Source organism: Cupressus sempervirens, chromosome 9, assembly GCF_028749045.1.
Source record: "Cupressus sempervirens isolate cs-2001-9-10 chromosome 9, ASM2874904v1, whole genome shotgun sequence".
Classification (NCBI taxonomy): domain Eukaryota; kingdom Viridiplantae; phylum Streptophyta; class Pinopsida; order Cupressales; family Cupressaceae; genus Cupressus; species Cupressus sempervirens.
The window spans coordinates 224,127,420-224,199,508 of NC_143126.1; the positions used below are offsets into that span (position 1 = coordinate 224,127,420).

Sequence of the window (72,089 nt, forward strand, 5' to 3'; positions counted from 1 at the left end):
ATGACAATTAGGATGGTTTATCTTTTCAAGTAGAAAAAAAAACTCATATTGATTCAAAAACAAAGAAATTATACTTCGAAAATATTTTTCTATGTCATAATAGATTCATTTATTTTAATTATTGTATTAGTTAATTAGTTGTTTGATGGTTCAAAGTAAACATGGCTTATTTTATTTAAATTTAAATAATATTATTGTTTTGAATTGAATTTAGCTTAATTGTTAATGATCATATTTATATTTCTAATATTAACTCCAATTTGATCAAAGACCAAATATATTTTTGGTATTTTTGTAAACGAACTTGCTTAACACTTCCCTATTTCAAAGTTAAAATATCATTTCTATTGTCTTAGATTTGAGAGTAAGTATATTAAATAAGTAATAATAAATGAACATTATGATTAACATATTTCTAAAATAAAAATATATTACTTAAAAACTTGTTTACTTTGAATGAATAAAGTACTCATTTACTTGTAAGTTTTAAAAATAGAAATTAATCTACATATAGATAAAATATTTATTCTTTTTCCTATTTGCATACAAATTAACTAAAATCTAAACTTTAAACTACATAAATATTTTTAAAATATATATCCATCAATAAATAGTTTAGAATAAAGTAAAATCTAAAAATTAGACACATATAGAATCTTTTTAATTTTTAGATACATGTTTTTCTAATTTATTTCTACAAACATGCAACTGATATTTCTATTATCCATTTTTTTCCATTCTAAAAAAAATTAGATGTAAATAGAATTTTTTTAGATGCATGCAATCTTTCTAATTTTTTCTACATACATATATTAACATTTCTATTTTATATTTTGTTTTTACATTATGGTTATTTAAATCAAAATATCTAGATGTAAATAGAATTCTTTTCAAAAAAATTTATTTAAATTTAAATAATATTATTGTTTTGAACTGAATTTAGCTTAATTGTTAATGATCATATTTATATTTCTAATATTAACTCCAATTTGATCAAAGACCAAATATATTTTTGGTATTTTTGTAAACGAACTTGCTTAACACTTCCCTATAGCAAAGTTAATAAAATATCATTTCTATTGTCTTAGATTTGAGAGTAAGTATATTAAATAAGTAATAATAAATGAACATTATGATTAATATATTTCTAAAATAAAAATATATTACTTAAAAACTTGTTTACTTTAAATGAATAAAGTACTCATTTACTTGTAAATTTTAAAAATAGAAATTAATCTACATATATATATAAAATATTTATTCTTTTTCCTATTTGCATACAAATTAATTAAAATCTAAACTTTAAACTACATAAATATTTTAAAAATATATATCCATCAATAATTAGTTTAGAATAAAGTAAAATCTAAAAATTAGACACATATAGAATCTTTTTAATTTCTAGATACATGTTTTTCTAATTTATTTCTACAAACATGCAACTGATATTTCTATTATCCATTTTTTTTCCATTCTAAAAAAATCTAGATGTAAATATAATTTTTTTAGATGCATGCAATCTTTCTAATTTTTTCTACATACATATATTAACATTTCTATTTTATATTTTGTTTTTACATTATGGTTATTTCAATCAAAATATCTAGATGTAAATAGAATTCTTTTCAAAAAGTCTAGATGTATATAGAATTCTTTTAATTTTTTACATACATAAAATCTTTCTAATTTTTTTCTACATACATAAAAGAATAATTTCTATTTTCTATTTTAAAAAAAAAGCTATCATAAAGATTGATAAAAAAATTGATTGCATATGCATTCTTTATTTTGTGCACTAAATGCATTAATTTTTTTCATTTATCTAATGGTTTTGAATGAACTTTGTCTCATCTTGGCATTGCATCTTCCAAAGATGAGTAAGCAATATCAAGATATAAAATATCAAAGTTGAAAATATTAAAATGAATGACTAAAATATCAAATGCTCAGTATGCAAGGCAGAAATAAGTTGTGTTGAAGTGTATTTTATTGATTAAATGATGACTTTTATATTGAATTACTAAATTACCAAATCTACCCACCCCACTGTAAAACTTAATTGCTCTGTTTCAAACGTGATTAAATTAAAAATGGAAAATCTACACAACATAGATTTGTTCTGCATAATGCAGATTTTAAAACTATGTAAAAGATTTGTTGTTCTGCATAATATAGATTTTAAAACTATGTAACAACAATTTATTCCTAACTTCCAACTATTTGTATATTCTCTAATATAAATTATTTTGTTCATATCATACATTATATAATGAAAGTAAATCCATACCAATTAATATTAATTAAAATAATAGAAAACATCCATCTTGAACCCTCACCACTTTTTATAGTTACCCTAATTTCTTCATCAAATGAGTTGTCAAGAAGGCCTCTAGCACACCTCACATTTGATGGCCATGGGGCAGTATTAGTGGGGGTATAAGGCGTGAAAAGGACATTTAAGGGCCGAAGAAAAGTAAGGCTTTCTCAATGATTACACTCTAGATAACCCTAAGAAAGTCATTTGACAGGAAGTTCGACCGTTGAATTTAATATATTCATATCAATGATTTTGCAGCATAAGACACAAAATTATCTCAAATTATTGGTAATCGGTCTCGCCAAACAAGTGGCCATCGAAATTCCAAAAACAAGTAAAAGAAATCAAAAAGCTCCTTGTAAAAATCTCCGTGAAATAATCAACCAAAACATCAAGAGATGGCGAAAAAAGTGGGTCCATGTTCCATTCTCTTTATACAGCTCAAAGTGCCCCGCGGATTACTGCAAAGAGAAGCCATAGTAGCCCAAAAACAGGGATTGGGAAATCTTAAACTCTGCAAAATTTCTTGCAAGCAATCTTTGTTCTGTCTTCGGCTGAAAAGGAAAAAACAAATTTCAGATCTGAGATTGTTTAGATTGCCCTATTCGATTCAAAAAGCCATGGAAGTCACCGCAATTACATCTCCAAGAGGCCTAATGTGCCCTGATTCAGTACCCACATGCTTATCTCCACGAAAAACTCTGCACAGGTCCTCCAGTGGCCTCAATTTCGTTCATATGAACAAAATTCTAAATCTAAATGAAATTAATTAAAATTGAAATATAAATCAAAGTAGAATATTATAACTAATTTTGAATTTCAATTTACTTCTACATCTAAATCTAAATGAAAATGTAAATAAAAAATAGAAATCTCACCTGCAAAAATGTTACTCCAAAACTTCAATTTACTCCTATTCAAAAACTCCAATCTAATCCTCCAATAACCTCCACCTCTTCCTTCCTGCAAAAACATAAAATGAAAATGAAATCAGGAGCCTTGGTTTTATAACTTCTGAGAGGCTCCTCATATCCCCCAACATACGTCTCTTCACATTCCACGAATTTGTTTCAAATTCCCCCACTCCCCGCAAAAAAAAGCATGAATGTGCATGCAAAATTATATTTAACAAAAAAAAAAATCATATTGAAATTATTTCGCCCCTATTTTTTCGGGCCCTATTTTTTCGGGTCCTACTTTTTCGGGCCCTACTTTTTCGGGCCTATTATTTTAGCCTCCATTTGGCTTTCTATTATTTCGGAAATTCTTTTTTAATATTTAATTTGGAAGTTTGTAACTGCTCCTAATTCTTTTTTATTGACAAGAAATCTTGGCATATTCTCGTGCTGGGCATTTGTGCTGCTATTGTATAGAACGCCTCTCGGCGTAAATATCATACATTATATAATGAAAGTAAACCCATACCAATTAATATTAATTAAAATAATAGAAAACATCCATCTTGAACCCTCACCACTTTTTATAGTTACCCTAATTTCTTCATCAAATGAGTTGTCAAGCAGGCCTCTGGCACACCTCACATTTGATGGACGTGGGGCAGTATTAGTGGGGGTATAAGGCATGAAAATGACATTTAAGGGCTGAAGAAAAGTAAGGCTTTCTCAATGATTACACTCTAGATAACCCTAAGAAAGTCATTTGACAGGAAGCTCGACCGTTGAATTTAATATATTCATATCAATGATTTTGCAGCGTAAGACACAAAATTATCTCAAATTATTGGTAATCAGTCTCGCCAAACAAGTGGCCATCGAAATTCTGAAAACAAGTAAAAGAAATCAGAAAGCTCCTCGTAACAATCTCCGTGAAATAATCAACCAAAACATCAAGAGATGGCGACAAAAGTGGGTCCATGTTCCATTCTCTTTATACAGCTCGAAGTGCCCTACGGATTACTGCAAAGAGAAGCCACAGTAGCCCAAAAACAGGGATTGGGAAATCTTAAACTCTTCAAAATTTCTTGCAAGCAATCTTTGTTCTATCTTTGGCTGAAAAGGAAAAAATGAATTTCAGATCTGAGATTGTTTAGATTGCCCTATTCGATTCAAAAAGCCATGGAAGTCACCACAATTACATCTCCAAGAGGCCTAATGTGCCTTGATTCAGTACCCACATGCTTATCTCCACGAAAAACTCTGCACAGGTCCTCCAGTGGCCTCAATTTCGTTCATATGAACAGAATTCTAAATCTAAATGAAATTAATTAAAATTGAAATATAAATCAAAGTAGAATATTATAACTAATTTTGAATTTCAATTTACTTCTACATCTAAATCTAAATGAAAATGTAAATAAAAAATAGAAATCTCACCTGCAAAAATGTTACTCCAAAACTTCAATTTACTCCTATTCAAAAACTCCAATCTAATCCTCCAATAACCTCCACCTCTTCCTTCCTGCAAAAACATAAAATGAAAATGAAATCAGGAGCCTTGGTTTTATAACTTCTGAGAGGCTCCTCATATCCCCCAACATACGTCTCTTCACATTCCACGAATTTGTTTCAAATTCCCCCACTCCCCGCAAAAAAAAGCATGAATGTGCATGCAAAATTATATTTAACAAAAAAAAAAAATCATATTGAAATTATTTCGCCCCTATTTTTTCGGGCCCTATTTTTTCGGGTCCTACTTTTTCGGGCCCTACTTTTTCGAGCCTATTATTTTAGCCTCCATTTGGCTTCCTATTATTTCGGCCAACTATTATTTCGGAAATTCTTTTTTAATATTTAATTTGGAAGTTTGAAACTGCTCCTAATTCTTTTTTATTGACAAGGAATCTTGGCATATTCCCGTGCTGGGCATTTGTGTTGCCATTGTATAGAACGCCTCTCGGCGTAATTAATAAGGATGACAACTTACTTATGTCATTAGCCACTTCTATTACTTATAATTGAGTTGCCAAACAAATATATTTATTGTATGTTACTTAAAATATAAGCAATTGTGTTTTTCTTATTAGATAAAAGCATAAGTAGTGTACAAACATAAAGGTAAAATATATAAAGCAAAGAGCTAAAATCGCCACTCGCCACTTGTCTAGACTCTACAAGAAATTACTTATTAGAAATTGTGATTTATGAACATGACAAGTCAAACATGTTAAATAATAATTTAGATTAGATTTTATAAGATGATTAAGTGTATACTAACATTTTTTATTAAGTTTTTAAAATTTAGAGACTTAATATGAATATTGACAACCATATATTTTATGTTTTAGATAAAAAGAATTATACAATATGGACAACTGTGATATATCAAGATACACATTTTTTATTCTAATCGCATCATATTTCATAAGCAATAAATAAAAAATTAATTATTTTCTATATCTAATTGCATCATATTTCATATACAATAAATAAAATTGATTATTTTCTATATATCTTATTTGTATTCACAAAATCAATGTTTATCTATTGATATTATTATTTATAAGCTATTGTTTTCTAATAACATCATAATTCTATAAATAATAGTCAACCATATAAAACATAAAACTAATTTTTATTCTACGTCATACTATAAACAAATAAACAAACAAATAAATATATATAATGCGCATTGATAAGATTAAATTGAATCAAACAAATGAACACTCTAATTTTTTCCATTATATTTATGTTTTGAAATAACTATAACAACAATACAGTCTCTATTTACGCTCGCAAATCTAGTGCTCTCCCGTTGAGTAAACATATTATTTCGTCGCTTTCTGTGTATCTACAGAGACTGCAGAGAGGGAATATTGGCAAAACCTATTTTAATGGATTCTGTACATCATCGATTGTCCGTTTCTGACAAGTTCGCCAGACGGAATCACGCAATATGCAATCGGAGCCAAATTATTTAACTACTTTTGCTTTAGCAGGTAGTAATCCAGTAGATGAAGGTCCCATTGAACAAACAGGAAAACTTAATCAAAAGACTTATAAGCTTTGCAAACAAGAAGTATTTGGAGCCATGGCTACAAAAATGTCCATAAAATGTCTTGTGATTATGGTTGTGGGCTTACTATTTCCACTGATTGTAGCCCACGGAGGCTCTGGATCAGCCGATGAGCAGAATTGGGATGCAAAGCCAAATTTAAGAGCAAAATCTCTGTTCTGGCAAAAATCTGGTGTCTCATTATTGTTTTCATTGTGACTTTTGCTGGAGGAATATCTCCCGCTTTTTTCAAGTGGAATCAGATGTTTATTTCGCTGGGAACCCGATTCGCAGGAGGGGTTTTCTTGGGGACGGCGTTGATGCATTTCTTGAACGATTCTGCGGAAACATTCAAAGATTTGACGAAAAAAGAGTATCCCTTTGCGTTTATGCTCTGTACCGCGGGGTATTTGCTTACAATGCTGGGTGACCTAGTTGTCGCTTGGGTTAATGGCAGAATAGAAGTTATTCCTGTGCAGGCACCTCTTCCCCTGCAAACAATAGGTAGGACTGTAGTTTTTGTTCTCGTTGCTTACAGATCTGTTGCCCTTTATTATTTGCGGATGTCTTAACAATTTACTAAAATTTGTACTTCCAGATGTAGGTCAAGGAGAATCCCCTGTGCGTAACAGGGACAGGACGCTCAATTCTCAGGTCAGTTGAGCACGAATTAGGTTTTTCTGTGCAATTTCATGAAATTTTCGGTTAGGGCAACTTGTTTGGCTTGACAGAACTTTTGGCAGACTGAGCATGAAGTGTACCTTTAAATTCAAATTGACCTTTCACACGATACTGTAATTTCTCTTCTGCTTTGAATATTTACACCTACAATGAACTGGTCAAAATGGTCAAATGGCTCAGTTGGAAGAGAATTTTAGAGCAATTGGAAGGTCTTAAGTTCAAGTCCTATCTAAATTAAAAGAGAGAGTTCAAAGTGTGAATGTCCTATCAGATGATAGTAGATTTTCACATTTCAGAAGAAATAATATTAATATCAGAAGTCCAGTAATTGAACATATGATATCCCAGCTAAATCAGAAGCCCCAGTAACTCAAAATATGATCTAACGGTCAAAACAGAAGCTCCTGTGACTCAGCCCATGACATCAGAAACTTACAGGTATAGGTTGTAGAGTAAACTTATAATATCAGAATCAGATCAGAAGCTCAGTAGTGAATTTGATATCGGAGTCAAATTAGGAATAATGTAACACAAGATATGATGCACAATATCAGTTTTTGGTTTCAATGCTAAAAATTAGTATACAATCAAAACTTAAAAGTTTTTCGTTTTGATACTTAAAAAATATTACACAATCAAAACGAAAAGTTGATTGATGTTGCTCAACATATGAAATCGGAATTAAAACAGGAGCCCAATATCAAACTATGATATTAGAGTAAAAGTAAGAACCCCAAATAAATTCAGGTACTCAACATATAATATCCAAATCGGACCAGAAGCCCCAAATATGCAGTGTTCAAGGTCATTGCAATTCCATATGAACAGTAACTCATCAATCGGTTGGTTCGTGCTGTGTGATTATTTGAATCAGGAAGGGAAGGGGAAGGCACCAACAGATTGTTCAGCTTCATTGGGAGACAGTCTATTGCTGATTTTGGCACTCTGTTTTCATTCTCTCTTCGAAGGAATCTCAATAGGGGTTGCAGGCAAATTCTCTTCTCCTTTGTCATAGTTTGAAATAGAATTTAGGGCAAAAATTTTCCATATGCTGAACATAAATTCTATAACGAAAGTTGCACTGTCTTGAAAGATTTTTATCTCTATGTTCTGTTTTTCTTGTGTATAATTGAAGGAGCCGATTTGTGACACTGAAACGGAGGCACAAACATGGAAAGCGTTATGGACAGTGTCTCTGCATAAGGTATTTGCAGCAATTGCAATGGGTGTAGCACTGTTGCAATTAATTCCCGAGAGGCCATTGTTGTCCACAGCCGCATATTCCTTCGCATTTGCCATATCCTCCCCAATCGGTGTTACCATCGGGATTCTAATCGATGCCACCACAACGGGACGCCTGGCAGATTGGGTTTTTGCAATTGCAATGGGTTTGGCCTGCGGAGTATTTATTTACGTTGCTGTAAACCATCTTCTCAGCCAAAAACACCATGCCCCTCAAAATCATGAGAGCTCAACGGACAGACCATTTTATAGCTATATGGCTGTTGTTTTTGGTTCTGGATTGATTGCAGTGGTAATGATTTGGGATTAGAGAACAAATCAAACTTCAAACACAATGATTTAGTGACTACTCTTTTTATGTTTACCAATTCTGCTGCTGTTTGCGCTGTATGAATGCTTCTCTGTTGAATGAACGTATGAAGGCCATAGGGCTGACAGATTGTACATTAGGGAATCGTTTAGAACATTAAGACTATTCAAAAGTTGCAAGAGACCTTTGCCCACAATTGCTTTGGTTGTGCGGAGGATTGTTTCAGATCTGATGCTCCTCAGTAATTTCATCTCCATCTACCCTGTGATGTGGAAATTTACTTCAGCTTCGCACTCTTGTAGTAGCTGGTAAGTTTAGTTAATGCAAACTTGTAAAATGTCTATTGTCTTTCCTATTTTAAAGAATTTAAGCAGACTCTGGAAATTGTAATTGCTGTTATTCGTTTCAATTTTTTCTTGTTAACAACCAATCCAATTTCTTTTAAATATAAATGTGTATTTAAGTAATTTAAATTATTAATCATTTAATAAGTTTTTAAATTATTAATTAAAAAAAGCTTTGTTAGATGGAAGATCTTTATAATTTTCAATTTTAAACTTTTATTTTAGAAGTTTTAATCTGAATAAGTGGAATATTCTATTTAAGGATGCACTTTTTGTATTCACACTGAATATCAATTTTAACATAAAGTTCATATTAAAACTCTAAATTAAATATAACATATCTATAATGATTAAAAATTAGAAATCATTATATTTTAACTTTTTAATTTATCTTTTGTAAATATGTGTTTTACTTAGTCCACAATAGTATTTTTTCACATTTATGCTTTAAAAACACTCTAAGAAAATCTATCATGATTGAAAATCCTGAAATCAGCACTGTTTTACTTTACAGCTTTCACTTTCTCGAATATATGGTTAACTTACTCCAATAAAGTATTTGTCCTATTTTCTAACCTGGATCCGGCGGCTCTATATTGTATTGGTCTTATACAAGTTAGATGATTGGTTAATGACTTAATTTTACTTCGGATAATGAATGATTGGGATGCAAAATTATCTTATACTATTTTAGTAACATATGTATTTTATTATTTTATTTGAAATAATTAAAAGTTGTATGCTATTGGGCATGTAATGATTACAGTAAGATTTATGCTTTTCTAAAGCGGTGGCTAATAATAATATTATTAAGTATTAATGTTTCTAAATTTTAGATTAGGTCACTAATATTTTATAATTTGGATAATACATAGATTAGTATTGTATAATATAGGTAATATATCGATTAGAATGAAAGAGAAATCAAAAGTATCTTATGAACAAAATTATGTTATAATTGAAATTATTTTTAAATATATATTGATTAGTAGATATGTAAATGCATATGTGTAGCACATGTATAACATTGAAAGAACAAAGACAAATAATAGCTCCATCATATAGATGATCACGTGTGAGTAGACTATCTAAACTATGAAATAAAATAAACTACTTTTGAAAAAGCTTTTTACTCATATATATATATATATATATATATATATATATATATATATATATATATATATATATCACAACAAGAATTTCAAAAGATATAGAAATATACACAATAAAGACAATATTTAACTATAAATGAGTAAAAAAGAACACTTCCATTGTTAAACTACAACTATTTATTGGATGTTTCTCACAAATTAAAATGTTATAAGGTTTATGGTCCATGTTTTTAAATAATTGAATCCAAGTATCTTAAAGCTAATTGCATTTTCTTGTGTATGCTCTATACATGACACATCATTTACATTGTTGGCATCGTGTCATAACTCATACTAATGTACTACATATGCTTTGGACTTAGGTATCTATTAAGTCAAAATTATAACTCTAGGATAGCCTTGGGGATCACTCAACATTTCTATATGTGCTAAACTATATCTCAGGCATACTTGCAAGTCTAAGATCTGGACAATGCTCTCGATAGTTTGCCTAATGTTGTTAGAACAATTTGTTTGCCTAGTATCTCAAGTGAAGACTACTGCTCCAAAAAAGAAGATGAAAGTAGAAATATCTCATTACTTTTCAGGCAATATGTACTTCACTATAGAGTGCATGTAACCCAAAATGAGAGCCTTTATGTATTCACATCAACTTCAAAATCCCCATTTTAAGGCTTCTCATCTAAATTATTCCAACTGTCTAATTCTTTGTTATTCTCCTCACTCTAACTCAATTGTGCTAAAAAATGTAGTCATTTCAATCAATATTGCTCATGTGTTGCACAATGTCAATTGTCATTATGAAAAAATCAATGGTCCTTCATCCTTCACCATATTTTTGTAGGATAATTCTTAGGAAAAATCATTCTTTCATCATCCTAATTGTTAGGACATAATGTCACCTCTTACATTCCTTTAATTTCTACCCATGAGTGATTGTATAGGTTATGAAAGGAATGAGTGTAGTGCCTACCCCTAGTTTTCTTTATTTCATATTGTTGAACTCTCTTAGGCCAATTTTCATGCTTATGTGATTTGATTAGTGATACTTGGTTACTCGATTAGTTGATATTGTTTACTATGTAACTATGTACTACATATGCCATGGACTTAAGTATCTATTGAGTCATAATTACAACTCTAGGATAGCTTAGGAATCACTTAATTTTTCTACACATGCTAAACTATATCTCAAGCGTACTTGCATCTCTAAGATTTGGACATTGCTCTTGGTATTTTGCCTAATGTTGTTAGAGCAATTTTGTAGTGCACCAATATTACAGTCAAAGGAACCAGCAAATATAAATATATTTTTTCTTTTTCAATGAAAGCATTTTTATTTTATTTTATTTGTCATATTTATTTACCTTGATCTACAATATTGATGTACATTCTTACAATACATTTTAACTAACTTCACTGACCACTTTAGTTCCTTCCAACCAGAACATTATTTGAAGTTCTAACAAAATGTCTTTATAACCAAATGTATCAATTTCAAATGGAGACACACATTTTCTCTTAGAATCATTTTAGAAACAAAAGCATAACAACTTTACTCATTTCTATATACTATAGGATAGTGCATGATATATAAATTTCTATAATCACTGAAAGTAGCAACATATCAACAAGTACAGTCCACTTATACAATTTTTCAGCTTACAAGCTGTCATAAAACACAAGATTGGGAGTTACCCAAGGGTGACTCTCCCTAATACAATAAGAATACACTTGGAAGTATGTTTTTGTTGCACATGAAAATAAGACAACATCCTTCTTCTCTTCAAGTCTTCAATCCATAGATCACAACCTGTAGTACAACACACACAAACAAGCCCATGGTACTCTCCTCCCAACCTTAGGCCTTTTAAAGGCCACCCCCGAGCAGGGAGAACCTTGACTAGGTGGACATACATTACTAACAACCATTTACCACACAATACTCACATTACAAAACTGTTCACACATTTTACAGTTGACAAATAAACCACAAAAATTCCCAACCAAGGTAGACCACTTAGGATCACATGTAGATCCATCTCAAAGGGTAAGGGTGGAAAATGAATGTTGGGGAGACTCCACCTGCAACTATGCCTTCATTAGGCTATACATTTTATACACATGCCTTCACAAGGCAACCCAATACCACATACATGCCCTCACATGGCATCTTTACAATACTTATAACTCCAGCAAGGTGGCATATGGGGCCCATAACACCCATATGGCATCCCTCTCCTACTCTAGGAGAGACTCTCACCCAACACATTCCCTATGCACCCCTTACCCTCACAAGGCTCTCTTTCCCTCCCAAGAGATGAGACTCACCTTGTCACACCCAAAACAGAAAACTGCAACAAGAACATATGAATTCACAACACAAAGTAAATCACAATACACACATACACCAAAACTGAAACATGATCCCTCAACCTTACACAACACAACATTACAACACACCATATTAAAACTACATTACAGAAAACTCACATGCATAACACAATAAAAATAAACTACTTGACAACAAGCTTTCATAGCAAGGGTACATAAGGTTACCAACCTGGTTTCCAAGCAAATTTGAGCTCCCTCTCTTTTTACCAGCAATCCTCCTCCTAAGCTATCTTCTTCCCCTTGTTTTTCCCTCTTTTTTTTCCAAAATTTTACCCCACTTAGATTCTTTTTCCAAAAATTCTCCCCCCAAGAACTCTCCAACCCACTCTCCCTCAAGAATGTTTTCTTTTGATGCTTAAGTTTCCAAATTCGGCCAACTTGGGAATCCACAATTTTTGGGTGCTCTTTTCAATGCCTAGGGAAGCTTATAATACTTAAAAATGCCCCTACCCCCTAGGTATATCATATGGGCTTTAAAATAAGACCTCAAACTACCCCTAGGGATGGTGTAAACCTCCTAAAAATTCACAAAAGGTGTGCATTCGACCTAGCATGGAAAGAATCCCTCTTGGACCCATAAATACACCTAGGGAAAACAAATCCTACCAAACCACTCCTTGGTTCACTCAACCACCTACCATCCCACTAAGCATGCTACAAAGGAGAACATGTGTCAAGTGACACGACAATACACACAACACACTTGGCAAGCCATCAAAAAAAATAAATTTACTTTTATAGAATCAGAATAATACACACAAATTGGTTTTACAAATAAAATACAAGGGTAAAAAGGTTATACCCTCCTTAGGGTTAACCTTGGTTTTTCCAAACACCTAGAAAGGTTCTCCATAAATCCATGGGCTTCTTTCCTGCACACTTATTGCAAATATCAGTAGTCCAAGAATAAGGTGATAAAATGATAATGTAAATATAAATCACATAGATTCTATCATCAATGAATAACATAACTAATATGAAATATGTATTTCCATTCATATCACATTACACACTTCACATTTGTAGCAATTCTCTAATCTAGATAGTAAAACATTATGATCATTTATTCTTACAGAAAATTACGGAATTAATCTACCTTAAGCAATGCATCAAATATAATATAAGTGTACAATTCTAGTTTATTCAAATGATACATGAATTCTTAATGTTACTCTAAATATGCTAAGACATGATAATCTAGCACCATATGGAGACCACAATTCAAAAATCAAACATTCACTTGAGTATAACATAAGCTTTAATCATGACATATGGATCATCAAGAAGGTAAGTAAGCATATCTGAATAACATCATAAAAACTACTTAGAATATTAGTGTCCTAGTAACATCATAAGGAATCATCATATAGCCTAATGATATAGGTATCAATGTCCCAATAACATAACATGAAATCAAATAGTCTAAGGATCAAAATGTCAATGTCCATAGTGGGTAATAATGTGTCATCTAGAGTCTAACTATCAATGTCCAAAAGAAACAAAATGTCAATAGTGCTATGATGGTCGGGGCGGGACATGACATCCTCCCCCTCTAGGCATGAACTTCCTCCTGGAGTTCATCAAATAGATAGGGGTAGTCACGTCTCATCTGCATCGTGTCCTCCCATGTGGCTGTGACCTCATCATAGCAATCCCATTGGACCTTAACCTGGTCCACTTCTCTGCCTCGAAGTTGAAGGGTCCTGCGGGCCAATATGCGAATGGGCTCTAGGGACAGCTGGCCATCTGGTGCTACCTGCATAAAATCCCAATCTATAACATGAGATGCATCATAAATATACTTCCTCAAGGAAGAGACATGAAAAACATCGTGGATGCGTGATAGGCTAGGTGGCAAGGCTAAGCGATAGGCAACTGGTCCTATCCTCTCCAAAATCTCAAATGGCCCAACAAATCGAGGAGCAAGCTTAGAGCCCTTTCCAAAATGGATTGGACTCTTGTGCGGACGCACTCTCAGAAATACTCTATCTCCCACCATAAAGGCTCGATCTGTCCTATGGGCATTAGCATACTTCTTTTGTCGGTCTTGAGCTTCCTTGAGATGTTGCCTAATCAACAAGACTTGCTGCTCCATCTCCTTGACAATCTGTGGTCCAACTGTTACCCTGTCCTCAATCCTATCCCAACTTAATGGTGTCCTGCAAGGTCTGCCATATAGGGCCTGATAAGGTGGCATGCCCAAAGAAGAATGGTGCCCATTATTATAGGCAAACTCTACTAGATGCAAATAATCCTCCCATTTAACTTGATTATCCATCACATACATGCGCAACATGTCCTCTAATACCTGGTTAACTCTCTCAGTCTGCCCATCTGTCTGAGGGTGGTATGCTGTGCTCAAGTTAAGCTTAGTCCCTAGGGCTCCCTGTAACTCTCTCCAAAAGGAGGAGGTAAATATAGAGTCTCTATCAGAAATAATCTTGCGAGGAATGCCATGGAGTCTCACAATGTCTCGCATGAATACTTGTGCTACTGTAGGAGCAGTGAAAGTGGTACGTATAGGTGAGAAGTGGGCCACCTTGGTCAATGTGTCAACTGTCACCATGATGGCATCGTGACGATGAGAAGACATAGGAAGACCCACAACAAAATCTATAGAAATAACATCCCACTTCCACTCTGGAATCTCATGAGGATAAAGTAACCCACCAGGATGTCCATGTTCTGCCTTAACTCTCTGGCACTCTAGGCATCTAGCAACTATCCCTGCAATATGCATCCTCATGCCGGGCCAATGAAAGAGTCGTCTCAAGTCTGCATGCAACTTCCTAACCCCTGGATGTGCTGCATAAGGTGCCCTATGAGCCTCAAGAACAATAAAATCACGCAATCCTCCAGTAGAAGGTACATAAATGCACCCTCGGTGACGTAGAAGTCCATCAGACTCTAACACATAGTTGGAGAACCTCCCCTGAAGAGGCCTCTGAGATCTAATCATCTAACACACATCCCTATAAAAATCATCCTCTGGTAAGTGTTGCATTATTCTCCCCCTCAAATCTATGCTAGTGACCATGGATGACAACTTATGGCGTCTCCGACTTAAGGCATCTGCAACCACATTCTCCTTCCCCTTGATGTAGTGTACATCAAAGTCATACTCACATAAAAACTCCATCCATCTCCTTTGCCGAGCATTAAGGTTCGGTTGAGAGAAAATATACTGAAGGCTGTGATGATCTGAGTGGAGTTCAAAATGGTGTCCCAAAAGGAAATGGCGCCATCTAACCAAGGCATGTACTACTGCTGCAAGCTCAAGATCATGGGTAGGATAATTGAGTTCATGAGTCTTAAGTTTCCTAGACTCATAGGCTATAACTCGCCCATTCTGCATGAGTACTGCCCCTAACCCATCCAATGACGCATCAGTACACACTACAAAGTCTGTAGAGGGATCAGGTACTACAAGAATAGGAGCACTAGTGAGGGCCTTCTTCAACTCTTGAAAAGCTCTCTCACATTTATCTGTCCACTCAAATTTCTTCCCTTTTCTCTGGAGAGAAGTAATAGGATGTGCTATCCTTGAGAAACCCTCCACAAAATGCCTGTAGTAACCAGCCAACCCCATAAAGCTCCTGACTTCTGTAACTGTCGTCGGTGCTGGCCAGTCTATAATGGCTCTAATCTTTGATGGGTCAACTGAGATCCCATCACCTGATATCACATGACCTAGGTAGCTGATCTCTGTGCAGAAGAAAGAACACTTCGACAAATTGGCGTATAATTGATTATCTCTCAAGCATTGAAGGACTTGTCTCAAATTTTCTTCATGCTCCTGTTCATTCCGTGAATAGACCAATATATCATCCAAGAATATCACCACAAATCTATCCAAGAATGTACGAAATACTCCATTCATAAGGCTCATGAATACAGATGGGGCATTAGTGAGACCAAAAGGAACCACTGTAAACTCATAATGCCCATATCTTGTGCGAAAGGCAGTCTTATGGATGTCACTCTCCACAATCCTCAACTGGTGATATCCTGACTTCAGATCAATCTTGGAAAACACTCGAGCACCTTGAAGCTGGTCAAATAAGTCATCAATTCTAGGAAGTGGATAACGGTTCTTAATGGTTAGCTTATTAAGTTGGCGGTAGTCTATGCACAACCTCAAGGATCCATCCTTCTTCTTGACAAAGACAACTGGTGCTCCCCATGGTGAGATACTAGGACGAATGTGCCCCTTCTCCAAGAGTTCTTCTAGCTGAATCTTGAGCTCATTGAGCTCATTAGTAGTCATCCTATATGGAGCTCTAGATACTGGTTGGGCCCCTGGAACCAAATCAATATGGAAATCCACTGTCCTGGGTGGAGGCATACCCGGTAATTTAGAAGGAAATACATCTCTAAACTCTTGTAACACTGGGTAATCCTCAAGACATGGCCCATTCTCCTCTCCCTCAAGATCATTAATGGTAATAGCATATAACTGACACCCTTTTCTCATACATCGCTTAAGTTGCATAGCGGAGATCATGCGGAGGGACACAGGTCTCTGAACACCTGAAATCACTATAGGTGTACCATGATCATCATTACAATCCACCTCCTTCTTCCTACAATCCACCTTGGCATGGTGAGCACATAGCCAATCCATACCAAGGACTACATCATATGATCCTAAGGGGGTGATACGTAGATCTGCACAAGTAGTGATATCCCCAATTTGAATAGGGCAATTCTTGACCATGGATCTAACCAATACCTTAGCACCTGAGGCTAACTCTACATCCCAGCTAACATCTTGCTTAACTGCCACCAGCCTACAATGCTCCACAACTAAGGGTGATACAAAAGAATCAGTAGCTCCTGGATCAAACAATATAGATATACTACTACCACCAATAATACCTGTAGCCTCTATCACGGTAGCCTGATGCTCAGCCTGTCTGTCATCTATTGCTGCAAATACCCTATGAGAACGTCCCATGTCACCCACTGTTGGTTCAGATGTAGCTACCCTCTGTCTATGTGGACAATCCCTAGCAATGTGACCCATGCCACCACAAGAATAACAAGGTCCGTGGGTCTGAGTTTGTAATCCTGTAGATCGAGGCTGCTGGTGTCCCCCTGACTGAGTAGATCCACTAAAACCACCTCTAGTGGGCTGCTGAGTCCATGCTAGAGGTGCATGAGAAGCTTGTGATCTATGATCCTGACGAGAACCCTGTGCCTGCCCTCTGCTTGGGCTTAGTGCCTTGGTATCCCTGTGGAGGCTTCTGCCTCTGATCCTGCTGTGACTGGGGGCCTCTAAAAGATCCTGAAGAGTGTCGCTGATTTCCCTTCCACTGTGACCTAGGTGGAAAGGGGGTAGTACCCCGACGCTGAGATCTATCACGAGTATCCTGAGCCTTATTGCGTATATCCTCTGCAATAAGAGCCCTCTCCACTGTAGCTCTGAAGCCTACTGGTGCTGCCATGCGAACCTATCCTGCAATCGAGGGATTAAGACCTCTAATGAAACGGTTAATCCGAAGCTTCTCATCTCTCATATAGTCAACATAAGGGAGGAGCTCTAAAAACTTATTCTCATACTGTGTTACTGTCAATCCCCTCTGCTGTAAGTCATGGAACTCATCAATCTTTCGCTGCCTGTAATGCTCTGATAAATATCTCTCTCTGAACCTTTGTAGGAAGGTATCCCAAGTGAGAGTGTCCATATCAATATCCCCCATAGCCTTCTCCTCATCCCACCATTTGGAGGCTGGTCCTCGCAAAAGGTGTATAGCAAAACGGGCCCTTACATTACTCCCAAAAGGACGCAACCCATAACATCTCTCCAAACATAACAAGAAGGATTCTGCCTCTGAACCATCTGTAGACCCATGAAAAGGGGGTGGCTGAAGACGAAGCAATTCTTTAATATCATCTCCTATATCCCGAGGTGCTCTCGGTATAGGTCGAAGTTCTACCCCTGCTGGAGATTCAGGTCTGTGGACAGACTCCCCCTCGAGCTCAGCATGACTCCCAATATGGTTAGGTGGAGGACTCCTTGTCCTCTCTCTGATAACAGTCTTATGCTCCTCTGACATTTGCTGACTAGGGTGAGCTGCTGCTGCAGGCAACCTCTGTTGTACCACACCAATAAGATTTTGGATAGCATCTAGAATGTCCTGGTTGGGGTTCCGAGGCTGTTCCCCTTGTCCAATCTCTATCTCTGGCCCAACCCTAGCTTCTTGTGCCATACTAGCACCATGCTCTACATTGGCATCCTGCTCTACCTGTGCATCTCGTGCACGTCTACCACCTCGTCCACGCCTGCGAGCGTTACGAGTGACCACTGGCATCCTACAAAAAAAAAGAGAGTTTAAGGGTCAGGGTCAAGAAGCTTTAAAGTTCATTATTGGAGTCTCAAACAACTAAGACAAGGTAATTCCTCTCTTTTTTTTTTTTTTTTTTTTTTTTTTGTGAGGAATCATGGCCAAAGTCAACTTAGGGTGGGTGTCCTGCCACCATAGTTGCTTAGCCAACGTCCCACATTGGTTAGATATATTAAAGTGTTATCTTCCATTGCATATGCATATATGTATATTTATTTATTTATTCATTATTTTTAATTATTATTTTTTTAAAAAATATTTTGTTATTATTATTATTATTTTTTAAATTATTTTATTATTATTATTATTATTTTAAAATAATTTTTTTTTTTTTTAAATTTTTTTTTATTATTATTATAATAAATTATCATTAATAGGTAACTTCATGGACATGAATTATAATAGCACTTATTCATGATTACTAACCCATTACCACTTAGTTGCTTCATTATCACAAACTTATTTAAATAATTATCTCTTAAGTAGTTTCAAAAAAAAATAAAACTCATGTGGGCAAATAAAATAAGTGCATTTTAAATTTGTGTAAAAGAGGAAGATGGCATGGTGGGAGTGGGATTTGAACACATGACCTCTTGAATTCCACCCTTTCCACCCACCCCACTAACCAACTTTCCCTCTTTTACTTTATGTTTTGAAATAGAAAACATTTTAATAAGGGGGATCCCATTTGAATTTGGGTCAAAGAGTCAACTTATGATAAATTTGAAATTCATTTCTTTATCTTTCTCTTCCAACCCTAACCCTAATTCGAAATTAGGGCTATGAAAAAGTATAAAAGTAATTTTTCCCTCTTTCTTATGTTATTTTTCATGTTCCTTCCATAGGGTTTCAAACCCTTATGCATTTCTTTGTTTTTTCCTCTTGTTATTGTGTGTATGTTTCTGTTTTTGTTTTGTTTTTGTTTTGTACAGGTACTTGAATGCTATTGGAGATGGAAGCAAGCTTCCATGGAGGATAAATGATGTGTATATGTTTATCTTTGATATACACACACATATCCTTGTGTGGATATATGTTTGAGATGGATAGAGTTCAATATTTGTAGAGGGATCCATGTTCAGCCATGCATGAGTTCTCTGATATATCCTATGGCATTATTATGCCCAAAATTTGTTGCAGGTTTTTTTTATTTTTTTGTTTCATGGATATAAAGATGAGCGTTTTATTATTAATTTCTTGTGTGAGAGGGGGTTGTCCCTGGCCTTGCCTGTACTTAGTGATGAGCACACAAGAGAAAAACAAATTCTGTCATTTAAGAGTCAGTCATATTGCGTTTGCGTTTTTAGAGAAATGAAATCGAATATTTCCAAACGCTTTCTGGGTTTTTTCCAGAAGGGGTCTATTCAAGTCTCACGCGGGCAAAATCTACAAAAGTTGAACGCACACAGAGTTACAAGTCTTTAATAAAAGCATCATTTTTATTTTTATTTTTTTTAGTTTATAGCATATTTTCTTTATTCATTTCAAAACTGGGTTTTGAAGGCAAGATCAAGGGCTATGCACAGCCATGCATTGATCCCTTGATACCATGGTCTGTATCAACATGCATATATACACAACTTCCTTATTGTATTTTAACTTGTAGTTTTTCGTATTCATGGTTATATATATATATAAATATATATTTGTTTTCTTTTTGTGTTATCACAGATTCATATTTCTAATGTCTAGTATTTGAATATAGTTGAAAGGAGTTTCAGATCTACTACTTAAATTTCCTTTTCAAATCAACAAAATACTCAAAAATAAAAAATAAAAACATTTCAAGTTTTCTTTTTCAACAAACAAAATACTCAAACTGGAAACATAATGAGCCTAGGTCCTAGTTTTTGGAAACCTGGGCTCTGATACCAAGTGTAGTGCACCAATATTACAGTCAAAGGAACCAGCAAATATAAATATATTTTTTCTTTTTCAATGAAAGCATTTTTATTTTATTTTATTTGTCATATTTATTTACCTTGATCTACAATATTGATGTACATTCTTACAATACATTTTAACTAACTTCACTGACCACTTTAGTTCCTTCCAACCAGAACATTATTTGAAGTTCTAACAAAATGTCTTTATAACCAAATGTATCAATTTCAAATGGAGACACACATTTTCTCTTAGAATCATTTTAGAAACAAAAGCATAACAACTTTACTCATTTCTATATACTATAGGATAGTGCATGATATATAAATTTCTATAATCACTGAAAGTAGCAACATATCAACAAGTACAGTCCACTTATACAGTCCACTTATACAATTTTTCAGCTTACAAGCTGTCATAAAACACAAGATTGGGAGTTACCCAAGGGTGACTCTCCCTAATACAATAAGAATTCACTTGGAAGTATGTTTTTGTTGCACATGAAAATAAGACAACATCCTTCTTCTCTTCAAGTCTTCAATCCATAGATCACAACCTGCAGTACAACACACACAAACAAGCCCATGGTACTCTCCTCCCAACCTTAGGCCTTTTAAAGGCCACCCCCGAGCAGGGAGAACCTTGACTAGGTGGACATACATTACTAACAACCATTTACCACACAATACTCACATTACAAAACTGTTCACACATTTTACAGTTGACAAATAAACCACAAAAATTCCCAACCAAGGTAGACCACTTAGGATCACATGTAGATCCATCTCAAAGGGTAAGGGTGGAAAATGAATGTTGGGGAGACTCCACCTGCAACTATGCCTTCATTAGGCTATACATTTTATACACATGCCTTCACAAGGCAACCCAATACCACATACATGCCCTCACATGGCATCTTTACAATACTTATAACTCCAGCAAGGTGGCATATGGGGCCCATAACACCCATATGGCATCCCTCTCCTACTCTAGGAGAGACTCTCACCCAACACATTCCCTATGCACCCCTTACCCTCACAAGGCTCTCTTTCCCTCCCAAGAGATGAGACTCACCTTGTCACACCCAAAACAGAAAACTGCAACAAGAACATATGAATTCACAACACAAAGTAAATCACAATACACACATACACCAAAACTGAAACATGATCCCTCAACCTTACACAACACAACATTACAACACACCATATTAAAACTACATTACAGAAAACTCACATGCATAACACAATAAAAATAAACTACTTGACAACAAGCTTTCATAGCAAGGGTACATAAGGTTACCAACCTGGTTTCCAAGCAAGTTTGAGCTCCCTCTCTTTTTACCAGCAATCCTCCTCCTAAGCTATCTTCTTCCCCTTGTTTTTCCCTCTTTTTTTCCAAAATTTTACCCCACTTAGATTCTTTTTCCAAAAATTCTCCCCCCAAGAACTCTCCAACCCACTCTCCCTCAAGAATGTTTTCTTTTGATGCTTAAGTTTCCAAATTCGGCCAACTTGGGAATCCACAATTTTTGGGTGCTCTTTTCAATGCCTAGGGAAGCTTATAATACTTAAAAATGCCCCTACCCCCTAGGTATATCATATGGGCTTTAAAATAAGACCTCAAACTACCCCTAGGGATGGTGTAAACCTCCTAAAAATTCACAAAAGGTGTGCATTCGACCTAGCATGGAAAGAATCCCTCTTGGACCCATAAATACACCTAGGGAAAAGAAATCCTACCAAACCACTCCTTGGTTCACTCAACCACCTACCATCCCACTAAGCATGCTACAAAGGAGAACATGTGTCAAGTGACACCACAATACACACGACACACTTGGCAAGCCATCAAAAAAAATAAATTTACTTTTATAGAATCACAATAATACACACAAATTGGTTTTACAAATAAAATACAAGGGTAAAAAGGTTATACCCTCCTTAGGGTTAACCTTGGTTTTTCCAAACACCTAGAAAGGTTCTCCATAAATCCATGGGCTTCTTTCCTGCACACTTATTGCAAATATCAGTAGTCCAAGAATAAGGTGATAAAATGATAATGTAAATATAAATCACATAGATTCTATCATCAATGAATAACATAACTAATATGAAATATGTATTTCCATTCATATCACATTACACACTTCACATTTGTAGCAATTCTCTAATCTAGATAGTAAAACATTATGATCATTTATTCTTACAGAAAATTATGGAATTAATCTACCTTAAGCAATGCATCAAATATAATATAAGTGTACAATTCTAGTTTATTCAAATGATACATGAATTCTTAATGTTACTCTAAATATGCTAAGACATGATAATCTAGCACCATATGGAGACCACAATTCAAAAATCAAACATTCACTTGAGTATAACATAAGCTTTAATCATGACATATGGATCATCAAGAAGGTAAGTAAGCATATCTGAATAACATCATAAAAACTACTTAGAATATTAGTGTCCTAGTAACATCATAAGGAATCATCATATAGCCTAATGATATAGGTATCAATGTCCCAATAACATAACATGAAATCAAATAGTCTAAGGATCAAAATGTCAATGTCCATAGTGGGTAATAATGTGTCATCTAGAGTCTAACTATCAATGTCCAAAAGAAACAAAATGTCAATAGTGCTATGATGGTCGGGGCGGGACATGACAAATTTGTTTGCCTAGTATCTCAAGAAAAGACTAATGCTCCAAAAAAGAAGATGAAAGTGGAAATATCTCATTACTTTTTAGGCAATATGTACTTCACTATAGAGTGCATGAAACCCAAAATGGAAGCCTTTATGAATTCATATCAACTTCAAAATCCCCATTTTAAGGCTTCCCACCTAAATTATTCCAAATGTCTAATTCTTTTGTATTCTCTTCATTATAACTCAAGTGTGATAAAAAAATCTAGTCATTGCAATCAATATTGCTCATGTCTTGGACAATGTCATTTCTATTATGATAAAATTAATGACTTCTTCCCTCACCATATCATTGTAGGATAATTCTTAGGAAATCTCATTCTTTCATCACTATGATTGTTAGGACATAATATCACCTCATCTGTTCCTTTAATTTATACCCATGAGTGATTGTATAGACTAAGGATGTGAATGAGTGTAGTGCTAAAGATGAAAAGCATGTTACATATGAATATAACTCTTTTAGCTTTACTAACTTCTTCAAGTTTGTTTTCTTCCACAATTGACTTCTCATTTTTTTTCAATAGCCAATATCCTAGACCCATGCATAGTAGATGTGTATTCATCTTCTCTTTTTATCTATCATAGTTAACTCCATTGAACTCATAACTTTATTTCTTGAGATGACTCGTCATTGATCTCCTTGAGTTGTTATGTTTTTCCTTCAAGGACCTAATACTATGATACCAATTGTTAGAAAGTAAAGTCCACCAAGATAAGTTGGAGGGGGTGATTAGTTATCAGATCAATATAGCTTTTATCAAACTTATTAAACCTTAAACATGCAGTCAATATAATCAACAACCATAAGAAGATACAAATACACAATAACACTAGATATGTTAACTAGGGAAACCCTTGATCAGAGGCTAAACCTTGGTGGCGATGGTACCCACAAAATGATGTACTATTATATAAGTTCCGTGTAAGAGGATGACTCTATTAGGAGCCAATGAAATACATTCAATACATATCAGCCCTTGTTAGGAGACTTTCAATCCCTGATAGGAGATTCCAAACCTATTAGGAGTTGTAGAAGGTAGATGGACTTGCTATCCAAATATATTTCGGGGAAAGAGCACTAAATTCATTGTCTAACTAGCCTATGTATCATTCATTTCAAAATAATAGAAATGTAATTGATCTCAAAAGTTGAACTCTTTCTCTATCCTTTTACTATGCCAATATCACACCAAATACTTCCTAGATCTCAATACCAGATCTCCAACTTCACATCACCATGATCCCTTCGATCTCTTATTTAGATTTACCAACTTTGTATATTAATTGTTGTAAACTACAATTGAACTTATTATTTTGTTGGAATTGATGTCAAATCTACTGATGAGACATATTGTTATCTGATCTAAATGTCTCATCTATTTGATTGATGAAGACAATTTGAAAAATTGCTCATAACAAAAACACCTAGAACAAAGGTTGAGTTATGGAAAGGAAGCTACAATGGACATTTGATTATTTAGACTTTGACAAGATAATTTGATTGTTTATACCATGAAGAAATATGACGAGGTTGACAAGTGCATGAGGTTGACCAAGAAACAGAGTAAAAGATTAAGGAATTTTGAAGTAGATGCCAAGTAATGCTAGTGTCAACAAAGCTATTGTAAGTACCAAGAAAATTTAGTTTTGATCAAGCACCAATATTGACTGAGCGACAATGTTGATGCTAAGCTAGAAACTCTATAGCAATCAAGAAATTTAGTGATGACTGAGTGTCAGAACTTAATATTGGCCAAGGAACAACATTTTGATTGATTGCAAGGAATAATGATTTCTAGATGACCTAGTTGATTTCCTGGGATATGGAAAGTGTATTGAAGATAAGGATTGATGGATTCGATCATTTAATTCAAGGAAAAGATTAGGTAAGATACCTAATGAACGAATTTTATGAAGTTTCTAGAAAAAAATAGAGATGAACAAATACAATGAATCTATTAGATTGGATCATAAACCTTAAGATCTAGGATGATTGTGAAAATGATAAAAGACCATAATTATCTATCTAAGGAGGCAAATAGGAAAACTAAATAAGTGTGTGCAATGTGAAACACATAGAAGAGAAAAGAATAGAGAAGTTGTGTGTGTTCAAAGGTTTCTAGTAAGATGGAAGAAAGTTGTTGTGGTTGAAGGGTTGCCAAGAAAATCAAGGAGCAAATGACAAGGAAGGCTTATTAGGGATTCAACACATGAACGAAACATAGATCTAAAATTTCAAAGTGAGTTGTAATTATACAGATCAAACCCTATTTTTTTTTCTTTCTAATCATTGGAAATATTTTGTATTGAAATCCTTTTAATCAAAGGTTGACCTAATAGTCATTAAGGACTTAACAAGTTTGTGTAAATCCTTTAATTGGGTGACATTCTAATGGAATGTTCTAAATTCCTTTGACAAGGCCACTCCTAACAGGATGATTAAATTCTTCTACCAAGTCACATTTAACAATGTGTACTGTAACCTTTAATAGGATTAGTTCCTAATAGGGCTCACTTTAGAAGAGTGAAAAAGTGGTGACATGTTGTTGGTGGTTTTCCCCAAATTGGGTTTCCTCATTAAACCTAGTGTCAAATTTGTGTTGAATGTTTTTATCTTCTTTTATATTTCAAATGTTTACATTCAACAAGTTTGCTATTCAATTTATAGTAGAGACTAAGCAATTAGACAAACAAAACCTACCCCCCCCCCCCCCCATTTATTCTAAACATTCTAACAATTGGTATCAGAGCAATTGGTTCTTATAAAGAGAATTTTGAAGGTATTGGAAGCTAAAGATCATGACTCACAAAAGAGAGGTACCAAAGCTGAACAAGGAGAAATTTAATCTTGCATGGAAAATGATGATGATGCTACACATATCCAATATTAGTGATGTTGCAATAAACTTTGTGGATAATGAATATGTGAAGATAACAACCATTCCTTTGACTTCTCAACAACTTAAAGAAAAAACCAAAACACAATCAAGTAATGTTGGAGCTTATTTAACCCCTAATTGGGAAAAACCAAATGTGGAAAAAACTAAAGACCATATATGGAGGAGATGACAATGTCTTAAGAGCCAAATTAGAGATCCTAAGAGATAAATTTGAAGAGATAAAAATGAAAAAATGTGAGAATATAGTACAATATTATACATGAATCAAGGAGGTTTTCAATGGTATTTGAGGTGAAAATGGAAAGATTGAAGATGAAAAGGTAATAAGCAAGGTATGAGGACTCTACTTCATGTGTATGTCATTTGGTTTTCTGCAATAGAAGAGCTAAAATGCACTCCAAGTAACAAATTGACTTTTGAAGGAGTAATTAGTAGACTTACTACTTTTGAGATTTCTAATTTTGATAATTACACACATGGTACCATTGATTATTCTTTTGAGTTACAATTGGTTCTTAGCAAAAGAAAAGACAAACATGTGAAGAGTGATAAAGACACTTCTAATGATGAACTTGATGAACTTGAAGCACATATTGCAAAAAGATTTGGAAGAGATAGAGGTAAATACAAAGGTAAACTACCTATAATTTGTTTTTAATGGAACATAGTTGGTCATATTGATACAAGATGTCCTGACAGGGAAGAAAAGGATGAGAGAAAGGAAAGAAAGTACAAAGGAAGGAGAGATGACTAAAACTACAAGAAGAACAAGGATGAAAAAGGTGAGAAATCTTGTTACATTGTTGAAGAAGAAACTAACACTGAATTTGAAAGTAATGATGATGAAGTTGTTTATGTTGCTATGAAAGAAGATTCTAATGAAGATGAGAAAAAATCATTAATTTCATATGTGAACAAAAGTGATAGATAGATAATTGATAGTGGTTGCTCTAATCACATGATTGGTGATAGAAACAAATTTTAGGACATTGGACCATATAAGGATGGCTATGTTAAATTTGGTAATGATATTCCATGTATTGTGAAAATAAAATGGACTATTCAATTGACTGTCAAAATCAAGTTTGACAATGTTTACTAGGTGGAAGGACTTAACTATAATCTATTGAGTGTTTCATAGTTAAACAAATCAAGATACAAAATTGAATTCCATCACAAAAAGACCAAGATATATGATACTAATGATAAGCTAATTGGAAGAGGTGATCAAACAAAAAGGTAACTGGTTCTATCTAGATTTATCTAATGAGACAAGCTTGTTTGCACAATGAGAAGATGTTTGGTTATGGTAGAAAAGGTTATGTCATGTTAATTTTTACAATTTTTTGAGATTCAATAAAAAGAAAAAAGTAAGAGGGTTGCCAAAACTAAAGAAGCTTGACAATGCTATGTGTAGACAATGCCAACTGGGAAAAATGAGAAAGTCTAGTTTCAAGAGCAAAACATATATATTTAGTGAAATTTTGGAATTGGTTTATATTGACCTTTGTAAACCTATTGATGTTCAAATCTTTTGTGGAGATAAGTATTTTATTCTGTTTTTTGATGATTACTCTAGGATGATGACTATGATGTTCTCAAAGAAAAATCTGATGCTTTTTAATTATTCAAGTGGTATTTAGCCAAAGTTGAAAAAGAAACAGGGAAAAGTCTAACATATCTAAGATTTGATAGAGATGGTGAATTCATTTCCAATGAGTTCAATACAAACTACAATGATAGAGGAATTAAGAGGTAGATGTCAACACCAAAGACTCCTCCTAAGAATGGAATTATTGAAAGGAGAAATAGATCAATCATGGATTGTGCTAGAACTTTAATGATGGAGATGAATGTATCACAAAAATATTAGAAAGAAGTCCTTCATATATTATTTTGATCTAATTGCATGCATGAAAGAATAAAAGAAATAAAACATTCATATCACTTTGACCAAGATATGGTGATGCAGAAACCTTCAAAATAGAAAGTAAAGCTAGGGTGGGAATGATACCCACAAGCTTTAGTACTATAGTATAAAGTTGGCCGGTTAAGGCTTACAATTGACTAGTTCTAGTGATCTACTCTATTAGGAGTAATAAGGACTATTAGGTCTAGCTTGTTAAACAATTTACAAACATACATTGAAGTATGCACTCTGTTAGGATATTTGGAATAAGACCGTTAAGTCCACCTTGTTAGATGATTTGATTGATGCATCTATTAGGGTGAACCAATGATTGATCTTTGATCTACAACTTTGATTTGTTGAATGAGATTCCTTGAATTATAATGATCTCCTAACTAAGATAGATAAGTCTCTGCTACACCTTATATTGCTTGTAGCCTTCTTCTATTCACTCATTTTCTTCTTACTTCTTCACATACTTATTACTTTATTACATTTAGATTTGGTACAATAGATTACGTATATACCAATCAACTTAATTACTTGTTGGAGTTAGCTGTGATACCAAATTCATCATAATTCACAAAGTTGGCCCATTGTTGTAACTTAGGTTTTGAAGACAACTCAGTGATGTTCTGAAACTCAAAAAATACTATCAACACTCAGCAAAATTTGTCACTCAGTTTAAGTTGAAGCTCAGTCCATATCAATCACTTCGAGTAGTAGGAACTCAATCAACACTATATGACTTGGTGAAAATTGAGAAACTCGGTATGTATTGAAATGATTGGTTGACATTGCGATGTTGGCTCAACATTGAATTCACTTGGTTAACAGTATAGAGCTTAGTTAACACTAAGATCTTCATCACTTGTATTGGAAATCTTGGTAGAATCTACTATGGTTAGGCAATAGTGTAAACTATCTTAGATGCTCGGTTGATAATATGAAGCTCAACATGAATTGCAATCTAACTATTTATCTTGGTAGCAACTAAAACACTTGATTAACACTACTAGAAGAATGATAAGCTTGGTAGCAACTATAGATCTTGGTAGAAATGAAACCAACTGACTAAGTGTTAAGTCACTAATAGAAAAATTGACCTTCATGTCAACAATCTCTCCCTTTGGCATTAGTGATAAAAACACTTATCATACCAAAAATCTAAATTCTAAAAATTACAAGTCAAAACTCCCTTAGCTAATGATCTAGATCTTCAACTTGGTTTTGATTGCTGACTACTATTGTAGCTTGATAACCTCTTACTCCATTTTTAAAAATTTCTTTTGTAAACATATTTTCGCTAATGTATATGTGTTTCCATATTACTATTTCCCCATACATATATCTCTCCCCCATACATATATTTGGTGTATGATAATATTTTCCTTTTATACAAACAATCTTCTCCCCATTTTTGACATAAATGCCAAAGGTGCAAAATATTTACAAGTTAATACCAAAATGTGACAAGAAATCACTATGTACCTTCAAAATGATTGTCATGGTCTTGCCCCAATTCTCTTGCAATACCTTGGATGCCTACAAGGGTGTTTGCACTTCTTCTGAAAGTTCCATCATATGGTCAACTATGGAAAAGTTATTGTTATGGATCAATGTCTTTGCATGTGCGATGTTCTATTCTAGTGCATCCATCTTTGGGAGAATCATGCCTTGAATTTCTACAAGTGTTTTCCTTATACTAACTTCCCCCCTTTTAGTAATTCTTCCTAAAGATTTGTGAAGTGGGTTCGATCTTTGTAAAATAAGAAGAACTACAACTAGGATTAAGTGACAATTGATTTGCACTTGCCTTCATATCTTCATCTATCTTGGATAGTTTATCCTTAATATCCTTAGTAAAGATAGATGTGTCACTCAACTTGACAAACAAGGAAACAACATTATTTACATATGTTTCAAGTGTAGCAAGAATATTAGATAATTCTACTTGATCAATGGCTATCTTTTGTGTTGCTTGCTCCAAAACTTTGTTTTCAATTTTTCTTGATGCCTTATATAGAAGTTTTTCTTGTCCATTTAGTTCTTCATTATATTTGCAGATAATTTCAACCAATTGATATAAAATAGGTTGTTTCTCATCAACCTTAATTCTTAGAGCATTAACAAGTATGTTGTTGATATCTTCAAGTACTTGGGTTTTCTTTTTCTTTTCCTCTTTGAGCTTTTGCTACCTTACTCTTTTCCTCCAGATCTCACCAAGGGTATCCATCTAATCAAGAGTTAGATCAAAAAGATCCAAATTTGGTATTAATATGTCCTCCTATAGATCAATCTCTTCCTTAGAGGTTTCAACCTCTTGACCCTTTTCCTTCCAAATAATAAAGGAAACAATTTCTTTTCCTTTATTCAAAACTTCAGTGCTTGGTTGAGACTGAGTCTCAACTTTCATTGCACTAGCCATGGTGGAAACAATAGTGGAAAGAGTAGAAATAACACTAACAACAATAATACCCTACTATTTCTCAATAGAGGCTGATGTTGGAATGATCTGAACTCGTTGCTTGATAGATGAAGTGTTAGACACTTCGCTCATTGAAGTACTTAGTAATGTTGATCCAAAGATTGGTTGGGTTCTTGTTGGTCTAGTTTTAACCTCAACCAAACTGGTAGAAACCTTCTTTGAGATAGATTGCACTAAGTCTTTTCTTAAAGAATGAGGGAGGGAGGTCATAACCTCTACTACTATCTTTTTTGCATCAGTATCCTCAATACTTTGAATTTGTGGAAGACTTCCTCCTATAGCTTCTTGTTCTTCTTCTTCCTCATCAACATCATCAATGTCTACATTTTCTATTTCATCATCTCTTATTTCTACATCCTCTTCCATGTCATCTTATTCACCATCCTTATCATCAATTTGCACAACATGGTCAGTAGACTTGTGCAACCCATAGATGTTTTTCCATACAATAGTATTGAATTTCATGACAGACTCTACATCCTTTAATAGGACCAACAATGCATGGAATTTTGGAGTAAGCTTCTGCTCATTTTTATTCAATGATTTCCTCACTTCTTTTTCTGATAGATTAGGCATAAGTTTCCTCAAGGTATGTTCTCTAATGTCCTTAGCAACATTGGTTGCATTCTCCCAAACTAGTGTAACTTCATTTAGGATTTTTTAGGAGCTTGTTTGATCAGTTCACTAGGGGAATACTTCCATTTTGACATTTTTTCCACTATGGCATCTTCAATCTATTTCTTCTCTACTGCACTCTTGGTGTCATACTCAAGTTATTTGAAGGATGCTATGCCTCCTCCTCCTTCTTCTTGTCTTTTCAGCCTCTCTTCAAAAGTAGGGGTAGTCCTCTAAAGTATTATCTAATTTGATTCATCATCATCACCCAACTTTAGTTTTCTCTTAGATTTGGTAGATCTCCTTGTGAACACAATAGGGGAAGACTTTGTAGACTTTGTTATTATAACCTTCCCTTTCTTCATGGGAGGCTTCTCTTCTTCAAGTTTTGCTTCCTTTGCATTCTCCTCTTCATCTTCATCTTCCATTATGTCATGTCCCTTATCTTTAGTAAAAATGAGAGGAGAGCTTGATGACTTGGTGTTCTTCATGATTTTCTCTATCCACTTTCTTCCTTTGTTCACTACCTAGGGAAGCTTGATTTCAAGTTCAATCCTAGCATCTTCCTCCTCATATGTTCCAAATTATTAAGCCTTGGGATCCATAGAATCATTCAGGAGAGCCTCAATAATATCTTTGGTGTCATCAATATTAACCTCATAATTCAAAGGTTTTACCCATGCCACTCTTGGTCTGACTGCTTGGATTTGAACATTGTCATAGTCTACTAGAAAACAAATATCCTAATCATATTCTTTTACTAATTTCTTAGGAATCCTATATCTTCTCTGCATTTTCTATTTGAATGTTTCATAGTAGGAATCCATCATAGTTTCAAAACTTTCTCCCATCTCTATTATGAACTCATTAATTTGATACAATGTTGGTGTTTCTTTCTTCCATACCATTGTTCCTTAAAACTTTTACACATAGAAAAATAAACAAGTTAAAAGAGAACCAAACTTAAATGGATTATTCTTGGAGACTCAGATACTCTCCATGGTTTTTCCCAATTGACTCAATTGTAGCTTGGAAAGGTCAAAAGATACATTGTTTTTCACCACCTTGAATGATAGGTCAACTACTTCACAGGGAATGTTGTTTAGTCTGCTTGAGCTACATTTCTTATGTGCAATAATATTTATTCCAAACTTGATTTCCATACCTATCACATCATTAAGCTTCATTCCTCTGCCATACCACTCATCAAAATTTCTCTTCTCTAGTTCAACCCAACTTAGGGTTTTCATGGTTTTTTCCTTGCTTAACATTGGCAACCTAGTAATCATGTGTATCATCTTCTTTGTGATCTGGATAGGGTGATCCAACCACATATGAATATAATGAACTTTGCTTAGGATATATTTGATCCATTTCCCTTGGAAATCTCGAGACATATGCATAATGTGTGTCAAATCATTTGTCTCCAAATGTATATGCTCTAGTTTTAAATAACCATCCACATATAATTCATTAAATTCCTAGTTCATTTCTATGGTTCCAAACTCTTTAATTGAAAAATGATAAAATGACCTAATTTCATGAATTAGAAGTACCTTCAGAGTGATTTTTGACTACACTCTGACTAGGTCAAGTGCTTCTACTATAGATGGGTTCAATTTGAATGTGGGAGCCTTGCAATCCACTCCACAAATCAACATCTCCAAACCCTTTTTCTCTTTCCTTATTGAAGATGCCATTCACTTGATTGATTCTTGAACACAAAAATAATCTTCACCAATTACTGCTTCAAATATCTTGGGGGCTTGAAATTGCTCTTCACTCTTAGCTCGGTGAAATGATTTGATGAATTTTCTCCTTTTAACAACATTTTGTATTTATGATCATCATTAATGCTTTGTAAAAATGTTTTTGTCAGTGATAGGACATCCTCTACTCAGTTTGGTCTTTATTGCTAGACACCTTCAACTTGGTAAGGATTACAACCACTTGGTCTGAAGCTGGTACTCGATAGAGTCACCAACTCAGCATCTTTTATTTAGAATTAGGTAGGTCTAGTGCATCTTGACCTTCCTTGGTAAGGTCTTGTGACTCCACCTTGCTCAGTAAGGTCTTAAATTATCATTATAGCTTGGTGATCCTTGTGCAAATCAAATGTTGATATGGATCTTCTTCTTGTTTACTGGAAATGGTATGGGATGTCTTCTTCTAAATCTCCATGGATGTTAAGTTAAAATGGTTGAGTCACACAACTCATTTACTTGGGTCTCAATAGTTTCATGACTTTGGCTTGTGTACTCTCAATATTTTTGCACCCATTGTTGCCTCATTTGTTTTATGTTATTATTAGCCTTTTCTTTCTTTTCATCTTCAATTCTTCCTCTATTCATATAGTTCTTGGCAAGATGTCCAAGTTTTTTACATGCAAAACATCTCTTTGTAGTGTCTCTCTTTCTCATGTGATGTTTTACACAATTCACTCCAATGTGACCAAACTCAGCATAGTAGTGACATCTACATCATGTATTGTAATCCCAACCAAATATTACTTTCACAATTTTCTCTACTAGGTTCCACTTCTTGATCTTTCACTCTAAAGATTTGTGTCCTTGTTTTTTGCAATTGTGTCACTTTCCTTCAAACTTAGGTTAAGTCCAAATTGTTAGAGGATTTGATTGATGCACCTATTAGGATAAAATAGTGATTGATCTCTGATGTACAAATTTGATTTTCTAAATGAGATTCCTTGAATTACAATGATCACCTGACCGTGATAGAGAAGTCTTTGCCATACCTTATACTGCTTGTAGCCTTGTTCAATTCACACTCATTTTCTTCTTACTTCTTCACATACTTATTACTTTATTACATTTGGATGTGATAAAATACATTACATATATACTAATCCATTTAATTACCTACTAGAGTCAACTATAATACCTAATTCATCATAATTCACCCCATTGTTGTAACTTGGGTTCTGAAGACAACTTGGTGATGTTTTGACACTCGGCAAACATTGTCAAGACTCAACAGACTCTGGCACTAAGTTGGCATTGAAGCTCAGTCTATACTAATCAATTTGAGTAGCAGGAACTTGTTGAACACTATATGACTTGGTGAACACCGAGAAACTTAGTAGATACTAAAATGCTTGATTGACACTGTGATGCTTAGTCAAACCTGAATTCATTTGGTTAACAATACAAAGCTTAGTTAACACTAAGATCTTCATCACTTGTACTAGAAAGCTTAGTAGACTCTACTATGCTCAAGCAATACTATGAATTATCTTAGATTCTTTATAGATACAATGAAGCATGGCATGAACTACAATCTGACTATTTAGCTCAATAGCAACTAAAACACTTGGTTAACACTCCTAGAAGAATGATAACCTTGGTAGCAATGAAACCATCTAACTAAGTGTTAAGTCACCAATAGACAAATTGAGGTTCATGTCAACATTGTGCTAACTAAGTATGTAAGACAACATCATAAACTTGAACAAATGATTGCAGATGTAGACTCTAGTGTTATGACAAGAAAGAGAATTAGAAGTGATGCATGCTTACTTTGTGAATTTGAGCCCAAATTAGTGAAAGGTTCTCTAGATAATGAAGATTGGATCCAAGCAATGAATGAAGAAATTGAACAAATTGAGAAGAACAACACTTAGACTCTAGTACCTAGACCAAAGGGCAAAAAGTTTATTGGAAAAAGGTGGGTTTTTAGGAATAAAATAAATGAAGAAGGTAAAGTCACAAGGAACAAGGCAAGATTGGTATGCATAGGACATGCTCAAGAAGGAGTTAACTATGGTGAAACTTTTTCTCCTATAGCAAGATTGGAAGGAGTCAAAACTTTACTTACATACTCAGCCTATAAAAACTTTAAGGTATATAATATGGATGCCAAATCTAAATTTTTGAATGATATACTTGAAAAAGAAGTATAAATAGAACAACCTGAAGGATTTGTGGACTCATACAAGAAGAATATGGTGTGTAAATGGCATGAAGTTATATATGGATTGAAATGAGCTCCAAGAGCATGGTATGAAAGACTTCATAATTACCTAGTGAGGATTTGTTTTGAAAGGACAAATGATAACAATAATCTATACTTAAAGATTGGTAAGATCAATGAGGTATTGTTATTTGAAATCTTTGTTGATGACATTATATTTGGAGTAAAAGAAGCATTATGCAAATCATCTACTGATGAAATGAAAAAAGAATTTGAAATGTCAATGTTTGGTGAAATCAAATTCTTTTTTAGTTTACAAGTATATCAAATGAAATTTGATATTTTTATTACTCAATCCAAATATATCAAGGAGATACTATATATTTTTGGAATGGAAGAATCAAGACTAGTGAGAACAACTATGTTTATAGGATATAGTATCTAAAACTGATGAATATTCTGGTGTGAACCAAACACTATATAGGTCAATGATTGGAAAAATGCAATATGTTGTTCATAATAGACTAGATATTGCATTAGTTGTTGGGATAGTTGATAGATTTTTAGCAAATCCCAAGGAGAATGATACAGTGATAGTGAAAATTATATTGAGATATCTAAAAGGTACCTAAGATTATGGATTGTATTATAAAGAGAAGTGATAGATTTGAACTAGAGGTATTCACTAACTCTATTTGGGCAAGAAATATTGATGGTATAAAATGTAGCAGTGGAGGTGCATTCTTTCTAGGAAAGAGGCTAGTGCCATGGACAAGCAAGAAATAAAATTATATTTCCCAATCAACTGCCGAAGTTGAGTATGTGGCAACTACAATAAACTATTCAAACATTATGTGGATCAACCAATTATTGAAAGGAATGAAGGAATAAATTACAAATGCAGTGGTTATCTATTGTAATAACACAAGTGCTATCAACATATCAAAGAATCCCATTATGCACACAAAAATAAAGCACAATGCTATCAAGTATCACTACTTGAGAGAACTAGTTCAAGAAAAAGAAGTGAAGTTACAATATGTACACACCAAAGAAAAAATTCCTGACATATTCACTAAATCCTTACCTAGATATTCTTGTGAATATCTCAAAGTTAAATTTAGGGTGATTCCCCTAAGAAAAGATACTTAAGCTACAACGTAGCACTTCATCAAAAGTGTTAATCTGAACATCTTACATATTGATGTAGACAATTCTACTTTAGGAGGTGCCTAAGGTAGTGAAGTAAAGAAGTAGAAGACCAGCTATATATAGATGACAAAATTTGGCCCTGACATGTACTTATCTGCATAACCAAGATTTATGAAGAATATGAAGCCAAAAGAAATAGTGCCTTTGACATTGTTGTTAAAGAGGGAGATTATGTATACAAGATGTTCTAAATGGAGAGAGAGAGAGAGAGAGAGAGAGAGAGAGAGAGAGAGAGAGAGAGAGAGAGAGAGAGGGAGAGGGAGAGAGGGAGAGAGGGAGAATATGTAAGGGAGAATTTATAGAAATAAACTGGTAGAAATCTATGACAGAGGGAGTGTGAACTTAGAACTTAGAGGGAGTTTCTAAAACTACATGGATGAGAATCAAAATGAAACTAAGAATAGTGGTCACTCATGGAACTGAAGTCTTCTGGATTACATGGTAACAAAGAGGGAGATTGTTGATAACATAATATATTTGGGATGTTTTGAGGTGTCACCATCTATGCCAAAGGGGGAGATTGTTGGAAACTACAATTGAAATAATTGTTGCATTGTCATTGATGTCAAATCTACAAATGAGAGATATTTCTATCTAAACTAAATGTCATATGTATTTGATTGATGAAGAGGATTTGAGAAATTGCTTATTAAATTTAAGCACGTAAAGGAAAGGTTGAGTTATGAAAATGAAGCTAAAATGTACATTTGATTAGTTAGACTTTAACAAGATATTTGATCAAGTTTGTACCATGAAGACATGTGATGAAATTGACAAATGCTTAAGCTCGATTGAGCACTAGAGTTGAAGATTAAGGAATTTTGAAGTCAATATTGAGTGATGCTAGTGTCAACCAAGCAAATTTAGTGTTTGACCAAGCACCAATATCAATTGAGTGGTAGTGTTGATGTTGAGCTAGAAACTCTATAGCAACCAAGAAATTTAGTGATGACCGAGTGTCAAAACTTAGTGCTAGCCAAGGAACAACATTTTAATTGATTGCAAGGAATAGTGATTTTTAGCTAACTTAGTTGATTTCTTGGGATATGGAAATTGTGTTGAAGATAAGGATTGATGTGTTGGATCATTTAATTCAAGGAGAAGATTAGGTAAGATACCTAATGAATGGATTTTTAAAGAAGTTTCTAGAAAAAAATGTAGATGAACAAATACAATGAATCTATTAGATAAGATCTTAAACCCTAAGATCTATGGTGATTGTGAAAATGAAAAAAGACCATATTTATCTATTTAAGGAGGCACAAAGGAAAACTGAATGGGTATGTGTAGGATCATGGTGTGCCAAAAAGTGGGAATGTGAAAAAAATAGAGTTTGAAAATGTCTAAAAGCATTTCAAAATCTGCTTTGACTTTTTTTCACCCATCTTGGTACCAAACTTGGAAAGTAGGCCCCCAACCCTTATTAGGTATCCAATTTGATAGCAGATATCTAATAATATTGGGTATCCAATATCAAATCAGATAATTGATAACTTTGTTGTTATTTTAAAAAACACACAACTCGAGGGTTGCTATTTTGATAGTGATATAGCATTTTTTGATCTCAAATATCCATTTTGTGATCGAATACATGATAATAATTATGTTTTTTATGTTTTTAATTAATTTTAGTGTAAATTTATCAAATTTTATTATAAATTCATTAGTTTTAGTTGAATTTGTTAAAATTTAGGCTTTTTTTGATAGAAATTGTTAAAACTTAGGTTTTTTTTAATATAAATTATGTTTTCCAAATTAATAGGTATGATAGACTAAAATGATGATATTGAGGCAAGGAATACTATTCCTTATAACACCCCACTAAATGATCTAGTGCCCTCACAAAATCATCCACCAAATGATCCTTTACCCCCTCAAAACCCTTCTTAAATTGAGGATTTAATACTTGAAAATCTCACCAAATTGAGGGCTTTGTGAACAACATATAATAATGTACTTGCATTGGCTCCTATGTTATCCATGTTAAACACCATAGTGGATAACATTACACACTTATTGAGGAACAAAAGGCCACTCTTCATTAGCGTGATGAAATGCATGAGATGTTTGATGATGGGTTGGACTATGATGAGGTTGCAGCCCTCAATATAAGTAAATATGATTTGGTTGCCCTTTTTGTGAACCCAAAAATTGGTTTACCAGTTGACTACAAAAAACCCAAACTATTAATCAAATGGTGCACAAATGATGCCATACATGTGAAATTTTGGGATCGTTGGTGGATGGTTTTTGACATCCCCCCACATAGCAATTTATAGGTGCCATTTTATTTCCTTAGAAAATTGTATGTAGAATTTGCGTTGAAACTCAAGGTGAACTATTGGAGCATGAAGCCCAACATGGGTGTAGGACTAAGAGCTCCTCAGGATAGACCCTCTTCCGAATGGAAGAAAGCTGACACTTTTATCCCCCTTACTGATGTCTCCCCCTCTCCTCGAGGGAAACATCTTAATATCATTGCAAAGGCTAGCTCTCAGACCATTAGAGCCATCCATAGACTGAGTAACCTATTGATATCTTAGGCTAGGTCAGTCTTCCCTCTCCATGTTGATGATGTTGGCGCAATTTCATCATCAACTAGTTCATCACATGTTTGTGTGCCTCATACTTGCATTACTTACAAGAATATTTGTCTAGGTCCCATAGGTGATCTTCCTGAGTATCAATTTGTATTAGACAAGTATACACCAGATGCACGTGTAGAGGCTACAAACTTTGATGTGAGAGAGGAGGCGCATGCAGAGGCATGGAATCCTTATGTGCCAGTACGTTTATACATTTTTTTAATATGACATATGTGATTTAAAGTTAATTTTATAATAGAGTAATTTTAATTTTTAAGCCATTCTAACTTATACATGTATGCAATCTTCATTCATGTTTAGTTGATGAGTAAGGAGGAGCTAAGACAAGTTGATAATGCCATGTTCTCGACCATTTCATTTGGCCTTGAGACATCTATAGTACATTATGTTGTGTTCTCATTATTTTTTCTATTTTATATTGTAGCAAATATGGTTTCTAATCTTTCTTTTATCTTGCAGGTACCACTTGTCCCTGGGGGATAAAGTGTGGGGGATGAACTAGGACCGACTGACAAAGGAAAGGTAATTAGGTGCTTTCTATTTGATTAAATATCAATGTATTCTTGTAAAATTTTTGTGGTAATGAAATTAAATTACATTATTTATTGTATAGGGCATGGCTACTAGCAATGAGCCCATGCAAATTTTGCATCGTAGATGCTTAGGCATTTCTATTTGCACTGAGAGCCCCATTGTATGTATAAGTATCATTTATTTTTTATTTTCGTTATCTTCATAAATAAATTCAAAACTAATTTTCACGATATTAACAACTACTATTTTTTATCTCATAAGAAACTTCTAGTGCACATGAGGTTGGATGGGAGAGTTTTGTATCTTTGATGATGCAACCACCATATCCTGAGAAGGAGCCTACACTAGTAAGTTGTATTTTTAAGTCTTGATTAAATATGTTATAAATTTAACATGTTATGAATTATAATGTTATATTTTAAGTTGTAGATTCATCTAACAAACATATTTGAACATACACAAGCCATAATCAACAAGGTACAAGCATTGCTGAGGGCATATGAGAGGACTCCTGACTGGTAGATGAGGTCGACGAGAGAGGTATTTATTATGAAAGTTTAATAGTATAAAATATCAAAAAAAAATATCATTATGCATTTGATTAAGTCAATATTAGATAAAAATAATCATATAAATTTAGTACTCTAATTGTGGGTTTTCCTTTTTAGTTTATGTAGGAGGCATCAGATCCACCTAGTGCAGTGAAGAGGCTGCATTTTGACCATCCACCAAAAGCCTAGGATAGTGTAGTTGTCATAGGATGTGTCATGAGACATTTTGAGATGGCCTATGCCACATTGTTTATAGAAACATTGATATTATACACATTTTGATGGCATGATTAGCCACATTTTGTATATGGATCTATGTATTTTGATATATATTTGTGTAATTTATCTATGAATTCATGAACTTTGATATATATATTTGTGTAATTTGTCTATGGATACATGTATTTTGATATATTTTTTATTTATTTATGTGCACAATGATATACATATTAATTTGGTATCTAGTATTGTTCAATTTATCGTGGATCATGTGTATTGTTTGTGTTTATGAAATATCATTAATTTTGATCATGTTTGTTATATTCTATTAAAATACAATATTTTGTCAATAACATTTTAATAACCTTTATTATCAAACTTGGATGCAATGTTTAATTTGGAGTGCTATCATGACATAAATACACTTGTTAACCTTCCACACAAGGTTCACATAACCCCAAATCTGATTTTAAACTCCACCTTCAACCTTGAAACTAAAACTTGGCTTCAAATCTAATCTCAACACACTTAAGGACTCCACTCCTCAACCATGTATTCTATTCCCGACCAAAACTCATTCCTAGACTCATAATCTTTGATAACAAGCCCTTCACTTTGTTACTATCCTCATACTAAAACTTTTTTAATTTCAACATAACCTCAAAATATCCAAACTTAAGAGACTTGATTGGGTCAAACCTTTTTAACTTGGTTCCCCAATACCATATCCATATGAATAACATCTATACATTTCTCACATTAATCAGATTACCCATACTGATCCACTTAACAAAAAATGGCTTCATTAATGCATGCTATCATTTCAAACCTTATATAGGTATTTCCAACCTTGTATGGTCATTCTCAAACCCCTAACTAACTCTTTGCACTCATTTTCACTTTTCAAGAAAAAGTTTCAAAGGTTGCAAAATTGTAATTTTGTAACTTTTGCAACTTTTGCAACTTTTGCAATTTTGAGCAATTTTTTGCTATAACTTTAAATTCTTAATGAGACAAGTTCACCAATCTTGGTAAGTGATTATTGATAGGCCACACAAACTTTTGAGTTATGACCCTTGGATGATCGACCTCAAAAAGCACTTAGAGCACCTTGGAGTCTCCTCGGTATGGGGTGGCCATGGATGATGGATGGTCTTCACGACCAGAACGAGGGTGTCACTAGGGTTCACCCACCCATTTGGAGCTAATGGTGCTGATGATTCGATGCCAAGATCAAAGTTACATTGTGGTGCACCTATGAATTGAGGCACACTATGAGTTTTGGCATCGAGTTAGATCACTATGCCAAATCCAAATGGAACATGATCTCTCAAAAATGAGATAGGTTATTTTAGGCCTCAACATCGCTATCCTATAGAATTTTATGGTTATTTTAGGCCAAATCCAAATGGAACATGATCTCTCAAAAATTAGATAGGTTATTTTAGGCCTCATCAATAGCCCTCACGAGGTCCGAGTTACAGCCTTTGGAAGATCGAGTTAGATCACTATTCCAAATCCAAATGGAACATGATCTCTCAAAAATGAGATAGGTTATTTTAGGCCTCATCAATAGCCCTCACAAGCTCCAAGTTACAACCTTTGGAAGATCGACCTCGAAACACACTTAGAGCACCCTAGAGACTCCTTTGTACGGGGTGGCTGTGGATGATGGATGGTCTCCACGGCTAGAACAAGGGTGTCATTAGGGTTCACCCACCCATCTAGAGCTAATGGCACTAACAATTTGATGCCAAGATTAGCAGTTTCAAAGGTATGTTATGGTGCACCTATGAACTAAGGTACACTACGAGTTTTGGCATTGAGCGAGATCATTGTGCCAAATCCAAAAAGAATGTGATCTCTCAAAAATGAGATAGGTTATTTTAGGCCTTAGCATCAATGTTCTATAGCATTCAACAGTTCATCGATAGCCCTCATGAGCTCTGAGTTACGACCCTCGAAAGATCAAACTCGAAATGCACTTAGAGCACCTTAGAGACTCCTCAGTCTGGGGTGGCTGCATATGATGGATGGTCTCTATGACTAGAATAAGGGTGTTACTAGGGTTCACCCACCTATCTAGAGCTAATAGTGCTGATGATTCGATGCCAAGATCAGTGGTTTCAAAGTTACATTGTGTAACATCTATGAACTGAGGCACACTGCAAGTTTTGGCATTGAGTGAGATCACTATGCCAAACCAAAATAGAACATGATCTCTCAAAAATAGGTTATTTTAGGCCTTGAAATCATCATTCTATGGAATTCAACATCTCATCAATAGCCTACATGAGCTTCGAGTTATGACCCTCGGAAGATCAACCTCGAAATATACTTAGAGCACCTTGGAGACTCCTTGGTATGGGGTAGCACAGATGGTGGATGGTGTTTGTGGCTAAAACAAGGGTGTCACTAGGGTTCAACCACCCATTTGAAGCTAATGGAACTAATGATTTGATGCCAAAATCAATGGTTTCAAAATTACACTGTGGTGCACCTATGAACTAAGGCATACTACGAGTTTTGACATCGAGTGAGATCACTATGCCGAATCCAAACAGAATGTGATCTCTCAAAAATGAGATAGATTATTTTAGTCATAAGCATAATTGTCCTATATAATTTTATGGTTCATCAATAGCCCTCATGAGCTCCGAATTATAACCCTTGGAAGATCGACCTTGAAATGCACTTAGAGCACCTTAGAGACTCCTCGGTATGGGGTGGCCGTGGACGATGGATGGTCTTTGTAGCTAGAACAAGGGTGTTTCTAGGGTTCACCCACTCATCTAGAGCTAATGACACTGATGATTTGATTCCAAGATCAAAAATTTCAAAATTATGTTGTGGTGCACCTATGAACTGAGGCACATTGCGAGTTTTGGCATTGAGCGAGATCTATGTGCCGAATTCAAACGGAATGTGATCTCTCAAAAATGAGATAGGTTATTTTATGCCTTGGCATCATTGTCTTGTAAAATTCAACATTTCATCGATAGCCCTCATGAGCTCTGAGTTATGACCCTTGAAAGATCAACCTCAAAAATCACTTAGAGTACCTTGGAGACTCCTTGGTACGGGGTGGCCACAGATGAAGGAGGGTCTTTGCGGCTAGAAAAAGGGTGTTAGTAGGGTTAGTATTAAAAGAAAAAATATTATTTTTTACCTCTCTCAAGTTTTTGGCATTTTTCATAACGCAAGTTTGGTGTTAATATGTATTAAAATCATCATCTTTAAGGTCCCAACGCATAAACTACTTTAAGTAAAATCATCTTTGTTTCTTACATTAAATCAACAAGTTTACATTTATAATATATCAAGTGTTTCATCATTTTTACATCAATACACAACTACCAAAAATTATTGTGTCAAAAATAGTAGTGTCAAAAATCATAGTATCAATAAAAGTATTGTAAAAAATTGTAGTGTCAAAAATTGAAGATTTTTCTTCATTCTACTCCTTATCTAGCTTTTTATCTTCATGCATGACTACTCTTCATGATGTACCTACATTCCAATATCATAAAAAATATTAGTAACTTATTGTATTAAACAAGATAATCATCTATTCACTGAATCATTATGAAGAATATAACAAAAGAAGTTAATATACTTAGTCGAGTGTTCTAGTAGGGTCCTCTCTCTATTTTAGGGTCTCCAATAGGGCTTCATGATTAGTAATAGTAAATTTTTTTAAAACTTTTGGTCTTCTTTGATACTTCAATAACTTTACATTTTTTGCTATAATAAGAAGTGAATATATGAGAATTATTTTGTGTTTTTGATAGTCTTTGAATATAGGAATTCCATTCCTTCTAAATATGTATGTTTGTAGCCATGTTCTAGTGATAACCACTGAACTAGTATGATATGTGAATACATCATCATCTATGATTGATTGTGTAAGCTTTTGTTTACCTCTTACATAATGTGCTAACCAATAATTATATTTCTCATCATTCCCCTATGGTGCAACCAATTCAAAGACATGTATTGGCTAAAGAAGATCTGATAGATGGTTATGCTCAAGTGAACTTTCCATGTCATCATTTCTGATAGAGTGTATGATAGAAAATGGAGTAAGATAATGTGGAGCCCATGTGTCCACCCACTCACTTGACTCATAGTGATCCCAATCACACTGAAAACAACTAGGACAAAAGCAAGCTAATTGTTGTGTCCAAATGGTCCATGTACTAGAATCATAGCTCTGGAATGAATGCATTTTTTATGAGTCTCCCACTATAGCACAATCTAATCTATCACCTATGGACCCTTCCTCAACCAACCAAAAGAACCTGCATACCATTGAATCAAGAGTCCCCCCCTGTGATACTACTAAACTACACCAATCAACAATGCTATGAGCATCAAGAAGCTCCACTCCTGAAATCTTCAATTGCTCCTTAACTTGAGCTCTCTTCACACATGTGCCTGCTCCACCATTTTCCCCTTTCCCATGGCCAAACTCAAAAAAACTCCAAATATGAAGCACCCCCCTCTCTACATGCATCCTACACAACCAATAAAACATGTGAGCATTCTTAAATTGACCTATATAGTTATGTAACCAAATGATATGTCTATCCATAGTAATTGCATTCTCCTATAAGAAATCAAAATCATTCTCAAAACAATGTTGCAAAAACTCGTGAGAGTGAGATCTATCATCACTCATATAAAAATGATACTCTCTAATAATATTTCAATTATCTTCCACACTATTAGGGGCATGTCTAGATGTTATGTGGATGAAAATAGCAATTTGAATGGAGTTGTAATACTGAGATTGTGTCTAATTTTGAGGTTGCAATGTGTAGTTCTCAACAAAGTCAACAACTGATATAATAGTGTCAATGGGAAAAGTCTCCTTACACATTCTAAATTGTTGATCCAACCACTAAGACCTATGACTATGTCTTGGATACTTGTAGAAAATATTTATCTTAAGATTTGAAATAAAACTAGCCACATTGATTTCTTTCACAACCAATTCACATCTAGAGTCCTCACCCCCACTCTTCAATGTGTATTTCACCATTTCATATACCTTTTTTTTTTTACTATTGTCTTTCCAAGAATCTTGTTTAGACCCCTCATGAAAGCATGTGTCAAACTTGGATAAGCCACCACATTCTGAACACTCCTCATTTAAACAAGCATTTCTATAAAAGAAACAACCATCAACTCTACAACATAAAAATTGATCTAGCAAGTCTCTTAATAATTTTGGAAGCCCATTAATGCCACAATTCTCCAACATTTATTTACTATGCAAAGTAGAACGGATGGAGTGTAATAGTTCATGGTCCATAGAAAACTCGACATGATATTTGCAACATGTATTTCAAATTTTAAGTGGCACACAATAAAATGCCTTCAAAGATTCAGAAGCCCTTTATGATATATGAAGACTTGGATGACTCTCTCTAATTTTTTTGAACAACATAATTTTATTTACCTCCAAATAATGTTTAGGATGTGGCATGCGATCTCTGATGCCAATTCTCAAGTTTAACATGTCTTTAGCATTGGGTGATACTCTTGTGCTAGAGTGCCAAAATTGTGTAATTTTTTCCTTCACATCATTAAATAGCTTCTTATCAGAACGTGAAAGTCTCCCACCAAAAGCCCATGTTTCATTTTGAAGAGGACCATCAATTCTCTCTGGTCTACTAAGTTATTTTCTCAAGGCAGTACCATTTAGGTTTAAGTCAATATAAGTTTGTCTCATATATCTACCCTTTCTCAAATGATGACTTACCAAAGAGGTTGTAATAACCCTTCGAGTAGCTCTCTTATCCTTCTCCTTGCTATTTTTTTCAATGCTATTGAGAGCACTAAAAAGATTCCTCACAATGACATTTCCTTCCAATTTTTTATTGACATGAATCTTCAATTTGGAAAGCATAGGTTTCATCTTTTGCATCTTTAATAAGTGCACAAAAAGCTAACATTGCTCCACCACTATCTTGTTGCCGAAAAACATCATATATAGTCTTGAAGCCCATAACTAAATGGTTCTTTCTGATTTTTTCCCTTCCAAATTGGTAATAATTGTTTCATTAATTTCAATTATCTATTTTGGTGTTCTAGAACCTTCATGTCAATTATAATTAGGAGATATGTAAGGTTCATGTGAATTGTTATGTTCAGCATGGTCAATCATACAATTTACATTATGACCTAGTAGCATTTCATCCTTCAAATTTTCATTCTCTAAATTTTCAATCTCGTCATTATCATTATCAATTGGTACATTTTCATTCCCCAACTGCACATATTCATTATCTGACTCTATGATTTCACCTTCGACCAATTCATCATCAAATTGACTCACATTTAACATACCTTGTCCTTTCCTTTGGTGATTTACTTTGTCCCTTTCCCTATATGGTGCAATGTCACCATTGGATACCTTCCATTTGCGTTTAGCCTTTTGACAACAACTGCTCCCCTATCATATGACAATATCAAACACCTAATGATATATTATCGAACCTTTTTCAATCATTTGGGCCCTAAAATGTGAGTTTTCCCAAAACCTATGAAAATGGCCCACAAAAAGTGATGTTGTCGAGTTTATAGTTATAGGGAATATTTTGAAAAAATCATGCCAGTTTAATCAGGTATCCAATCTAAAATTGGATACTCGATACTAATTCAGATATTCGATATTGATGCCAAAAATTTGGAGGGAATTAAGGGGAATGTATGATGAGTAATATTATTTAGGATTATTGTTATGTATTATTTATTATTATGACCTACTATTATTATTAATATATGTGATTATTATACTATATTATTATTAAATATAATCCATAAATATAATAGAAATATATATTATAATTATATTAAAAATAAATATTATAATAATAATATATGCATAATAATATACATAATATATATAATAATAATATATATTATAATTATATTAAATATAATAATATATATATATTATAATTTATAAATATAATATATATATTAATATTATATTATTATTTTTACTAGATTATTATTAAAATAATAACGTAATATATTATATATGTTATTAATATATGATTTTGTTGTTGTTATTATTATTATGACCTATGATCCATTTGGTTGGTTCTAAAATGCATTGAGAGGGGTCATAAGTTAACCTATGACCCCTATCGATGCATTCATGACAACGTATGTCCCTAGGGGCCCTAGGACCCCTAGGTACGCATGTGGTTGGTTCTAGTGTGATGAGAGGGGTCATAGGTTAACCTATGATCCCTCTCAACACATTTCATGACAACGTATGTCCCTAGGGGCCCTAGGACCCCTAGGGACACATGTGGTTGGTTCTAATCTGTCAAGAGGGGGTCATTGGTTAACCTATGACCCCTCTTGATGCATGTCATGACAATGTATGTCCCTAGGGGCCCTAGGACCCATAGGGATGCATGTGGTTGGTTCCAATGCATCGAGAGGGGTCATAGGTTAACCTACAACCCCTCTTGATGCATTTCACAACAACATATGCCCCTAGGGGCCTTAGGAACCCTAGGGATGCATCTGGTTGGTTTCAATGCATCAAGAGGGGTCATAGATTAACCTATGACCCCTCTTGACGTATTTCCCAATAACATATGTCCCTAGTGGCCCTAGGATCCCTAGGGATGCATGTAGTTTGTTCTAATGCATCGAGATGGGGTCATAGGTTAACCTATGACCCTTCTCGATGCATTTAATGACAACATATGTCCGTAGGGGATGTAGGACACCTAGGGATGCATGTGGTTGGTTCTAATGCATCAAGAGTCGATGCATTTCATGACAACATATGTCCCTAGGGGTCCTAGTGCCCCTAAGATTGCATGTGGTTAGTTCCAATGCATTGAGAACCTATGACCCCTCTCAATGCATTTCATGACAACGTATGTCCCTAGGGCCCCTAGGACCCCTAGGGATGCATGTGGTTGGTTCTAATGCATCAAGAGGGGATAATAGGTTAACCTATGACCCCTCTCAATACATTTCATGAGAACATATGTTCCTAGGGGCCATAAGACCCCTGGGGATGCATTTTGTTGGTTCCAATGCATCGAGAGGGGTCATAAGTTATTGCATTTCATGACAACGTATGTCCCTAGGGGCCTTAGAACCCATAAGGACGCATGTGGTTGTTTCCAATGTGTTGACCTATGACCCCTCTCGATGCATTTCATGACAATGTATGTCATTAGGGGCCCTACAACTCCTAGGGACACATGTGGTTGGTTCCAATGCATTTAGAGGGGTCATAAGGGTCATAGGTCATCCTATGACCCCTCGATGCATTTCACGACAGTGTATGTCCCTATGGGCCCTAGAACCCCTAGGAATGCATTTGGTTGGTTCCAATGCATCGAGAGGGGTCAAAGTTTAAGCTATGACACTTCTCGATGCATTTCATGACAATGTATGTCCCTAGGGGTCCTAAGATGCCTAGGGACACATCTAGTTGGTTCCAATGCATCAAGAGGGGTGAAAGGTTAAACTATGACCCCTCTTAATGCATTTCATCACAACATATGTCCCTATAGGCCCTAGGAGCCTTAGGGACACATTTGGTTGGTTCCAATGCATTGAGAGGGGTCACAAGTTAACCTATGACCCCTCTCAATGATGCATCATGATAAAATATGTCCCTAGGGGCCGTAGGACCCCTAAGGACACATGTGGTTAGTTCTAATGTGTTGAGAGGGGTCATAGATTAACCTATGACCCCTCTCTATACCCTCTCAATACATTTCATGACAATGTATGTCCCTAGGGGCCATAGGACCCCTAGGGATGCATGACCCCTATGGATGCATTTCATGACAACATGTGTCCCTAGGGGCACTAGGACCCCTAAGGATGCATGTTGTTGGTGGTAGTGCATTGAGAGTGGTCATAAGTTAACCTATGACCCCTCTAGACACATTTCACGCAATGTATGCCCCTAGGGGCCCTAGGACTTGTAGGGACACATGTGGTTGTTTCTAATGTGTCAAGAGGGGTCATAGGTTAACCTATGACCCCTCTTGACACATTTCATGACAACTTATGTCCCTATGGGCCCTAGGACCCCTAGGGATGCATTTAGTTGGTTCCAATACATTGAGAGGGGTTGTATGTTAACCTATGCCCCCTCTCGATGCATTTCATGATAATGTATGTCCCTAGGGGCCCTAGGACCCCTAGGGATGTATGTGGTTGGTTCTAATAAATAAAGAGGGGTCATAGGTTAACCTATGACCCCTCTTGACACATTTCATGATAACGTATGTCCCTAGGGAACCTTGGACCCCTAGGGATGCATTTATTTGGTTCCAATGCGTCAAGAGGGGTCATAAGTTAACCTATGACCCTTCTAGAACATTTTATGATGACAGATGTTCCTAGGAGCCTTAAGACCTATAAGGATGCATGTGGTTGGTTTTAATGTGTTGAGAGGGATCATAGGTTAACCCTCGATGAATTTCACAATAATGTTTGTCCCTAGGGGCCCTAGGACCCCTAAGGACACATGTGGTTGATTCCAATGCATCGAGAGGGGACATAGGTTAACTTGTGACCCCTCTCGATGCATTGCATGACAATGTATGTCTATAGGGGTTGTAGGACCCCTAGGGACACACATGGTTGGTTCTACTGCATCAAGAGGGGTCACAAATTAACCTATGACCCCTCTCAATGCATTTCATGACAAAGTATGTTCCTAGGGGACATAGGACCCCTACCGCTACATGTGGTTGGTTCTAATGCATCGAGGGGTCATAGGTTAACTAATGACCCCTCGTGACACGTGGTTGGTTCCAATGCATCGATAGGGTTGTAGGTTATCCTATGATCCCTCTTGACACATTTGGAAACAATCTATGTCCTTAAGGACCATAGGACCCCTAGGGAAGTATGTGGTTGGTTCTAATGCATTAAGAGGGGTCATAGGTTAACCTATCACCCCTCTCGATGCATTTCACAGAAATGTATGTCCCTAGGGGCCCTAGAACTTCTAAGGATGTAGGTGGTTGGTTCTAGTATGTCAAGAGGGGTCATCGATTAATTTATGATCCCTCTTGATGCATTTCATGACAAGGTATGTCCCTAGGGGCCCTAGAACCCTTAGGGATGCATGTGGTTAGGTCTAATGCATCAAGAGGGGTCATAGGTTAACCTATGACCCCTCTCGAGGCATTTCATGACAATGTATGTCCCTATGGGCCCTAGGACCCCTAGGGACACATTTGGTTGGTTCCAATGCATTGAGAGAGGTCATAGGTTATGTATTTCATGAAAAACTATGTCCCCTGGGGCCCTATGACCCCTAGGGACAAATGTGGTTGGTTCTAATGAGCCTTCTCAATGCATTTCATGACAACATATGTCCCTAGGGGCACTAGGACTCCTAGGCATGCATGTGCTTAGTTCTAATTTTTCAAGAGGGGCCATAGGTTAACCTATTGCACCTCTCGACACATTTCATGACAACATATGTCCCTATGTTCCCTAGGACAACTTGGGACACATTTGGTTGGTTCCAATGTGCCAAGAGGGGTTATAGGTTAACCTATGATCCCTCTCAACGTATTTCATGACAACACATGTCCCTAAGGGCCCTACGACCACTAGGGATGCATATGGTTGGTTCCAATGCATCGTAAGAGGTCATAGGTTAACCTATGACCTCTTTCGATGCATTTCATGACAATGTATGTCCCTAGGGGCCCTAGTACTACTAGGGATGCATGTGATTGGTTTTAATGCATCGAGAGGGGTCATAGGTTAACCTACGACCCCTCTCAATGCATTTCATGACAAAGTATGTCCCTAGGGGCCCTAGGACCCCTAGGGACACATGTGGTTGGTTCTAATGCATCGATAGGGGTCGTAGATTAACCTATGACCCTTGTCAACATATTTCATAATAACGTATGTCCCTAGGGACCCCAGGGCCCCTAGGGACACTTGTGGTTTGTTGTGATGAGTCAAGAGGGGTCATAGGTTAACCTATGATCCCTCTTGATGCATTGGAATCCCTAGGGATGCATGTAGTTGGTTCAAATGTGTCGAGAGGGGCCATAGAACCCCTAGGGATACATGTGGTTGGTTTGAATGCATTGAGAGGGGTCATAGGTTAACGTATGACCCCTCTCGATGCATTTCATGAAAACATATGTCCCTAGGGGCCCTAGGACCCCTAGGGACACATTTGGTTGGTTCCAATGCATTGAGAGGGGTAATGTGTTAACCTATGACCCCTCTCGACATATTTCACAACAACCTATGTCCCTAGGGGCCCTATGACCCCTAGGGATACATGTGGTTGGTTCTAATGCTTCAAGAGGGGTCACTAGGGGCCCTAGGGACATATGTTATCATGAAATATGTCGAAAGGTGTCATAGGTTAACCTATGACCCCTTTCGATGCATTTCATGACAATATTATATTTAATAATAATAGAATACTGTATATTTTAATATAAAAATAATATATTATTAAATTATATAACAATAATAATCATATATGTTACTAGATTATAGATTTAATAATAATAATAACCATATATATTATTATATATAATAATAGTCATATAATATTACTATATATATTTAATAATAATAATATTTATCTTATATATTACTATATTATATTTAGCTATAATAATTAAAATTATATTTAATAATAATAATCATAATCATATGTAATAATAATATTAATGTCCACAGTTCCCCTAAATAAATTTCCCACTAAAACCCTCTAAAGTTTCCCTCTCAAATTTCTCTCCAAAATTGCAATTGGAAAATTTCTTTTCTCTCAAATTTCCCTCCAAAATTGCAACTAAAAAATCTCACAGTGATCAGATACCTAATTTCACATCGAGTATTCGATTATAGATTGGATTCTCGATTTTATTTTGGGTATCTAATTAGGCTTGGTATTTACCAAGCCTATTTGGTTAACCCAAAAAATGTATTTGAGATGGGTTTCACTAACACTTAGACTTCAGGTAGCCATCTGACAATGTTATTTTCATCAAAGTTGATGAAATGAAAATGGTTTTTTTTATAACACTCTTGAGATTCCATCGATATAATTGCTATCAATTTCTAAGTTTGATAAGTATTTATTAGTTAATTTTCAATGAAGATGATTGTAAAGTGTTGATTGACATACTGATTAAAAAATAGCTATAACTTTCAAATGGTATAACATTTTTTAAATCTAAAAGTTGTGTCACATTCTGTGCTTCACCTAGTATAAGGAATAAATAAATAAATAAATTTGGTAAGGTTTCCATTTAGTTAAGATGGTTAGATACAGGAGTTCTTTTTTAAAAAAAAAGTTTTAGTAGAAAATTCATATTTAATTATTTATTTAGAATAAAATACACAAAAATATGCATCACATCTGGGCATGAGTCTACTTTTTATATCTATAATTATATTAAAAAAGTATTATCATTTAATTTTGACTAAGGTGGTCAGACATATGCCTACTTTTTATTCTCACCTTGAAATCTTCATAATACTGCATTAAAATCCAAACTTTTGACCAATCAAATATTTTTAAATCCAGATAAGGCCTAGTAGTTTAGAAGCTACATTCAATTTCCTATAGATTATTTTCTTAAAACTTTTTGATATAAACTCCAAAGCCACTTTAAAATTATGCGTCAAGTTGACATAACCCTGATTTGCTAGTTTTTCACTGCCACTTAAGGCCATAGTTTGGATGACCATGATCATGCACATACTCAAATAAGTATGTGAAGTGCGAAACAGAAAGAAGAGAAAATAATAGAGAAGTTGTGCATGTTCAAAGGTTTCTAGTTAGATGGAAGAAACTTGTGGTGGTTGATAGGAAAATCTAAGCAGATGGCTTAAGATTGTTGTGAAGATAAGGATAAATGCTTCAAGGCTTGCCAAGAAATTCAAGGAAAAAAATGACAAGGAAGGATTATAAGGGATTCAACACATGAACTGAACATGAATCTTAAATTGCAAAGTGAGTTGTAATCATATAGATCAAATCCTATTTTTTTTCTTTCTAATCATTGTAAACATTTTGTATTGAAATGCTTTTAATCAAAGGTTGAGCTAATAGTCATTAAGGACTTAATAAGTTTGCCTAAATCTTTTAATTGGGTGACATTCTAATGGAATGTTCTAAATTCCTTTGACAAGGCCACTCCTAACAAGGTGATTAAATCCATTAACCAAGTCACATTTAACAATGTGTATTGTAACCTTTAATATAAAGATAAAGATAATAATATTCCAAACATTCTAACAATTGGTATCATAAAGATAATTTTGAAGGTACTCAAAGCTAAAGATCATGACTCACAAAGGGGAGGTACCAAAGATGAACAAGGAGAACTTTAATCCTACATGGAAAAGGATGATGATGCTATATATATCCATTATTACTGGTGATGCAATAAATTTTATGGACAATGAATATGTGAAGATAGCATGTTCCTTTGACTTCTCAACAACTTATAGAAAAACAAGAACATAATCAAGCAATGTTGGAGATTTCTTCAGCCCTAATAAGGGAAAAACAAATGTGGGACAAACTGAAGACTATATATGGAGGAGATGAAAATGTATTAAGAGCCAAATTAGAGATCCTAAGAGGTAAATTTTGATGAGATGAAAATGACAGAAGGTGAGAATATAGTATAGTATTGTACAAGAATCGAGGATGTTGTCAATGCTATTTGAGGTGAAAATGGAAAGATTGAAGATGAAATGGTAATAAACAAGACATGAGGACTCTACTTCATGTATATGCCATTTGGATTTCTGCAATAAAAGAGCTAAGATGCACTCTAGGTAGCAAATTAGCTTCGGAAGGTTTAATTGGTAGACTTACTTCTTTTGAATTTCTAATTTTGATACTTACACACCAATTACTAGTGATTCTACTTTTAAGTTACAACTAGTTCTTAGCAAAAGAAAATGAAACATGTGAAGAGTGACAGACACTTTTGATGATGAACTTGATGAATTTGAAGCACATATTACAAAAATATTTGCAAGAGGTAAGTACAAAGATAAACTACCTATAATTTCTTTTACATGCATGGTCATATTGCTGGAATATGTCTTGACAAGGAAGAAAAGGATGAGTTAAAAGAAATAAAGTACAAAGGAAGGAGAGATGACTGAAACTATAAGAAGAACAAGGATGAAAAAGGTGAGAAATCCTCTTACCTTGCTAAAGAAGAAACTGACACTAAATTTGAAACTAATGATGATGAAGTTTTCTATGTTGCTGTGAAAGAAGATTCTAATAAAGATGAGAAAAATTCTTTAATTTTATATGTGAACAAAAGTGATAGATGGATAATTGATAGTGGTTGCTCTAATCATATGACTGGAGATAAAAAATTTTTTTAGGATATTGGATGATATAAGGGTGGCTATGTTAAATTTCGTAATGGTATTTTATGCATTGTGAAAATGAAATGGACTATATAGTTGACTAACAAAAATCAAGTGTGACAATGTTTAATAGGTGGAAGGACTTAACCATAATTTGTTGAGTGTTTCACAGTTAAACAAATTAGGATACAGAGTTGAATTCTATCACAAAAAGACCAAGATATATAATGCTGATGGCAAGCTAATTAGAAGTGGTGATCAAACAAAAGGTAACTTGTTCTCTCTAGATTTATCTAATGAGACATGCTTGTTTGCACAACAAGAAGAAGTTTGGTTATGGTAGAAAAAGTTATGTCATGTAAATTTTGACAATTTGGTGAGCATTAGTAAAATGGAGAAAGTAAGAGGGTTACTAAAATTGATGAAGCCTGACAATGGTATGTGTAAACAATGTCAATTGGGAAAAATCACAAAGTCTAGTTTCAAGAGAAAAACATACACATCTAGTGATATTTTGAAACTCCAGTTCATATTGACCTTTGCAGAAAAAGTGAGTTGTAATTATATAGATTAAAACCTTTTTTTATATTTCTAATCATTATTAAAAAATTGTATTGAAATCCTTTTAATCAAATGTTGACCTAACAATCATTAAGGACTTAATAGGTATGTGTAAATCCTTTAACCAAGTGACATTATATTGGAATGTTCTAAAGTCCTTTGACAAGGCCACTCCTAATAGTGTGATTAAATCCTTTAACCAGGTCACATTTAATAGTGTGTATTGTAACATTTAACATGGTTGGCTCCTAACATGGCTCACTTCAGAAGAGTGAAAAACTGGTGACATGTTGCTAGTGGTTTTTCCCAAATCTAGTTTCCATGTTAAATCCTAGTGTCAAACTTGTGTTGAATATTTTTATGTTATTTTATATTTCAAATGTTTACATTCAACAAGTATGTTATATTAGGACTATAAATTACTAGTTAATATTGTTATTCAATTTATAGTAGAGATCAAGCAGTAGGATAGAAAAAATATATAATGTTTAATTGTTTGATTTTTCAATTGATAATAAAGAACTTTGAGTAACTGATTCAACCACCCCCTCTAAGTTATTCTAAACATTATAACAAATACTTTCACAATTCACACTGTTCACATATATCTGTATATATCATTACAAGGAAAATAACTTTCCTTTATACCATCTCGTCAAAATAATTCATCGAGTTAGTCTTGAGGCTTCCCCAATTAATTACAATAGGACCTCATTAAGATAACACAATTTATTACATCTTTCCACAATTACAAAACGTGCTATCAACTCAAAGTCTTCATAAATTTTGACACATGTAGCCCACAACCTCACACACTCCCTGATGTCATCATTTGGATGTCTACTATCTCTTTCTAAATTTTATCATCATGGTTCTATCTTTGTTAGGAGATACAATCCGAACACTAGAAACCACATCTCAGGTATTTTGTCTGTACATTATCTTTCTTAAATCAGAAATAATTCTCGCATGTCTTTGACTTCCTACATGCACACTTTTCCACATCATTGGAACACACTATAGAACATATCCTCAACTGTGCTTGACCTAATCATCAATACTTAATCTGTATAGCCTCCTTCTCTGTTTGCTACTCTTGCAGTCTATACAAAACGAATACTATGTTGACATAAATGACAAAACAATCATGAATGCAACATGTTAATATCCCAACTATTCAAGAAATGCTTAGGATACTCCACCAAAGGAATATCATTAGCATTCATGGTAACAGTGAACATATCATGAGATAATATATGCATATTATTAAAAAAATTCACAATTCCCCAAAGGAAGTATAACTATAATACAATGGAAGAAAGATGTGTAAGTGTTACAAAGAAGAGTCTTTTTGGACTATCATCATAGACACCAAAAAAATTGGTGCTACCATGTCAAAAATCCAAGTGGACCAACACATTGATATAATTAAGTAAATGTACAGGTGTAAAAAACATGTAAAAACATATAAAATAAGTGAGATAAAAATATAAGAATGATATGAGATGTTGATTCATTTAAAACCTTGTAAGAATGGAGAAACACAAGTTATTTAGAGAGAATTAAAAAAACATATAGAAAGCACAATACAAGGGAAGTGCATTACAATAAGAAAACACACAAAAACTACTATACTAGAGTAACAGTCAAGTGCATTTCCTGCCTCCCCAATCTTAGTTTGTATGATTTAGGAAAGGTATTAAAATTGCAAGAGAATAAACATCCAATCTAAGAGGAATAATAGCTAAGTCTAAACAATGATCCCCTTGAGGATCACTATGCACAAGAATAGATGTAGGTGAAAGTTGTTTTGAAAGAATGTTAGGTAAATAATTGTCAAGATTTATAGTATCATACTCATTATCATTTGTATCATCAAAAGTATCTTCATCATTGATATTAATAACAAAAGAATCCAAAATACGAGTATTATATAGAAAATTTTCTGATCATTATTATCAATTTTCTCCATAGAAAGAGGTTGGTCAAAGGAAGGAGAAGAAGAATGATAATCATATAATTAGGATTTAGCTATAGCTTGACTCTACTTTCGATGACCACATGCATGCCAAGTTTATATTTATTCTTTCTAGAGTTTGGTTGTGAGTAAGAAGGATCAATAGACATAGGTTCATTTCCATCTTTAGACATTAGAGAAGAAGGAAACATGACAGGTTGAGGTGCAAGAGGAGGAACCACATTAGGTAGCATGTTAGATGCAACATTTAGTTTCTCATGAGAAATGGAGGAATGTGAAGATATAGGTGTAGAAGGTGTGGTAAAATACCATACATAAGATCCTTAAGCATTCTCAACTCAACAATATTTCTATGCTTATAACATTGATATGATTGGAAAAGATAATCAACATGACTAGGAGGTGTAGAAGGAGTAGAAGACCAAAATAAGTAAAATGTAGACAAATTCCTAGGCCTAGAAGGATGGTAAAGAGGATGATTTATTGTCTTAATTTTATTATCATGAGGGAACTTGATGAATTTATGAATAGGGGAAACACTATCTTTCATGGAAGTCAAGCAAAGTAAACCAAGCTTCAATTGGAATTGATTGGAAGTGGGAATGAAAAAAATGAAGTATTCACCACTTTATCACACAATTCAATAGACAAGGAAATGGAACCATGAGGTGGATACAATAAACCATTACAATTTTGAGGCTATTAGTTGAATCATAGAAGGCAAGGTGCAATCATTTGGAAAAACATATGTTATTAAATGATGACATCGACAATTAAATTAGGATCGACTAGATAACCATAAGAAAGATACTTAGAAAGCCTAGAATCAATGTAAAGAGGACCGTTAGGAGCAAGAATAGTTTCATTATCATCAAAGGTAATAGTAAGGTCTGTAGCATGCCTAAGAGAAGGTTTAGGCTTAGGTTGAAATTGAAGATTAGATTGAATCTTAGGATTAGGTTGAGGTATGTGATCCATAGTGTTAATGGTATGCTCACCATCTTTTCTCATGTGAGCATAAGAAATGTTTGTAAAAGAGGCAGACAAATTTTGAGTAATCGTATTAGTATTATGTTGGGGAAAAAGTTTGGTGTAGATTTAAAGATTTTGATTAGGAGCTTCCACATATTTGTTTCCACTATGATTATTATAAATATATAAAAAGAATTGAATTCAATCAAGCCTTGAATATTACATTTCAATGTATAAAACCATTTATTATCATGGCTAGATTGACAATGACAATGATAAGAGCCTTTAGAATCAAAGTGAAGACTTGAAGTTGTTGAGGGAAGAAATGATCGAACAAGAGGGAGTGTAATAATATTAGGACTTACTAATATTCCCATAATAAAATGTGAAGACTCAAAAAGAGAGTAAACTTATGATTCATTTGAAAAGAATATAAAAAAGCAATGACACCTATTGATGCAACAAATACTTGTTCAACTACTATATTTGTGGCTTTGTTGATCTTGACATGGTTGTTAGGTTTCTATTTTTATTTTTTTGCTAGGTATGATATCACTCTTATCAATAGGTACATAAGCCATTGAAATGGTGCTCTCAAATCGACTCACTACTAATTGACAACAATAAAGCACACCAAAAAGTCATGAAAAAGAAGTAAACTTAGGAAAAGAATCTTATCTCTTTATCTATTGATAAATTAGCAATCTAAACATGAGTTGAATATCACTATTAGACATGGGATAAGAAATTTGAGCATGAAAATTCTTAGATCTACCTATAAAATTGCTCACTTTGTATTTAGGGCCCTGTTTACAATACATTAAATCAGTCAAGGACACTTGAGGAGTTATGTTTCTCTTAAATTATTGGATAAAAGGATTAGAATTTTTTTTGAAGGGAATCAATATAATATTGGTAAAGGGTAAAAGCACAAACCTATGTCACCCTTTTGTAAAGGAAATGGCTACCAAAAATATAATTGTTCACCTTCAATGACATAAAATTGGTATCATTATTTTGAATTTGAAAATGAAGTAAACTAATAAAATCTATAGAAATGGATGAAGTTTTGGATTATATTTTTTTGTAATTATTTGGAATAAGAATTGATACATTTTCCTAAGTTTTATACATGATTTTTTAGCTGCTAAAACATGTTGAAAATTAGGGGTCTAGATCCCACCACAAAATTATATAGAAATAAAATTATTTAACTTTGATCTAAGACTATGCTATAGATAACATACATAGCTAGAACATTCAAAAATAAAAATTGTAGAACTATATTTTCTCTTTTATAATGATTCAAATGTCAACTCACCTAAAATCGATAGTTTTAATCTCCCACCACATTTTTTCAAAAAAAATATATTCTAACTAGGACAAAAATTATATATTCTAGAAGAGGACTCTCTCCTCTAGAACGCCATATATTTTTTAAGTTTTTTTTTATATGATTTAAAAAAAAATTCTTTGTCAAAATCAACATCTTTTCAAGTGTTAAAATATATGGTTGTAGAATTTCTTAATTACAATATACTATATCTAATTAAAACACTATAAATCTAAATGAGAATGTTCTTGAGTCCGAACTCTATAAAATGGTATTTATATGTTATTAAAATAATATCATAAAAAATAGTAAGAGTTATTGAAACACCACTTTTCTGAAATGATTTTATTTTTTAGGAGGTGGATAAAAATTAGTATAAGACATGCATTTAATAGACATTTCCAATTGGGAAAGTGTGATCCCATATACACCTTAGCTAAAATGAATTTATCTAGATCATATGTTTGAACAAAATTGATTTTTAGATATAAATACTCAAATTCCATCACTCTGATAAGTTAGTCTAAAAGGTGACACAAATTTTTACTTTTACCCTACAATGAACAATACCATTTAAAGGCCTTGTGAAAAAGCTGCGAGAAAACAAATTGGCTAAAATTTTATGGTCATGGGCATAACCACTACACAAGAGTTGAAAAGTTTTAAGATAAGTCATCTGGTCACCCTTACCATTATAAGTATGAAGATGCGCCTTATCAAATTTATAAGAGACAACACCACAAATAATGTCTAAGGACAAAGGACTACCCATATCACATGTTGGAAAATTGAACTTGTCCTCGTTGAGTAAAGAAAATAAGTTGTTTCTACAAGGAAGAAATGGTTTGAGAAAGGCTAATGATGGTGGAATCATTAGTGAACATAGTTGGCAATGGTATATCAAAAATACTGAGATGAGTGTATGAATTAGTAGGAATATAAGCTTCTTTGGGTGGGACAGTAGGAACCCTAATAGTAGGAGGATTAGGACATAGAATACTATTGTGTGAAGGTTGTGATTTAGGCATTGAATCGGACATAACACTCATAGGGGGAGAAGGAATAAGAAGACTTATAATGGGAGGATTTTATGGTTGAATAGATGTACTTACAATAGGAGGAACATATGTGGGAATGCTAGATATAGGAGTGCAAATAGGAAAGGAAGGCTCAATACCAGTGACAGGTGGAAAAACTCCTATTTCATGTGAAACTTAAGATAATGGATTAACATGTGAATGGAAATGGTGTGTAAGAATGCATAGAAAATTAAAATGATGTACATAATTATGTATCAATTTCTTAAGAGCATCGAAAGAATAAATAGTATAGGTATTATGGTTCTCTTGAATAAGCCAGTTGTACATCATCCCAATCTTTGTAGCCAACTGATAAAATTGTTGGAGCATAGCTCTTAAAGCCTCGTCTTCATCATGAGCTAATTACAAAGAGTTATTCTCTATGCAATAATTAGAATCATGGGAGACCAAAGAGTCACTAAGGTTTCTAAAGAGGTGGGGAGAAGATAATAAAAGAAAGGAAGTCACAAGTCTATGAATTCTTCAAATATGAATAAAGGTAGGACTTAAGGGTAAAAGAACCGATTTGTGTCACCTTTTAGTATACCAAAACCTATTTTGGTCAAATCTCATTTCTCTATCAAATCTCTTTTTTTTTCAAAAGCTAAAAATACCCTTTTGATAGATCTCACATTCAATATTTTCATTATATAAATTTCAACATGTTTTGATTATTTATAAGTTCAAAATATTATGAGTTGATATTATAACATTTCAAAAAATGCTCATTCAAAAAAGGAAACAAAATAGAAAAGTACATAAAAAATAAATTAAAATCAATATTTATCTCTAGAGGAGATAGACCTCTTTAGGAATATGTAATATTTTTTCAAAGAGGTGTAGATTTGATAGGGAAGTTTTGGCAAGAGGGAAAAATTGTTCGATTCTAATAAGATTGACCTTAAGTACTTATAACAAAGAAAATATACATAAAAAATAATTATTTCTTTTTTTGTTCCCTAGATATACATGTCATTTATAAGATATTTTCAAATTAGAACAAAAAAAGATAATTTGCATATACTAGTTTGAGGAGAACTACACCCTATATTTTTTACAGTTAAAAAATGGACTTCAAAATTTGAAAAAATGAATAAGTTCTTAATCAAAAAACTTGTAAAAACTATAGGCATAAAATTCATCCAATTCTACACATTTTATTAATTTACACCATCTTCAAATTCTAAACACAAATACCATTTTTTATGTCTTTAATGTTGAATTGTTGCATTTTGATATCATTCTTTTCTATAAAAAGGTGACATTGGTTTGTGCTTTTACCATTAAGGTAATAAATTTGATACACAAGGAAAGAAAAAATGAAGATCATACAAAGGGAATTTAATGTTGAGGTATGAATGAAATCTAGAAGACAAATAAAACAATGTAATCTAATGAAAGTAAATACCTACAACATGCACAGAGAAATCAAAAGAGATGTATTTAGCTAGATAAAGCAATCTAACTCCAAAATGAAAAGGAAGAAATAAATTGAGTTCACCAAAATGTATAAGGTGAAATGTGAGGCAGTCAAATAGGTCTTAATTACTTCACATTTGGGGGTGGGTTGACCTTATACCTCAAGGGGAAGTTAAGGAGATTGATCCTTTCACATTCCAACTCTGAGGTAATTAGATCCAAGAATATTAGTGCAAACCAAGGGACGAAGGAGCACTAATGTAAACAAAGATCTAATGATTATAGAATTAGAGATAGAATGCACTATATCAATGGAAAGTAGATCTACTAAGATGAAGAAAGCAATTAAATGACTTATCTTGAAAAGTAAAATAGAATATTGTATTTGATTTTCTAATTTCTGCAACTCCAAACAATGAGAAAATCTTGTTCTAAATCTGAAATAGTGAGATCTTTGAAACCCAAAAGTCTTTAGTCTCCTTATCAGGGTCAATCTAGACTGGTAGGGTCAATTTGGAGTGATAGGGTCAATCTAGGGTAGAATCAAGGTCACATTGTGTCCTTGTTCAATATTGTCTAATCACAAAATTGTGTTTGAATCTTTGAAGTTATACAAAAAAAGGTATTTGAATCTATTCTTTATTTTTCCTTTTCAAATCTACAACTTGCAAGAAAAAGGGTTTTGTTTTTTTGATGGTATGTTTGCCTTAGTCAAACCCTACTTTAGTAATTAACCTTGAAATTAAACTAATTGAAATGCTTGAAATATAAAGTAAATGCATGAATTGACCTTACAATAGTAGCATATCTCATATCAAATGCAATATGCTCACTTTACCAATTGAATGGATCAAGATGGTGTGAATATTGAAGAAGGATGAGTGTAGAAGCCCTATCTTGATGAAAAGCTGGACACTATCACCAATGAAGGAAGGTAGATCTTGAAAGGTTTTGGAATGAACATGTAAGAGATGTTGAAGCCCCCAAATGAACTCCTTGAAGCTCCTTAAAAGAACCTTGGATGCAAGAGACCTCTTCTCCAATGGCTTGTTAAAGGATCTTCTTGATGCTTAAACGCCCACGTGTCTAGATTGCTTTCATGGATACATGTATGGATTGCTTGTGCATGTGTATAATGGACAAAAAAGAGGCAAATGACTAGGCTTAAAAAGGGTTCAAAATAAACTTTCTCTGACCAAACAATCAGACACATAATTAATACCTCAAATTGATGTCGACAAAGGGTCCAAGAAGAGGATCCAAAAATGGGTCCTTGTCAAGGATGCACTGCATCATCAAGAATGTACTGCACCATCAAGGATGCATTATGTCCCTATTCCAAGGTCCAAAATTTTGGGATTCCCTTAGGGTTGAGAATAGGTCTTGATTTTAGAAAACTAGGTATAGATCTCAAGAAAACCCAGTTTTGATACAAAAAAGAGATTTTGAGAGATATAGGGAAGGAAATGGTGGACCCAAGTGGATAGTTCTTGCCTCAAACTTTGTGACATGAAATAGGAATACCAAAGAGGATCTATTAGGTCCTAACCTAATTCCATATAGAAGGAATAAATAGAGATGAGAAAAAAGGGGAAAATGAGCATTAAATGCAAGCCTAGAATTACATCTCTCTAAATAGGTGCTAAATCATCATTGAATTGAAGTGCTTCAAATTTAAGATGACACAATAAAAAGAGTTGTTATTTGAATAATATTTTGTTTTGTCTCTCCTTAATAGGTAAGAAATCTAGGCCTCTAATGATATAACTTTGTATTATAATTGCTTGTATTATTACTATTTCAAATGGTTGCATTGTGAAATTATTTTTTGTAGAAAAATAAACCTAAATTAAAAAATGTTGGGCACATGCAAGGTTATGGTAAAAAATAATATGGATACAAATGGGATGCATATAAGGTCTAAATAAAATCATGATATGGATTATGGTTATCCCAGATAATACATGTACCCTAGTAAAAGTTTATTCTTCTTCTCATAATTTTGTAGGATACCACAAGAGGAAGGCATTGGAGGTTGAATGGACTTGAAGGGTTTTTGTTAAGGACATGGAATTCCCGAATTGACTCCTCCACAATGAAAGGATTAGGAATGATAATTTTTTTTAACACTTTCAACATATATTTAGAATTATTAGAAAAGTATGAATATATCCTATTTTGAACGAAAACAAATCTCACACACACATAAAAGTCCACCTGTCTCACCCTCTCTCTAAATCCTAAAACTTATTACTTAAACCAAAAACTCAAAACCAAAACGTATTACCTTAGTTCCTAAAATCAATCTATCTCTCTTTCCCCCACTCCCTCCCTCCCCATATTCACCATATCAAAGTCTCCTCCCATTCTCATATCTATCAATCTATAGCAAAGTCTCCTCCCATTCTCGTATTTATCAATCTATCTTTACTTGTTTTCCTTTCCCTTCCCACATATGTTTATATCCCTTTATTTCTCTTCATATTTATTATTTCTCCATTTATATCTCTCCTTCTCTATTTGTATTCTTCAGTGTCTACTTCTTTTATATTTATTTATTCTACCATCTTTATCTTTTACCTTTTACCTTTTACTTCTTTGTATCTCTATCACTCTATATATCTTACCATTTATATACCTCCCCCCTTCCTCTATCTTTGTGGAAAAATGTGAGGTGTCCAGAATTCGTGGGCTATCCGTCGTCCTAGCTTTAGTCGATGTCGTATTACATCAACGGGTCTTTCACGCTAACTGCTTACTGGCCGCCTTCAAATATTGCTTTGACTAAATCTGGAAATTTTTGTTCTACTCAGACTAAATTTTGTAGGCGTGAGAACTACGAAAGAGCCTTCAATTATCGCTTTTCAATGTTCCAAATTTTATCGAAGGTGACTGAAAAGTTCCCTGACGTGAGCGCCACGGCGCTGCATAGAAAATTCCTCCACAAGTCCTCATTAAGTCTGCATGAGCTTCTCTATCATCTCTGCAATCCGAGCCTTTTCTGACATCAGTTTGCAAAACATATGGCGGCAATCTTGCCCATTCTCATCTTTATGTTTTTCCTTGTCCACTGTACTTCCCTTTCGCAAGACGGGGTGACTTTGCTTCAAATAAAAAACGAGAATTGGAGGGACACGCGTAATGCGTTGAGCAACTGGAACGAGGCTCACCCAAATCCATGCAGATGGACAGGAATATCTTGTGATCCATTCAACGCAGTTTCTGCTGTTAATATAACGGGTGCCTCTATTTCGGGCAACTTGACTGCTGCTATTTGCGCCCTTCCTCATCTCACTTCGTTGATTCTGCAACGCAATGCTTTCAGCGGTCCCTTTCCAAGCGGCCTTTTGAGTTGCAAGCGTTTGCAGATCATCGATTTATCGACCAACCAATTTTCTGGTAAGCTGCCCGCCCGCATCTACCAATTGAGGGAGCTCAAAGTGTTGAACTTGGCAGACAATGTTTTCACTGGCTCTGTTCCAACATTCTTGGGCAACTTGTCTCAGCTGGAGTCGTTGGATATGTCAACCAATCAGCTCTCAGGAAGTATCCCGAGCAGTTTAATGGGTCTCTCGAATTTGAGGGTACTGAAGCTGTCTGAAAACAATTTGTCCGGACAAATCCCGGCCACCATTGGCCAACTGCGGAGTTTGCGGAGTTTTGATCTCACCGACAATAAGATGCAGGGCATAATTCCGCAGGATATCTCCAATCTGACGTATCTGGATTCTCTAATTTTGTCTTCCAATCGGCTAACCGGACAGATACCTGCTGAAATAGGCGAGCTACGGCAATTGAGATTGTTCATGGTGGACGACAACCAGCTAACTGGACGGTTGCCGCAGAGTTTGGGTATGTATTCCCGTCTCCGGGACGTTGAAGTGTTTAAAAACAGATTGGAAGGCACTCTGCCAAAGAACATGTGCGTGGGGGGTGCGCTCTATAACGTCGATGCCTCTTCGAACAATCTCAATGGTACTCTGCCCTTCTCCTTGGGAGACTGCCCTTCCCTTTTCGCTCTTCTTGTGTCTAACAATCACCTTAGCGGTAAGATTCCTCCTGCGCTTTGGGGTTCTGATAATCTTGAATATTTGTATTTGGGAAACAATAACTTTGAAGGCAAGATTTCAGTTGAAATTGGTGGAGCGAAGAAGCTGAAACGTTTGAACATAAGCAACAATCTGTTTGAAGGAGGACTTCCCGCACAAGTTGGGCAGCTGACAGAGCTTGAGAATTTTGATGCCAGCAAGAATCGGTTGTCAGGTTCCATTCCTCACGAGCTCGCCGGCTTACGTTCTGTAAGTAGTATAAAGCTGGATCATAATTTTCTTTCAGGAGAAATACCCGAAGAAATGATGTCGCTGAAGATGCTCAGTGAGCTCAATTTGGATCACAATCGGCTGACAGGGGAGATCCCTGCAGCTCTAAATGACATGGCATATCTTGACTTGTCAAACAATTTGCTTTCAGGAAGAATTCCTCCACAGCTAGGACGCCTGAAACTGAATGTTTTCAATGTATTCAACAATAGTTTGTTTGGACCGATTCCAGGGGCTCTAGACAGGACGGCTTACGTGGAGAGCTTTCTGGGCAATTCAAAGCTATGCGGCGGTCGGAATGTGATGCTGCCTCCCTGTTTTTCTCATCGCAACTTGTCATCACGGACAGTAGCGACCATTCTGTTGCCGCTATTAATTATACCGCTCGTGGCCTTGTGCTCCATTTTTTTGTATGTTTGTTCTCTCAGGAAGCAGGGTAGCCCGCCGATGTGGAAAGTAACGTCGTTCAATTCGATCCAAGTGGACGAGTTACACATCCTCCAAAATTTGAAGGAGAGTAATGTGATTGGGTCCGGAGGTTCTGGCAAAGTATACAAGATACTTCTGAAGAACGGGCAAGTGGTGGCTGTTAAGAAGACCAGAAACAATATGAGCAGAAGGGGGAAAAGATTAATGGGAATTAAAGATGAGCAAGCTGAAGAGGAAAGAGAGGGGGTCGAAGTAGAGGTGAATGCAATGGGACTTATCCGACACAGCAACGTCATAAAGCTGCTCTGTTGCATTTCAAGTGAGGAGTCCGAGTTTAAGCTGCTGGTATACGAGTTCATGCCAAACGACAGCTTGTATGACCGTTTGCACAGTGGATCGCTGGAATGGCCGATAAGATATCAAATTGCTCTCGGAGCAGCACGAGGGCTTTGCTATTTGCATCATGACTGCTGCCCTCCAATACTGCACAGGGATGTCAAATCCAGCAACGTCTTGCTTGACTGTGACTTGGGGGCTAAAATTGCAGACTTTGGCACGTCCAGAGAGCTTGACAAGCTTGGCGACGAGTACACAGTTTCTTTTTACGTAGGGTCCCATGGATATATAGCCCCTGGTACGTTGAACAATTTCTCTTTTCCGGATTCTACTAATTTAGTTTTCTCTGACGAGTGATTTCTGAAAGTGGTATTTTCGTTTTTCCAAAAATGCGGTCGAATATGTAGAGTACGCGGAAAGGCTAAAGGTGAACGAGAAAAGTGACGTGTACAGCTTCGGAGTGGTAGTGCTTGAACTGGTGAGCGGTAAGAAGGCTACGGGCGAGGCCGTGTATGGAGTGGACGAGGACATTGTAAGCTGGATACGCAATACAATACGGACGTGCAAGAAAGCAGAGGTCCAAGTGCTGGATCAACGTTTGGTGAATGAGAAATGCATAGAAGAAATGATGCGCGTATTAAGTGTGGGTTTGTTCTGCACAAATAGGCAGCCCAACAGGCGGCCTTCGATGAGAAGAGTGGTGGACATGTTGCTTGCATGCAGTGGAGACAATCTGAAGGTCAGAGTGCTCAAATAAAACATGAGCATACGAAATGAATTCAAGTACCGATTCCGATAATCAGAATGAGGTCGTTTATTTTCGAGTAATAGTTTCAAAATGCTACAAATATAAGGAAACTATTCGGCCGTTGAATTTCGACAGGATCTTTGTATGTCATGTAGTACATGTAATAAGTTACTGTTTGGGTTTGGATCTCTCGAGGTCATGTAATACATACGTATGTATGTTACTTTTTCAGATTGTTCAGGTCTCTGTCTGTAAAATATTTTTATTATTAATAAATTACAGATGTATCTTCTAATTGTATTTCTTTTTCCAATATTAACAAGTTGACATGACCTTCCTTCTCTTAAGTTTTTTTAATTTTTATTTGGTTATTATCTTATTGCTCGTGAAAAAAAATATTACAAAATTATTATTAGTTACTATAATTACTATTGCATTCATTAGATGCAATTTTTAAAAATCAGTTGACCAATCAAATTCAAGTATTTTTAGAATTTATTAGTGTGTACTATAGTTATTTAATTTTAATATATTTAAAAATTTGAAATAATAACATTTATTTATCTTCTAATTGGTTTCCTCTATTTTTAATAAGGAGAAATATCCATTTTTAATACTTTAATTAACAAATTTTTAACTTGTCTCATAAATGTATTATTAAAAGTACAAAGTTAGTGAGTTTTGGAAATTTGTAACCTCATATGGATAAACCAATAATATTAAATTAATAAAAACCATTAATAATGTAGTACAACTATCAAATTTGTAATTTGCATTATTTTATTATATTCTTTTTATTAATTCAATCTCTCCTTCCTTGATTCACATGGGAAACATTTTAACATTTTATATTCAATATAAAATAAATGTCTTCTTCAATTAATATGATTGTTTATTAAATTTTTATATGTTTATATATATATATATATATATATATATATATATATATATATATATATATATATATATATATATATATATATATATATATATATATATATAAAAGTTATTTTATATGAATAATATTTTAATTTATTTTATCTAAGTAGGTTTTTAAATTATTTTATATATGAATTTATATAGTTTTTAATTCTATTAAATATATAAATTATTTTTAATTTACTTGATATAAATGATCATTTAATTTATTTATTTTCTTCTTGATTTATTCTATATAAATGATATTTTATGTTACTTTGTATTAGTATATATATTCTTCACGTTGATCTAGAATTTGCATTTAAAAGAAGGAAATTAATTAGTATTATTAGTTATGTTTAAAACTTGAATGACTACTAAACAGAGTACATTTTTTTATGTCAGATGTTTGATATATTTATTTTGCAAGCATGGGTAGCCTAGGCTTGGCATAGGGCTAGACATACCACAGGCCTGGATTATTTGATGTTCCATATATATTTTTGTTTCCATGCCATTGTGTGATGTTATCATCATTATCACATTTATCGAACCATGTTCTCAAAATTAAATGCATATGCTTGTATGTTCATTCTGTAGGAGTATTTTGTGATGATCATTGGTTATATGAGAGTCAATATGTTGTTTATGGTTTTTTGGTAACCAATATGTTCCTGATGTCTGAGAAAATGATTTGAGATTTATTTTACCATTATGATTAAAATTCAAAATGTGATATGTAAATATCATATTTGTATGCATCTATCATACTTTGATATTATGAGTGATTTACAAAAATCAATGATATTTACATATTACATTTTTTTTTTCCATTTCTTCTAACTCTCTGTTCATATCTCCTCTCATTCTTTCTTTATATTTCTATCTGTATACCTCTACTTTTCTTCATACCTCTCTAGCTATAGCTAGGAACTTTGACACTTTGAGTCACTTGTTATGATAAGTTTCTTGTACTCTCTTTAAAATATTCTTATATTTTATTAGGAAAATAGGTTTTTAAGGGACCCTAAAACCTAGAACAAAGTAGGTTCGAGAAAAAGGTATCTAAAACTCTCATCAAAGATATTCAATAAGCTCTGCCAAAAGAAATATGACACATAGAAGAGAGGAAAAAATAAAGAAGGGGGATATAACTAGAACACATCCCCAACAAACAACAAGTTTTGGAGGGACCGTTAAACTCCATAGATCAAACAAAAAGAATTTGGTAGCAAAGAAGATAGAACATATGAAGCTAATTCTTCCCATAATCTAAATGAAACATATAAAAGATTAGGATTTTTGTTTACCTCCCTTTTTCTAGGAACACAATGTCATGTCAAATAGTAAAGGGATCTTTTTATGATATTTTCGAATTATAGTGGTCCGCCCCTCCTTTGCAAAAGATGTCTCCTTCTTCCAATCTTAGGAAACCAAGTCTTGAGATCCCAAGATAATAGAAGAAGAGCCAATTGTAGATGGACCATCAAAAACAACGCCTCCAATAGTAGTATCGGTAGCAAGATAAGACATGTGATAGGGCCAACAATTGTAACCACAACTTTAGTGACACAACCAAGAGACATAGAATAAATTGAGAAAGTAGAAGAGCTAGCTACAAAAGAACCAATAGTATTTGATAGATAATTTAGTTGAACCAATAATAAAATTAGAACTTAAAATATAACCAACAACATGGCTAACACACATATTTTAGGTAAGACTAGAAAGTGAAGATTGGACATAACTAACTCTCAAAATCTAATAACCAGAAAAACTAGTAGCATAAAAAAAACAATCTTGATAAGAAACACAATCAATTCTAACAAATGAACCAACAACATGATGACCAACAAGAGAAATTCTAGCACCTAAGGTGACAATAGTAGATTGTCTAACATCGGAAATAGGATTAGGAACAACACCATTAACCTCAATAGAATCCCATTTTTTATTACAAACAATATAGTGTTGAATAGAAGCACCCTTCCACCAAGAGGAAAAATTCTCATTCTAAACCCTCTACAATCCACATTAAGCAGCTAACTGACATGTTTTAAAACACTTTCTATACCTAAATGGAATCTCTTCATTGTCCAGAGACTAAATACAAGACCCTCTAGAATGTTCCAACATAATCATTAATGGTAACCCTTTTGAGATATCCATCTCTACCAAAATACATGCATAAGTAGAGTGTTGCATGTTAGTATGTGGTGACTGATCAAGGAAGTACTATACATACTTCATAATTCTTTTGGGCTTGGGATTTTTGGCCGACATGTAACAATTAATTATAACCCTGAAGTGGTAAAAATACTTGTATAAATGAGCTTAGGGTTAGGGATTTTCATAAGGTATGATGTAAAAATTGCTTCTCATGGAAATATTGAGTTGTAAGGGATTACAAATTGTAATCAGGTTGTAATCACTGGATCATAACAATATTGGACTTGTTATTTGGTGGATGTAGCCCAGGGTTTGGGTGAACCATGTTAAATCTTAGTGTTTTGTGTTCTCTTCTACGCGATTTATTATTTTCTAATATTGTTAATATTTTAATGTAATTATTATTTCTGTCTAAGGTTAATCCTAACACTACATATCATCAAACAACACATACACCATCAAAAAATTTCCAAGAGACATTCCCACAACCTCCAAAAGGGTATCAACCCATAGATGAAGAGGAAGATAGGGAAGCCTAACCCAAATCATAATCTTGTTGAAGATTTCTAAAGAGGGGGAAAATTCGAGGACCAATGTTTCACAACCAGCATAAAACAATTTTTCCAAATGAAAGAGTGATTACACAAAATAAAATTCCTATCTTTGAAATTTTCAAATTTAGCAACACAAAAACTCCTATCTCCATAGGAAAAATATGAATCATACCCAAAATAAGAGGTTCCCAATGAATGGATATCCATCGATTCAAGTTAGGAAGACTTGGCCAAAGATCCATGAAGTGATAGATCACCCCATGAGATGAGAAATTAGAGGAAGCATCCTCAATTTCTATTAACACTTACTTGTCCAAAGAAATCTAAAGATGGCTAGCAACTGGAAAAGATCTCCTAATATTCAAATGTCCTCCACACCATGCCCAACCCTCCAAGAAGACCTATTGTAGTACCAACTGAGGCCATACCAGAATATGATAAGGTTTCTTAAGCATTAGTAGAAGGAATGGAGCTAGATAGAATCCCCCCAATAGGCAACTCAGTCCCACCACACGTAGAAGTTCCAACAAATAATGATGCCCTAGCTGAAGATCCAAGATGAGAAGCATGCAAAGCCCTATAAAACTTTGAAGCTTTAGTAGTCAATAAAACCCT

At 34.3% G+C, this 72,089-nt stretch overlaps 1 protein-coding gene and 1 pseudogene across 2 annotated transcripts; both read left to right on the forward strand.

Annotated features, from left to right (window-relative positions):
* The first annotated feature begins 6,133 nt into the window (after positions 1–6,133).
* On the forward strand, positions 6,134–8,891 carry LOC149538319 (zinc transporter 11-like; annotated as a pseudogene). The gene is made up of 4 exons (XR_016356542.1): positions 6,134–6,772; positions 6,867–6,922; positions 7,824–7,935; positions 8,101–8,891. The product of XR_016356542.1 is annotated as a zinc transporter 11-like (transcript).
* A 56,047-nt stretch (positions 8,892–64,938) lies between these two features.
* LOC149538320 (uncharacterized) lies at positions 64,939–68,133 on the forward strand. The gene is made up of 2 exons (XM_089802804.1): positions 64,939–67,383; positions 67,493–68,133. Exons 1-2 carry the CDS (start codon positions 65,025–65,027, stop codon positions 67,840–67,842), a joined length of 2,709 nt encoding a protein of 902 aa, XP_089658930.1. The 5' UTR covers positions 64,939–65,024; the 3' UTR covers positions 67,843–68,133.
* The last annotated feature ends 3,956 nt before the right edge of the window (positions 68,134–72,089 follow it).

What these genes read in the sequence shown, in the direction of transcription:
- LOC149538320 (XM_089802804.1), top strand. Translation starts at nt 65,025, where the DNA reads ATGGCGGCAATCTTGCCCATTCTCATCTTTATGTTTTTCCTTGTCCAC. An exon ending in CCATGGATATATAGCCCCTG is followed by an intron (nt 67,384 to 67,492) that starts GTACGTTGAACA and finishes TCGAATATGTAG; the next exon opens with AGTACGCGGAAAGGCTAAAG.